The sequence below is a fragment of the Nyctereutes procyonoides genome, unplaced genomic scaffold (assembly GCF_905146905.1).
Source record: "Nyctereutes procyonoides isolate TBG_1078 unplaced genomic scaffold, NYPRO_anot_genome, whole genome shotgun sequence".
Classification (NCBI taxonomy): Eukaryota; Metazoa; Chordata; class Mammalia; order Carnivora; family Canidae; genus Nyctereutes; species Nyctereutes procyonoides.
Genome location: NW_026575133.1, coordinates 51,453,267 through 51,525,355, shown reverse-complemented (window position 1 = coordinate 51,525,355; position 72,089 = coordinate 51,453,267). Strand labels below are relative to the sequence as shown.

The window sequence follows — 72,089 nt, the reverse complement described above, 5'->3', positions numbered from 1 at the left end:
TCTCTAGGTGGCCTATAAAGTAATGTATCTTCTGTGTACTTTGATAGGCATACTAATTAGGATTCTCCAGAAAAACAGAACCAATACAAGATAGATAGATGATAGATGATGATAGATAGATAGATAGATGATAGATAGATAGATAGATAGATAGATAGATAGATAGATAGATAGATTTTAAGGAATTGGTTTATGCCAATTGTGTGGGCTGGCCAAGTCTCAATTCTGCAGGGCAATGCAGCCAGCTGGAAACCCAGAGAAAAGTTGATGTTGCAACTAGAGCCCAACAGCAGTCTGAAAGGCAGAACTCTGTCTTCCTCAGGAGACTTCAATCTTCTTTCCATTAAGACCATCAACTAACAAGTTGAGGCCCACCCATATTATGGAGGATAGTCTGCTTTACTCAAAGTCCACTAATTTAAATGTTAATCTTATCTTAAAAAATACCTTTCACAGTGACATTAGTCTGCTACCCAAGTAGGTGGCCTAACAAAGTTGACACATAAAGTTAACCAGCACAGTAAGGAAACCAGGAATCATTCTTATCCCTCCAACCCTGTCTCCTCTGCCTTCTGGCTCAGCTTCCTGGGGAGTCTGCAGCCTGCTTGGAAGGGATGATTGATCTTACTTGAAGAAACATCAAAAAACAAGCAGCCAGTCAACGAAAAGGGGAGCCAGATCTTCTGTCTCAGTAGGAAAATCTTCCATCTTCCTAAATCCATTCTCTTTGAGGCTTGTCTGGCTTCTCCTCTTCTGTTTGACTGAGCAGCCCCAAGGCTGACCCTGGGAATCCACCTCTTGCAGACTCACCGCCAGTCTGTAGAAAACAACCTGGCAAAACATTTCACACGAAACTCATGCCCTTAGAGCTGTGTTTTGCTTTGGTTTGGTTCAAAGATTTCTAAACCAGCTCTCAAAACTTCATTTAGCTTATAATTCACTGTGGTTTGACATGTCTTATGTGGAGGAGAGGGATGACTTTCATTTAATATTAACCAAGCAGCTTTCCACCACTTCCTCTTTTCCATTGTTTCACTTTAATAAACAATGGATTTAACAATTTGTTTAAAGTCGGCTGGGCTCTGAAACATTCTTCTAAGTACTCTGCCTCACACATGACCTGAAGATTTTATTCAACATCTGTTTAGAAAAAACACACACATACCAAACACACAAGACCCAAACAAACTATGCATTGTTTCCAAGTAATGGTCATAACGTACTTGATGTTTCTTGAAAGGGAAATACTAAGCAAAAATAAAAAATAAAAAATTGTTTTCCCCCAAATTATTCAAGCTGAACGGGAAAAAAAAAATTTAAAGCATTGAAGTCAGATACATTAACCCACAGCTGGTAACTCCCTTTCTAGTTGGGGAGGAATCCGTGATGAAAAACAACTCTTAGAACTTCTTGATTAAAATGGAGCCGTCTCCACCAAATTTACACTAACACATCACTGAGGGTACAGAGAACTAGAAAAACTTACTACACCAAAACCTAAGACCTAAGGACAATGTAATATCACACCCTGTTAGTAATTTCCACTAAAGAGAGGTGGATTGGAAACACCCAGTCAAGATTGCTCCTCACAGCAAAACCAGACTTCGCTCTTTGAAACAAGTAGGAAAAGAGATCTTACAGAAAGTAGTGGGCCAAAAGAAGGAAGGAACAGTTCAATGCCTTCCAGGAGAGAGCCTAAAGCACCAGATGCTGAGGAAAGACAAAAGAAACCCTATACGCAATGCAAACAGAGAAATGTCATGCTTCCTCTGCCCTCTGTCAGTTCCCCATACAAATTTAAAACACAGTGTCCAGAAAGTTCTAAAATAAATGAATAAGCAAAGACATGCCAGGTAGGTAGCAATAAATAAATTAGGGATAGCTATATTTATGATATTCAAATTAGGATTTGTAGCCAAAAGTATAAGACATTCCAAAGAGGACTATGTTATGGCCTTAAGGGCAGTATTCACAATGAATATGTGAATGGAGGGCTAGGTGTCTAAACTAAACAGAACAGTAAAATATTTTAGCTTTTTGTTTTACATTAAACATAAAGCCTGCTGGACACAGACTTCTTTAACCACTCAAAGAAATATTCCAGCCATACACTGAAAAAGGACCTCAGTGTTTCTCATCATTTAGTAGCAGGAAATAGGGACAAAGTGACTTCCTGAGACACCAAGAACCTTGCTTTCTGTGATTCATAGTTTGAAAGCTTGGATCTATCTAAAGATAAAGGGAAGAGGGGCACCTGGGTGGCTCAGTGGTTGACTGTCTGCCTTTGGCTCAGGTGGTGATCTCGGGGTCCTGGGATAGAGTCACTCACAGGGCTCCCTGCAGGGAGCCCGCTTCTCCCTCTTCCTATGTCTCTGCCTCTCTCTGTGTGTCTCATGAATAAATAAATAAAATCTTTAAAAAAAATTTTATAAAAGGGAAGATACTTTTGGTTCTGGGAGGTACCTCAAGGAGAATCTCCTTCATCATGCAGATGTACTTTATCAAAGTGCTTATTATTTAGTCAAGGAAGTTCCAGACGCTGGTAAAGTCATTGCAATTCAAATGCAGCAAAATTGAGATGTCAAATATTCTCTTCAGGGCTGCCACGAGCCCTCTATTTCTATGGGGAATGGAGAATGTGCCTCAGGATTGGGTCTATCACCTCAAGCAGGGGTCCCACCTGAATGTAACTTACATAAATTAGTGGGTGACATGGGGATTGTGGAGCATGCCAAGCTCAAACCTTCAAAAGGAGCAGCTAGTACTCAACTCCAGCCTCATTACTGTGAAATGACAATATAGCCCAATGCTGTTAGACTGTCCCATGTATAAAGCAAGCCACAAATTCAGATTTTTATGCTAATTCACTGATTCTAAGATGCACATTTTTTTCACATCTTAACATTTTTTTAATCAAGATACATCTTACAATCAATGTTATTGACAATTTTAATTAGCAGAAATGTTTTTTTCTTCCTTGATACTATAAAATAATGACACATCTTAAAATCAGTCCTGGCATCTTAGATTTTATAGAGTGTGGAATATAAAATCTCCAGATAGCTATACCATTGGTAGCTAATTCAAGTTAGATCAATCAATCAAACAAACAATCACACTGTGGAAGCCAATCAAAAATAACTGCAGGCTGGAGGATGAGTTACCAGCTCATAGTCTTTTGCAGAAAGCTATCTCAGTACACTTCTGGAAGTTTTTGAAAGATAACTTATAAAAATTTTATTTGTGCCAAATAAAATTGTTGTAATTGACAGAAATGACCTGATTTTCTAAAGACTGAGAAACTTAAAACCCAAAAAGGCTAAAATGGCCTAACTTATACATAAATTAGATATAAGAGATTGAAATTTTACTTAAATCTATAGAATATACCCTCTTGTCTAGTGATCAGAAAATATTTATAAAAGTTAATCTTAGGGGCAGCTGGGTGGCTCAGTTTTGATTGAGTGTCCAATTCTTGGTTTTGGCTCAGGTAATGATCTCATGGGTTGTGGGTTTGAGCCCCAAGTTAGCGAGGGAATCTGCTTGAAGATTCTCTCCCTTTGCCCCATGCACACATGTGTTCTCTCTCTCTCTCTCAAACAAATAAATATATCTTTGGGGGAAAAAAGGTTAATTTTACATTAAGATTTTTTTAAGTTACTGAATTGCAGAAATCAAAAGTTGTCAAGACCGGGAGTCTGTAAGCTATGACCAATGGGCAAAACTCAGCCCACCATCTGCCTTCATAAGTAAGGTTTTACTAGAATATAACCATGTGGAACACAGCTTTTTTTTTTTTTAAACATGTATCTATGGCTGCTTTCCTTCTCCAGTGACAGAGTTGAGTAGTTGAAACACAAACTATAAATACCTGTAAAGCCATATTATCTGGCCCTTTACAGAAATTTACTGCCCTCCAATCTAAACCAAAATCTATTATCACAATGGATTTCTAAAAAAGGAAGATAATTATATCAGCCATTCTAATTCATGGAAGGAAACCATTTTAAAAACTAGAAAACAGACTTAAGCAATTTTTAATAAAATTAGAAATATAAACCACAGTCTCAAATTAGTTGGAAAAATAGAAAGTGGGCAACCCCAGTGGCTTCAGCCTGGGGTATGATCCTGGAGACCCGGGATCAAGTCCTACATCAGGCTCCCGGCATGGAGCCTGCTTCTCCCTTTGCCTATGTCTCTGCCTCTCTCTCTCTTTGTGTCTCTCATGAATAAATAAAATCTTTAAAAAAAAAAAAAGAAAAAATAGTAAGATATAAGTACTATATAATGCTACAAAAGTTGGGGACCATAGTTTTTCTCAGAGGAGAATTCATACCATTAGAAGCTTTCCTGTGAGGGCCACAATCCACAAAGTCATGAATGAAAGAGGAAACATTGCAACTAATGCCACAGAAATACAAAGGATCATAGGTGAACTATTAATTATACTCCAACAAACTAGACAACCCAGGAGAAATGAGTAAATTCTTAGAAACACACAACCTATCAAGACTGGATCAGGAAGAAATAGAAAATCTGAACAGACCAATTGCCAGTAAGGAGACTGATTTAGTGACCAAAAATCTCCCAACAAAGAAAAGACCATGACTAGATGGCTTCACTGGTGAATTTTACCAAACGCTTAAAGGAGAATTAATGTCAATCCTTCCCAAACTCACCTACAAAATCAAAGAGAAGGGAATACTCGCAAGCTCATTTTGCAAGGATAGCCTTACCCTGATATAGAAACCAGATATGGATATTATAAAATGGGGCACCCAGGTAGTTCAGTTGGTTAAGCATCAGACTCTTGATTCCAGCTCAGGTCATGGTCTAAGAGTTGTGAGATCAAGCCCTGAGTCAGGTAAGATTCTCTCTCTCTCTCTTTCTCTCTCTCTCCCTCTCTCTAAAATATAAAAGAAAACTATAGTCCATATGCCTGACGAATATAGAGGCAAACTTCCTTAGTAAAACATTAGCAAACCAAATTCAGCAGCATCTTAGAAGGATCATTCACCATGATCAAGTGGGATTTACTCCTGGGGTGCAAGGATGGTTCAACACACTGATCATGCTGGTCTCAGCCTATCAGTAGTGAGGGTATGTGCTAAAAACGCCTAGGGGCACTCATCTGGGCCTGCAGTAAGCCCTTGCAGACACTTCTTTCAGAACCAATGATGTCTGATTGTAAGTTGCACTTCAGCAATAACCATAGAGAACTTTGGGGAAAAAAACAAGATTTATTACTCATGTATCTTGGAAGGCACAAGGCATGCCTGGGGCCCACCCAGTGAGAGTACAGAGAGAGAGAATATGCTTTGGGTTATGCTTTCATTGGGGACCAAGGGTGGGGTGCCTAGCTTTCACAGGTTTATTCTCTGTTGTTGAATTTAAAACAAAAAAGCAGTAATTAAAGTGCAGGAAGGAAAAAGTAAGCAATCAAGTGGTCAGTTGTCTAAGTCAACCAGAAGTATGTAAACAAAGGAAACTTCAGGGGTGGGGCAGCTAGCCCTTTATCTAGTCCTGCAGTTGGCAACAGGCCTATTCAAGGTAGCTAGCTATCTTTGAAGAGTGTACCTCAAAGATCAAACGCTTTGTGCCAGCATGGAGAAAAGAAGAGTTGGAAGAAGGTAGTCCAAAGGTACAAACTTCCCATTATAAGATCAGTGTTAGGGATATAATGTACAACATGATGACTATAGCCAACAGTGCTGTATGACTTCAGATCTTCCACAACTTGCAATGAGGGTTTAAAGTCAACCAACCTATCATAAATCAAAATGTGTTTAGTACACCTAACCTACCAAGCAGCATAGCTTAGCTTAGCTTAGCCTACCTTACACAGGCTCACAATACTTGCTTTAGCCTAGAGCTAGGCAAAATCATGTTACACAAAGCCTGTTGGATAATAAAGTGTTGAATATCTCATGTCATCTCATGTCACTTACCAAATAAAGTTCTGAAAGTGAGCAACAGAAAGGTTGTATGGGTACAGAATGGTTTCAAGTTGCTCATGATTGGCTAACTGGGAGCTGCGGTTCACAGCCCTTTATCACAAGAGAGTGTCAAACTGCCTATCGCTCACCAGGGAAAAGATCAAAATTCATAAAAGTATGATTTCTATTGAATGCATATTGTTTTTGTCCCATGGCAAAATTTTTAAAAATCCTAAGTTTAATTATCATAAGGCAAGGGCTGTCTGCCTAGAAAAGTTAAGAGAATGAATCCTAAAGTTCTCATCACAAGGAATTTTTTTCCTTTCTTCTCCTTTTTTTCTTTATTTTTATCATGTCTATAGGAGAAAATGGATGATAGCTGAACCTATTATGGTAATCATCTCACAATATATGTAAATCAAACCTTTATACTGTGCCTTAAGCTTATACAATGATGTCTGTCAAATATTTTTAATAAAACTGGGGAAAGAAAAGGCTTAATATTATGCACTTGCATTACAATCAAAAAAGCCAACTGTCAGGCACTTATACTGCACACACACAAGTTAATAAATGTGATACATCACATCAATAGAATGAAATGTGAAAATCATATTATCATTTCAACAGATCAGAAAAAAACATTTAAAAAGGTTCAACATCTGTTCATGATAAAAACTCTCAACAAATTAGGTATAGAAAGAATATACTCTATATAATAAAGGCCATTTATGAACACATAGCTAACATCATCCTCAATGATAAAAGGCTGAAACTCTTCCAGTGACATGAGAAACAAGACAAGGAGCCCCCTCTCACCTCTCCTATTCAACACAGTACTGAAAACCCTAACAAGCACAATCAGGCCAGAAAAAGAAATAAAAGGCATGAAAACTGGAAAGAAAGAAGTACAATAGTATCTACTTCACATGACATGATTTTATACATACAAAAACTTAAATACTTCATTAGGAACTTTTCTTACTAAATCATAAAGTTTTCAAATTTTCAGTTAAAGATCACATCTGTACGGTGTAAAATTTACTAGACCACAGAAAACCATGAAGTTACTTGATGATTCATTTCATCAAGTTACACTTACCCTCTCTGACATCTGGCCCCTCAGAAAGAAGGTTGCAAAACAATCTCTTTAACAAAACACAAAAGCAAAAATCTGGAGTAGGGTAGCAGTAAATGAATCCACCAATTAACAGGGGAAAAAATGTGTTTTTAATAAAATCAGTTTTATCCCACGAACTCAATAATAATAATAATATTAGAAATCTATTAATAGAAAAAATCTATTAATAGAATTCAGACTATCCGAGAAAACTAGAGTCTGCACTCAGTGGACAGAAGTCCTCTAATTTTGACTTTCATATCTCTAAATAAAGCCCTCACTCTTAGGGCAATGAATTTAGATGAGATAGTATGAAAACGAGAGTGACCTGATAAACATCTCAGAAGGGGTATAAGGAAGAATAATACTTTAAATAATAATAACGCAATCTCTAACTAGGTTAGGGTTGTAAACCAGGCCTCTCAGAATCTTTCCCATTCTCTCAGTCTCCACCTCCAGGCCACCACATCTCCCCCTGCATCCTCATTTTCTTCATACTGATATCACTCTAAACTACTCAGCATGCGTGAAAGTGCTACGCTCTTTCTAGAGCACTCTGGGTCTTTCTTTTCAAAAGCCCTCCTTTACTTGGCTTCTTGGTACTATCCTTTACAACTGTTGAGACATCACTTCTGAGAGACCTTCCCTACCCATCCTCCAAGGAAGTGTCAGATGTTCCTCTAGTTATCTCATATGGATCCCTTACCACGTCTCAGGGCTATAGTAAACGTCTGTCTTCCTCATCTTTAGCTCTGGCCGGTGTATACTTATTGATTCTCCTTCAATATGATTTTCCCAGCAGCTAGCATTGTGCCTGGCATCAAGTGCTTTTAAATTCTTTCTTACCCCTCTGCTTTCACTGTGACAGTTCTCTCATCAAAGCTATTGGACACTTCCATCCCACTTCATACATACTTATCTGTGTGTAAAGGCTAAAATACAAATTTCTTCCAGATATTCAAAATGTTCACAAACAAGACCAAATTTTGTTTTTTTTTTAATTTTTATTTATTTATGATAGTCACACACAGAGAGAGAGAGGCAGAGACATAGGCAGAGGGAGAAGCAGGCTCCATGCACCGGGAGCCCGACGTGGGATTCGATCCTGGGTCTCCAGGATCGCACCCTGGGCCAAAGGCAGGCGCTAAACCGCTGCGCCACCCAGGGATCCCAACAAGACCAAATTTTGGACCTTCTGCCCATCATTCTCCAACACAAATCATCAACCTGAAACATGCTAATCTAAACAGTTCCCCAACACACCTTATGCTTTCCTGACTCTTCTTCCTTAGCTCATTTTTCCTTCCTCAAACTTCTGGCATCCTGTTTGTTGATCCAGTTCCTCTATATCCTCCAAGGACTAGCTGAGTGCCTAATCCCTATAATGCCTTCTTGCACTCTTACTTTTCTCAATTCTTCTATTAGTTTATATTGGTACCACTTGTTAGTCACTTACACATACACACACACACATATACATAAATACACTAATTTAAAAGGTATATCTATCCTCCATTCTCTATATTATGAGTTCTTTCATCTACCCCATGGGATGCTAGGCCCCAGGGATAAAGATTTCAAATAAGACATGGGCCCTCTTCTCAAGGAATTCAGTCTGGTGTTTAAAATATACATATAATGAGACAATTACAGTGCAATGTAAGAAATAAATAAACCCACAAAAAATTCCATGGCAACCCAAAATGTGATACTAGATGATAGATAGATGAATAAGTAGATAGATACACATGTAAATTCCTTGGACATGATCTCTGTTAACAAGAGTGAGAATATGTGAGAGAGAATCTGATACATAATAAAATTAAACAACTTCTGCTAATCAAAGAAGAAAGAAGAAATTGTCGCGGGGAAGCAAACAAGTCATAACTACAACCTCCAGTTCTTTCTTTAGTTGAAGTCTCCAGAGATCTATTTTTTCCTTCCACAGTAGGCTTCCCATCTCTCCAGTCTCTTCAGGACAAGATTCACTCTGAGACGTTAGGTAAATAAATAACCTCTATCCCCTGCATACATACCTGGCATCAAATCATGGGCACTATCTTCCAGTTTCTCACATTTTCCATTAATAACTCTCTTTCCACTTTTTATGAGTCCACTTAAACCCCAGGTTGTCACTGCCAAAAGCTTTCACTGTTACTATAGTTCTATTTAAAGTTAGTTCCACAAGTTCAAGAAAAGCAAACAGTACATAAGGAAGCTCACCAGCACATTTTGCAAAATTGAGCTTAGATTCCCAGACGATGGTCTCAGAAGAAGAAGCGCCACAAGAGGGCTTTGTTTCCCGCTTCTCACTGCCATACTTGGGGGGGGGGGGGTGGCTGGAGTTTCAGGCTTCTGAAGGAGGTCACAACGATCATATACTGAGAGAAGAGATATTGGTAAAGTCATTTTGAGATAAATAGAACAGAGTTTCCTTGAACATGAAGTGATGGGATTGAATCCGATCTGTGTTGCCAACATGGGACTGTGGAGAATAAAAAAGAGATTGTGACACTGAAGGCTTACGGTGTTCACCTGAGAACCAGATGGGGAAGGGAATGGATAGGAGGAGATAAAAACCAGCCTCACTAGCAAAGGGCTATCTACAGTTATGATAAATTCTTATATTCATGAAATATTTGTCCTATTAGGCCCATTCCAAGGCAAAATGTTAATTAAAAGAAGAATGCTTCCTGCCTTTCACAATTTTCTTACTTCTCTTCTTAAGCACTGGCATGGTCTAAATGTTTGTGTCCCTCCCACCTCCCACCAAATTCAAATGTTGAATTCATAATGCCCAAAGTGATGGTATTAGTAGGTGGGGCCTCTGGGAAGTACTTAAGTCATGAGCATGGAATCCTCATGAATGGGCTGTATGCCTCATAAAAGAGGCTTTGGATAGATGCCTAGCTCCCTCCACCATGTGAGGACATAGTGAGAAGGAGCCAGCTGTGAACCAGAAAGGGAGCCCTCACAAAAATATAGCCATGCTGGGGTGGTGATCTTTGACTTCCAGCCTTCCAGATCTATGAGAAATAAATTTCTCTTATTGATAAGCCACCCATTCTGTGGTATTGTTATAGCAACCCAAATGGATATGGACAAGCTCCTCATCATTAGGATTTATAAATTCTAAATAAATCCTAAACCTTCTTCTCCATCACCATGCAGCTGGCCCCATGTTAATCCACTATTATACCATGATGCAGAATAACCAGCTAATCTGATACAACCTACAGATTCATTAGTGAATGTTGGAGGGAGTAGTATTTACCTTTGATCCCTCCAAGGAACATATTAGCATGTCCCCCAGGACTGTCCGGAGACAATGCTTTTATTCCACCATTTCTCAAACTTGAATTATGCACAAATCCTTTTGAAAGCACTGGGGAAAGAATAACCATTCCACGTGGTGGAAGACCATGGGGTGGCAATATGGGAAACCATGGTATGAGATGGACTACCTGGCAGTGGCAGTGGAGAGGCATGGCCCACTGGCACATGGAGAAAAACAATGCATCCTGAACTGCATCAGGATGACTTCCTCCCTTCAGGAACACAAATTACTCCAGGTCCTGAACCTACCACCTAGCACTCACTACATTCTCAGGTCTGAAGACAAAAGGGGCACCATAACAGTAACAGTAGTTGGAGAAGGTCATATCACTGATATAATTAGCCTCAGAAATAAGGAACTTGTCCTCTGGAATAATATTGCTACAACCAATGATCCTCAGTGCTTACATGAGAGCCTATCATCATCTCTTTTCTTCTGCACCATGTATTGTATAGGGGTACAGTGCTCTAGAGAACTTCCCACAAAGGAAAGGAAGCTGAAACTCTAGCCCTTTTTCCTCAATATCTCCAGAAATGCTGGCAACTGGGCTCTTAACCCTCCTTGGATAGAAATGAAAGTGGGGGAAGCCCCAGGAAACAAGACCTCAGAGGGGAGAGTGTAGGTAGCTCAGCTGTTATGTCCATCTCTGAGCTGACCAGGTAGCTAGATGTAAACACAAACCACCCAAAGGTCAAAATTCCACTGAAAGAGCAGGAAAGAGAGGATAAAGGCAAATAGTTGTTTCCCAGAGATACAGATGTAGTGATGTGATGGGAGAAATGCCATCCCAGGCATTCTGGATGTCTAGGGTGGTCACCGTGATCATGGGATGCTTGATAACCTGTTCATATGCCTGAAACTCCAAATAACAGGTTCTTGGCTTGAATCCCATTAAGAGAAAACTGTCCAGAAAGAAAAGGTAAAAGACCAAATGACAGCAATCACATCAACGGAAAGATCTGAGTAAAAAGCATCCATAAATTCTAACTGTGTCAAGAGCTAAGAGAGAATTTGTAGGTGGAGGGATTACATTATGATTAATATCATGTATTATTGTTTGGGGATTTCTCTTCAGTTTTTGCAAATGTGATATTGCTAGATTAAAAAAGGTAACATCTGTAACTTCACAAAGAGTTGTCAAAAACTGGTTGAAAATGAGAAACCAATACCCATATTTTAAAAGAGATTTCCCTCTTCCATAATCATATCTTATTGTAAGAACACTTAACAAATTACCCTCTTAACAAAATTTTAATTGTATAATGTAATATTGGTGGCTATAAGTACAGTACTGTAAAGCAGATCTCCAGAACTTACTCATCTTGCTTAACTGAAACTTTATACAAGTACTGGCAAGGATACGGAGGAACTGTAACCCTTGTGCACTGCCGATGGAAATGCAAAATGGTACAGCTGCCATAAAAAACAGTACGGAGTTTCCTCAAAAACAAAACCACCATATGATCCAGAAATCCAACTTCTGGGTATTTGTCCAAAAGAACTGAAATCAAGACCTCAAAGAGATATTAGCATGCCCATGTTCACCGTAGCACTATTTAAAATAGCTGAGATGTAGAAATGATCTAAATACTCTTCAAGAGATGAATGGATAAAGAAAATGGTAGATACATACAACGGAATATTATTTAGCCAAAATATACACAAACAATTGATTAGAAGGTACCATGGAAAAATGACTCATATGAAAAACATACAAAGATGTACTTAGGAAATGTCCTACTATGGGATGCAAAAGAATACTTAACTAAATCATGGATAAACTAATATCCATTCTAGAATGGATAAGCTAATATCCATTCTAGAATAAAATGACTATGAAATAACAACTGTTCCTAAATTATTTTATAAGCTGAATGAACACCATTGAGATTTTTCAATAATACAAGCTGATTCTAAAGTTGATATGAAAAAATAATCAAGAATTATCACAATTGTGCAAAAGAAGACTAATGAGGAGGAAATAGCTTTATCATATACTATAATGCATCGTAAAGTTACAATTAAATGCTGATATACCAGTCTGTGAGCAGAGAGTCCAAAATAACAGACCAGAAAATTGAGAAACAGACTGAAATAAGAATTAAAATACAGCAAATTATATAAGAAGTATTTCAACTAAGTGGTTAAAAATTAAGGATTTTTTAAATAATGGCTTTGGGACTACCATCTTGAGGATAAAAGTGAAATTGGCTCCATATTTCATAGTGCACATCATCAAAATCAATCTTAGAGATTAAAATCTTTAAAAATTAAAACCATAAATAGTACTAGAGAAAAATTTTGACAGGATTTTTTATTGCAATCTCAAAAACAGTTTTTCTAAATATAACATAAAACTGAGAAGTCATAAATAAGAAGACTCATAGTACCTCTACTTCTGGCTGTGATGGAGTAACTGATTCTACATTAGACTTTTCACTATGAACAACTATAAAACTGGACAATATACATGAAGTGAGTCTTTTAAGGCTTTGGATAACAGGCAGGACAAGACTGCCATTTTTAAGCAAAGGAAACTCAGGAGGTGAGCAGAATTCAGCAGTCCTGCTGAGCTGGGGAAGCAGATATCAGAGTTCAGAACAGCTGAAATGATGAATTCCTCAGGAAAAAGTCTAGGAGAGGGAGGAAGATATATATGCAGAGTGAGGAACTCCAAAAGTCTGTGTTGGGTACTTCGATGATGAGGCCTAGGCTGTACCTGCATAGGACAATTTCATTCAAGACTCACCAGAGAGCAAGTACTACAAAGTTGAGAATGGGACCGAGATTCTAGAATGTGTGCAGTTAAGAGCAGTAGCAGAAAGTTCAGACCCAGCTGGAGTGGAGAGTCCCCATTAATACCTCAACATGAGGCTAACTCACCACAAAAGCTTGCTTTCTAGAAGTTAAGATGACACTCTAGTGTACTCCAGACCTTCCAACAATGCCTAAAACCATGCCCTGAAAAGATCTTTATGGAAGAGAGTTTGGAGGTTGAGATCCTTCCTGTTATAGGGGCCTGCCAAGACTCACTGGGGCTTTGGAAACACGTACATAGATAAAGCATAAAATCAAGCTGACACAAATTCAAAATAATCAACCAGTGATTTCATTGCCTGCTAAATCATGCCTTAATAATTTTCAGAGAAAGATAACAGAATGCAGAGTCTCTACAGTGTATTATTCCAAATGTCTAGTATTCGGTCAAAAACCACTAAACACACAAAGAAACAAGAAAATGTGACCTATCGCCATGGAAAAAGGTAATCAATAGAAACAAAACCCAAGATATATCCATATGGTATATTAAGCAAAGACACTACAGAAGTTGTAACCGATTGTATTTTCTAAAGATGGCTACAATAATGTAGCCCCCCCACCCCCGCAACATGGTCACCTTCAGAGTAACTGTCCCACTCTCCCATGGTCTAACTTTAAAACTCTGTGACCAACAGAGTGCAGTAAAAGTACCATTATGGGACTTCTTAGGTGAGGTTATGAGAAGCCCTACAGCTTCTAACTGTGTCTTCTGGAACACTCATGCAGCTGCTACAGTATGAGTTTAAGCTACATGGAGAGGCCACATGTAGGTGTTATGTTTGACGACTCCCAGTAAGTTTTCAACTGACAGCCAGCACCAACTACTAGTCATATGAATGTGTCATACTGGATGTTTGGTGCAGTATGTCTGAAGACTGAGTACTGGAAATTAGTCAATCTATGGGACAAAAGGAAAAAAGAATGAAGAAAAATGAACACCTCCTTAGGGACTCGGGGGAAAACAAAATAATCTAACATATGTGAAATAAAAACTTCAGGAGGAAAATAGAATCATATGGGGCAGAAATAAATATTTGAAGAAATAATGGCTGAAATTTCTCCAAATTTGATGAAAAACACCGACTTGCAGATCCATAAAGCTCAGTACACTCTAAACAGGATAAAAGGAAAAGGACCAATCTTAGGAAAATCATTATAAAATTATAACAAAGATAGTGCCTTAAAATCATCCAGAGAAAAAAGGACCAATTTTATGCAGATGAACATAGTTAAGAATGACTGCTATAGGGCAGCCCGGGTGGCTCAGTAGTTTAGCACCGACTTTGGCCCAGGGAGTGATCCTGCAGACCCAGGATCGAGTCCCACGTCAGGCTCCCTGCATGGAACCTGCCTCTCCCTCTGCCTGTGTCTCTGCCTCTCTCTCTCTTTCTATCATGAATAAATAAATAAAATCTTTAAAAAAAAAAGAATGACTGCTATATATATTCTGATTTGTTGTTCTCTGAGGTGTTAAATGAAAGAAAAAAACCATGGAGCAATGTGTACAATATGCTACCTGGAGGGAGGGGGATGGAGGGGAAAGCTCTGGAAGTATACACAAGAAATCAGTTGTTCCCAGGAAGGAAAGAGGAAGATAGAAATGGAATGGTAGGGACAGGACACTTATCACCAAACAGCCTTCAATGCCTCTTAAATTTCTAAGTATGTTAATGTTTTATCTTTACCAAAAAAAACTTAATTAAATTTATTTTTTTTGTAAATTTAATTTAATTAATTTGAATTTTGTAATTAAATTGTAAATTTAATTAATTAAAGTCAAAATAGAGCAAAGTAAAAAAACCCAACAACTGGACACAGTTAACAAAATTTCAGATCTCTAAAAATAAACGAAAAAGCTGAAATCTTCCAGACAGGGGATAAAGTAGCTTAGCATCAATGGACTGAAAATCAAATAGGTATCAAAATTCTCACCTTTAGTACATAAGATACTGGAAAAGGGAGTAGAGAAATAGTTCCATGATCTAAGAAAAACTACTCCAAATATAGAATTCTGTATCTGACCAAACTACAATTAAATGAGGAGGAAACATATGTTCTCAACATGCAAGAACTCAGAAAATATCTCAGGAACTCTTCTGAGAATATGACTTAAGGATTTATGCCATCAAAACAAGCAATGGGCACCTGGGTGATTCAGTTGGTTAAGTGTCTGCCTTCGGCTCAGGTCATGATTCCAGGATCCTGGGATGGAGTCCCACATTAGGCTTCTTTCACCACAGGGAGCCTACATCTCCCTCTGCCTCTCTCTCTCTCTCTCTCTCTCTCTCTCTCTCTCTCTCTTTCTCATGAATAAATAAATAAAATCTTTAAAAAAAAGTAAAATAAATGTGTCTTAAAAGAGGAAAATATGTAATATGTAAATAGTAGTTACTAGAAAATTAAAAAAAAACTTTCTATCGCTAAAGCTAAATGAATATTGACCTGGAACCTTAAAATAGTAATATGAATCTGGATCCAGATCCCAGATGATAACAACTTAGACAACATAAAAGTGGAAAAAGCAAATATTGCGGCATGCTAATATTCATGAGAAAGAGTATAAACAGAAGCCATCACTAGAAAGAACATTAGTCCAAATATGTTTAAAAATATTAGTGGTACTATTTGGGAACTAGACTTAATCTAAATAATTTTTCATTTTTAAGGGAAATCTGAAGTGAAATTACAAGTTATTGAGAAGAAAACAGTAAGCTTGTGTACCAGATGACAAAATTTTCACGATATGGTCAAAATAGCTTTCAGGAAAATATGTATGCTTAGCAAATTATATAATAGGAAAATTTTCAAATAAATTAACTAAACTTCTGATCCAAAAGGTGATAAAACCAACAGCAAAATAAAAGTAGAAAGAAAAAGTTAATAAAAGTAAGGATAAAGATTAATTATCTAGAATAAAATACTAAATGACCTAATAAATGCAAAAAAAAATGGTGCTTTGAAAACAATATAATAAATTTTTACCAAGTCTGATTAACAAAAAACAGAGAAAACATGTAAATAATATTAAATGCCAACAAGTGGTCTTAATCACAGGTACAGAGGAAATTTTACAAATTCAAAGGAAATACCATGGAGAAATTTATATCAAAGTAATGAAAACATAGATGAATAACCTTTTTTTTTGGAAATACATAAATTTCCTTATGTACTCAAAAAAGAGTAGAAATCCAAGTAGAGAGCAATAAATGAGATAAATGAAAAATAGAGGAGAGGTGAATACCTTGAAAGACATATTAATCTAGGAAATAGGTTAAAATGACAATTTGGTTTCACCAAGTATTTTTGAATTACTGGTATTGAGCATTGGTGAGTGTATAGATGAAATATTCCTTCTCAAAGACTGCTCAAAGCAGTAGTATAAAGGAGGATGCTTTTTTCAACTCTCTAAGATGTTATGTGCTTAGCCTTTTGGCCCAGAAATTTCACCTCAAGGAATATATTCTACAGAAAGGCTTACATGTGCCCCAAAAGGCATTTACAAATGATGTAGAATAATTTGTAATTTAGAAAATATTGGAACAAGCTAAATGTCTCCCATTATGGGGCTGGCTATATATTTTGCACATTAATTCTATGTAACAGCTTTAAAATAATGTCTATCTTTGTTATACTTCAGTGAAAGTGTCATTTAAAATGTTTTTAAAGGGATAAAAGCAGATTATGGAGCAATGTGTGTGACGTAATCCCATTTAAATTTCCAAACAATGAGAACACTGTATAGTACGTTGTATCTAACAGAATATTCACCAAACTGTTAAGAACACTTCTCAGCTCTTGCTGATGTTAACATACTGGACTTTTTTGGTTGCCCAACTTCTTCTTCTTTACCATTCTCTTCTTGATCAGTCCCAAAAAGAACTCCAGCCTCAAGAGAATATAACTTCATCCATATTTCCGGCATTGAGCTTTATTGGTCTATTTATCCCCATGGCCTTAGCAGTACTAGTGTCACCAAATCACGTTTAAGTCATTAAATGCAAGACAGTTTTCAGGTCAGGGTTTAGTTCAGGAATAAGCCTGTGACTCAGTTCAGCACAGCAATAAGCCAGAAGGAGCATAGTGAGGGATTCTATAAGCTAAGTTGACACACTTACTCTCTTTCAACAGTGAGCAAGTGCAAGAGCCAAACTATCACTTCAGAACACTAGGAGGTACTGATGTGAAGCCAGAAGCAAATACAACCATTTGTCTGCATGACAGAAATAGTCTAAGGATAAAAGCCATGGAGGAGGGTACACTTAAGGGAATCCAGAGTAACAAAGGCAGAGCCATTAGAATAACGTGAACCTGAAGCTTTGCAAATTTCTTAAATTCCAGTTATAATTTATCCCTTGATGTCTCAACAGCAGTTAAGAGTTACTAATTTCTTCTTCGTGAAACATTATCTTCCCCTAAATCGGAGACTGCACCCTCTTATCTCATTGGACTTGCAACCTCCTCTTAGATCTCCTTGCAACCTCCTCTTCCTCTACCCAACCATGTCATGTTTGGTTTCCACAAACCTCTTTGTTTTGCGGGGATTCCTCATTTCTAAGCCAATACTTTCTCCTTAAGTAATCTCAACTACTTCCACAGTTTCTAAACCCTGACAACCACCACCTAATTTGTAACTCCAGCTCAAATTCCCCTCTTGACCAACAGATCTACATACTCAACCACTTAAATCGGTTAGGCATTTTAGCATCTTAACTCAGTCCAAAATTGGAGTCATCATTTTGCACTTAAACACATGAGAAACTCTGTCCCCATGGTGTTCTATACCATGGTAAATGTCACCCTATCCATCCAGGTCAAGAGGGAAAACCAGAAGTGATCTTTGAATCTACCCTCTCTCTCCTCATTGTTTCCCAACCCATACATCATTCACCCAATCCCATATCCAATTGGATACTGATCCAATATCCCATGTGTCTCTTAGATCCTCTGATTTTTCTCCAACCCCACTATCCCTGCAGTCCAAACACCATTCATCATCTCTCATCTCCTATTAGTGTACCTATTCTGCCCTAGTGCTCAACCAATCCATTCTTAATCCTGTAGTATGAAATACACACTTTTAAAATGCAAATCTGACCCATGACACTTGCTTCAACCCCTTGAATGGTCTTTCACTGCCTGTAACAAAAAGTTGAAAAATCTTAACATGGACTACAAAATTGTGCTTGATCTAGCCCCATCCAACCTCTTTGGTCTTATCCAATATTGCTCTTCCTCTCTCTCCATCTTTCAGGTCCTTGGATACACCGTACTGCATCTCAGGATGGCCATGCGTTCTGTTCCTTATCACTCTTCTCACTTCTCCCCCTCTCCCATGACACACACTTCTACATCAAGATTGAATAACTAAAGGGCATCATATTCACAGAATATGGAGGTTGTGGTTGGTGACTACTAGGATCAAGGAACTCAAACCACCCGATCCCCACTATTGCCTAACTCCATCTTGTTGTTGTCCAGACTTCAGCCCAAACACCTCCTCTTCTAGGAAACTCCTCTGACCACCCACTCAGGTTCAGTCTGATTACTGCCTTGAATGTTTGAACTGTAACGCTCAGAACATTCGTGACTATTTGTTTAAGTTAGCCTTAGCTGCCACTTAGCCAACTTAGTGATATTAATAAAGGACAGAACATAATGTTATACATAAGAACGTGGTTGGATTTTTCCCCTCATAACATGTCAAATGCCTAAGTAATATTTAACAACACATATTTTCTTCCTATCCCTGCTGATGTTCTTGGCTTAGAAATAGCATGAAAGACAAAGTAAAATAACACGGATAATCCTTTCTATGCCAATAATTTGCCTTTTAAATTTGTCATTTCATACAGGTATGAAGCTGGAGAATAGATATGTCCAAATTTCTGTCCCCTCTATACTCATTCCTCCAAAAGAGTTATGGACAAAAGACCTCACCAATGGAAAATCGACTATTTAGATGGCAAATACCCTTCTACCAAAGAGGTCCTTTAAAAAATTAGACTTTGGAAACTTTACCAGGTGTACACCCACTATACTACATATGAATGAGGAAAAGTGTAAGCTTAGAGCTTCCCCAGCGGTTTTGAGGAGAGCTTGGAACCCCTCAAGCAGTAATGGCTGTAACTCTAAAGGTCTTTTCTTTAAGTAGAGAGCCAGCCAAGAAACCACTGCACTCTCCCAGACTCATCAAAGCAGCCATTGTATTCCTCCTCCCCTTTTCTCAAGACAAGAAAATAACCCTCAATCAGATTGAGCTGTTCCCCAGCAAGAGGCAAGAGCAATTTCAATGGGACGGTGAAAGAAACGCAGACAAGGGTAACCCAGATAGTTTGGTTTTGCTGCAATATTTTGGATAGCCAGTAGCAAATTCAGCAGCGATCACCAAAAGAAGCAGTGTAGGGAGACAGCCAATGAGGAGCTGAACCCAGCAGAGAAATTCCAAAGGGAGCAGCACTCCTAAACATCTGGGCGCAGCCTGGTCTGACAACCCTGACTCATTGGTAGCAGCAGAGGATTTTCTAAGCTGGAAGAGAAATACCATTCTGGAGTGCCTGTGCTCCTTCTTTCCCTGCTCTGCTCCAACAGGCAATTTGGAAGAGTTTTTTATTCAGCTGAATATAGAGTTTTCAGGACCCTAAAGAGAAACCATCTTCCTAAATATACTTCTATCTGAATTGAGTGTTTCTGTTTTCTTCTGTAGAATCCCATTGGCTTGATTCATGTACTCTAGAGTCAGACAGACCCAATGTCGAATCAATGCACTACTTCTCAATAACTGTGCTTTTTTGAACTTCACTTTGCTTGTAGGTATATGCATAATAACACCTGTGCTCTGCCATTGTTTTTAGATTAAATGAGATACTGGAGCCCTGTAGACCCTCAAGGAGAGGTCAGTCTAATTCAGAGTATAGCTTAAAGAAGTAGCTTGAGGCTGCAGGGATAAAAACTGGTTTATAAAAAATAAATTTATTATTAAAAAAAAAAAGCTGGTCTAGAACAGGACCAAGCTAAACTCAGAGGAAGTGAGTGGGAGCCAACTGGATTACAACCAACATACCCCAAAGTCGGTTCCGAGGAACACCTGTCCTGCAGGATGTTAGTAAGTATTACTCATAAAAAAAGCTTTTTTTTCAGCAATATCTTTGGGGTACATTGGACTACACAGTGTAAAAGCTTTATTATTGCAGGACTTCAACATGCTGATGCTCATGGCAAACCCCTGGTGCATTTCATAGGACCATTACCTCTTGGAACACACTGTAAGAAATGTTGACTTACACTAATGGGTGTGTGGGTCCTATCTGATAACTCCTTCTTAAACCGAAGGCTTAGATAGTACCCAGTGTCTATGAGCTCTTCAGGACTTAAAGATCACTAAAAACTAAGGAGAAAAATCTGTTTTCTGTTTAACATATCATATAACATAAATATGCTTTTCTATTAAGATTGTATTTATTTATTTATGAGACACACACAGAGAGAGAGGCAGAGACACAGGCAGAGGGAGAAGCAAGCTCCCCTTAGGGAGCCTGATGTGGGACTCAATCCCAGGACTCCAGGATCATGAGTTGAGCCAAAGGCAGACCCTCAACCACTGAGCCACCCAGGTGCCCCTATAAATATACTTTTAATGAAATACAGGTACATCATTATATGTGTGCCATATTGTGACTCACGGCTCCCTTAGAAGGAGAACCTAGAGTTTATAAGGCAATTAGTTACCTTAATAAGGGCCACAGCTTTAAATCATGTATTACAGTATGTGATGTGCGCGCACACACACACACACACACTAAAGCTGGAGAAGTTCCAACCAATTAAGAATCAAAATTATAAACCAAAATTATAAACCATGTCCCCTGGCATGACAAGAGCGGTTGGATTCAATCACATAACACTGAGGTAGGTTACAGATTCCCCTCCCCATCTTCCACAAACCTGCAGAGCCCAAGCCCTCAGTAGGGTCTGGATTCTTAACCGGATAGCAAATCCTTTTTGGCACCAGCCACGGAACCCTGCAGCAAAGCACAGCTTTTTCTCAGGAAGTCAACCCCTCCCCGTGAAAAGCCATTCAGGGGCACCTATTTTACAGCCAATGGCTTTGCATTCACCGCTTCTAAAGGAGCATGGTGTTTTCAGTGGCTCTGTCCAATTCATGGCAAAAGGCAACATTTTAAGGAGTGAGTGGGGGAAGAGGGTGGAGATGGGCCGACAGACAATCTTGGTTTCTAAAGATTTTCTAAAGAGATGGCATTTGTTGGAAAGAAGACACACAAGGAGAGGCACAAATTGTCAGAGTCTTGTTACTTGGAGGGAAGGCTTCTCCTTCACATCCTGCTCAGTCAGCCTGGGTTGAGAGGAGGAGCTCATGCATGAGGGCAACCACTGGGGCCCTAGGAGAAGTCACCCCGCATCCATACACCTTTTTCTGAGATCCGGAAAGACATCTGCATTCAGGGGATGAGAAGTCTAAACTAGCTGTCATTATGGAGGCCAAAAAATTAAAAAGTTAGGACTTCAAAACCCCCCAACATTGACTCTTCCATCAGATCAGTCTGTTTTTCAGGGTCTGTTTCTTTTTTTTTTTTTTTTTAATTTTTATTTATTTATGATAGTCACACACAGAGAGAGAGAGAGGCAGAGACACAGGCAGAGGGAGAAGCAGGCTCCATGCACCGGGAGCCCGACATGGGATTCGATCCCGGGTCTCCAGGATCGCGCCCTGGGCCAAAGGCAGGCGCCAAACCACTGCGCCACCCAGGGATCCCTCAGGGTCTGTTTCATATCACGTTAGGATACTTTTCTCATTTCCAATGTTTGATTTTAAGTGTGGCTCATTCTCGTTATTCTCTGTATTCTAAAAATCTGCTGAGTGACTTACACACCAAATGAAGGATAAAGTCCCCTCCCTCAGTACACACACACACACACACACACACACACACACACACTCACAGAGGAAACTGCCCTTCCTTTGTTAATCTACAAGAGACCGGTAAAGACAATCAGTCACAACTGTGTGAAGAAATCATTATAAACACAAATATGAGAACATGCAATGAGAATATAATTAAAATTCGCTGTGTGAAAAGAATAATATTCTACTGCTCCACACTATTTTGAGCTAAATTTCCTTGCCTTAGCACAGCAACTCCCCTGATGACATTTTTGCCCTTAAGGATTTCACCACTTCCTCCAAAGCTCTTTCTCTCTCTCTCTCTCTCTTCCTCCCCCCTTCCTATTATTGTCACCAGAGAGTGGGGAATGACAAGTTCAAGGAAACGCTTGCCTTAAGGCCAGAGTGTGTTTCCTTTGCACTTGGATTTCCATTTATTCCACTAAATTTCCTTACAATTAATTTTTAAATGGGCTGAGAGAGTTCATTTCCCAAACAGCTGGCAAAAACCGTGTTCCATGAAAACAAACGAAATGGCACTTAGTGACCATTTTTGCTACCATTATAAAACCCTTACAGTATAAATTCTGACTCTGCATTCTGCACTTTATTACCCTGATATAGTAGTCAGAATCTGTTGATACTCCCATGATACCCTCCCAGAGCCAGAAACTGGTTTATCTTAATTGCACTTTAGCCTAAAGCATATTAAATGCAACTTGATTATAAAATGCATTTGAATTGCCACAATAAATTTCTTGGCAAGATTTCCAAACATCAAGTAAAGAAATCTATAATCTCCTAGTCTGGCCCCTTTGCTGACTTGCCAGGTAACTTTGTATAAAGGCTGCTCCCTCTCCACATTCCCTTTTCTCAGCCAATAAACTAGTAATAATAGATTTGTCTAGCACTCAGGAATGGCTGCAAGACACTTCTTTATACTAAGATGGCATTTTGCGAACGGCAAGCTGGCTTTAGGCTAAATATGTCAGAATGATGCTTCAGCACAGGTTGTGGAAGCGGATTTTTTTAAATTTCTACTTCACAAACTCATTGGCATCTTCTATCAATCTCACTTTAGAGCTCACAGTTTAACACTGTGTATTTACTGCCTTGTGTCCAGGTCGGCGCCTCCACGCCTTGCCCCGCACCTCACTGTCTGTTCTTTCATAGGGCTAACACCATTCCCGGCATAGAGAGCTCAAAAAATATGCACTGATGGATGGGTTGGTTGGCTGGAAGTGGTAAGTCCTGTTCTCCAACTGGAGGGGTCTGCATTAAGCACCAGGCGGAAGGCTTTCTCAGACATACGCAGTGTGACAGGTCTGCTCCAATCCCTGCATGTAACACAGTTCAAATATCTTCTTTACCAAGGTGTTTGGGGACAGGACCAAGAAGCAAGAGAGGACTCATGCCCCCACATCGACCTTGCACACTCCTCCCAGAAGATTTCCAATATAGGATAGGCACCAAAAAAGTGTCAGAAATAGAGTGAAAAGTTATTCAGCCTTGACCTTTGTCTAAAGACCACTGGAAGAAAGAATGCAAAGTAGAAAAATGGGTCAAAGAAGTTCCATTTTCTTGAGCAATGGGAAGCAATGCTCACTACCACCTGGAAATAGAATTTCTTTTTTAAAGCAAAGACCTCAAACAAATCCATGTGTGTTATCACCTGCCTGGAACAGTTAGGTACAGAGGCTATCCTCCCATTAGCCCTGGGGCTGAACGGTTTTTAAAAACTTCCCTGCAACCTACTTCCCAACTAGCAATAAGAGGATGATATACAGAATGGTATATATTGCAAAACTTCCAAATATGTACCACCATGCTAGTCGGCAAGCTCACCAGCTAAATTACAGGAGTGCGCTTTTTTTATAATTAACCACAGAAATAAAGTTATCCCCCTTAAAAAGCATCCTGATGGCCTGAAACAATGGCCAATCTAACAAAACCAGGATTCACAACTTTTTTTTAATTTTAAGAGGCATCTCACTGTTGGTTCGAGCGCCCTCATGTGTCTCAACAGAGTAATGTCACTTTAGGCCTTCCAAAGGGCTATAGGTAATGACAGATTCAACGACACACATACCCTCCTTCATCCTTGTTTCACTTTGCTTCAGGTGCCTCTTGTGAAACTGCAGACTATGAATTGGTCCTCTCTGATGTAAAGTGACTTCGTAACTTAAACTGAAAGAATGGGAAGCCAATGTTCACAGAAGTAGGGGCTAATTTCAACTTGCCTGTTCTGGTTTAAACATGTTAGGTCATCCTGCCTATTTCTTTTTCCTCCCCCCACCCAGCCTGAGGGGTACTCTAAGCCTGCATGCCCCCTCCTCGAAGGTGGTGCTCACGCAACTGAAGAACAACCCAGAGCTACCTCTACAATAAGCAAATCTCAGGAGACCTAGCTCCATCGTCCTATGACCACAGGTAAGCCATTCTTCTCTCTGGGTCCTGAGTTCTTTCTCTGGGAAGAGAGAGGAGTGGTTCTTTTCCCATAGATAAGAAGCATCTGCAGAAATGCCTGGCAGAGAGCAGATAGGCACCCAGTAAATGTTAATTGAATGCAAACCTATAAACTCTATTCCAACCCACTTGACGTATTACATTTCCAGAAAACAGATATTCTTCCTCAAATACAACATTCATGCGTTAAGAACTAGCTTGGGAATTCACGAAGAACAGAAAAAGGTCAAACACTTCTCTGCATTTCCCACAACACCTGACCTAGTGCCAGGCACTCAGTAGCCCTCCATAAACCAGTGGGGGTGGAAGGAGTTTGACCCCTTCATGTATTCTTTCTTTCTTTCTTTCTTTTCTTTCTTCTTTCTTTCTTTCTTTCTCTTTTCTTTGTGGAGTTTAAAAGCAATCAAAGACAAATAAAGAGGCAAAGCTTCACTCAAGAATTTGAGACTGTCCACACAGAGAACCTGGTATCCTTATAAAGGATAAAAGTAAACATCCCTCCCATCCCACTTGTTCCTCCTTTTCCTTCTCCTTCTTTTTCTTGAGGTTCAGAAGGCATGACTTAACAGTCCAACCATACAGTCAGGGCCAGAATTCCCAAGGAAGAATAACAATGACACTCCAACCTTGGTCACTATGGCAGACCAGCCTCGATGGGCCCTGTACTCTCTTAACAAAAGAAACATTTATCAAGAATTCATGCTCCTGGTCTCCTCTCACCAAAAAGGCAAGGAGCCATTCACACTTAGCTTTAAGCTAGCCAAATCCAACAAAGCTCCAGAGATTTTTGGCTTAATCTTCTCACTGAACTCATGCCAGCCTTGCACGGGCACAGCCAGGGCATCATCACCCAGCCTCAGGTGTTGGCAGATTCTCCCACCCACTTATTTGCACTTTCCCTGCTCAGGGGCAGCGGCAAAGCCTCCCCTCCCCTCCCACCCACTGCACCTGAGGCACCTCCAACTCACAGGGTCAGGCTGGGGAAGGTTCCTCGTCCACCGGAAGTACAGTCAAGTTCCTTGGCTAGTTAAGTCTACTACTTTAAAGAAGTCGGGAAGTGTCAGCCCAGCAGACATGTTAGATGATCTTGTCAACTATAAAGTCATAGGCAATAAATGAGGTGGGAAAAACTCTGATGTGTATGGTCTCCACTATCATTAAATTAGGAGAAAGTTTCCCCCCTCCCAAGGGAGCTTCTTAGAATAATTGATATTTTCCATTTTCTTAAAAAAGGGCTCTCTTGTTTTTCTTCTCTTCCTCTCCTACTGCTACCATCATTGTCTAGGACATTGCTATCACCAGCTGATATTACTAACTAGTCTTATCACCTCCATTCTTTTCTTCTTCCAAACCATTATAAGGATGATCAAAAGATCTTCCCCAAACACTAACTTCAACATATCCTTTAATAATTCCCATTCAAGAATGCTTAATGACTCCCTGATGCTTACAGGATAAAATTCAAACTCAGAAATCTGCTCTTCAGACTCATCGACATTCTCTCATACCACCCAGAAGGGTTACAAAAGAACCAGTCATCACCACAGAGTTCCCAAGACTCTTCCATCATTGCTATATCAAAGGCTACGATAAGAGCACAATGATTGTGGACATTCAGATATCCTTGAGCTGAAGTCTAAGTACAAATGCCCAGCCTAAGTTTTACAACTTTTCTTCTTTGGGAAGAAACGTTCTATCGGGCATTTCTACTTAGACTTCAGTTTCTTTCTTTGACATTCCCAAATGCACTGATGCTCATGCTAGTTACATTCACACCAACGTGGCTGCTATTGGATTTCTTCAGATGACAGCTTATCTGTCCTTGCGAAACACTGCGCACACCCGGCTGTGAACCTCCAGGCATGCGATAGTCAATGAGTGAAATAAGAGGGAACAATAAATCAACATCAGAGAAAACACAAAAGGCATCCTGACATTTGTAGGAGGTGGGAGCACCAGATAATGGGGGAAAGAATGTGGACGGGAGAAATCATCACTCTACCCCTACAGAGCCAGTAGGCCAACATGGGGGAATTCCAGTCCAACAAGAGAAACAACCAGCACTGCGTCTAACAATGAGAAATGGTTAAAGAGGTAGAGAACTCTAAGGAACAGAAAGCAAGATCCTCAGGAAGAAAATGCATACATCTGTTCCCTTATTTTCCTTCTAGAAGGGAACACTGAACTATTACATGGCATTGCCATACATCTACCACTCCTGCCTGAGGCAAAAAAGACAATCTCTTTTTTAAAAAATGAAATAATGATAGCTTTTTCCTAAATTCTTACAAAGCAATAATAGCAGTTCACATCTTTTCCTTGAATACCCTTCTATGAAGGCTTCTCCACATCTCAACCCAGTGTTGGCCAGTCCCTTCTCTTACGGAGCAAAGTCCTGACATCCTGACCCTTCAGGAAACACAACTGAGATTGACTACCTTTCCATCTTCACTGCAAGCTCAACAGCAGGAATCCTTACTTCTCCTTCTGTATCTCTTCTCTGTTACCCTTCCATCCTCAACCCCCAGCATCCAGCTTAGAAGGTTTGAGAAATGCCAAGATTCAGTTAATCTAAACTAAAATGTACTTATCATTTAACGAATATGTGAACATTTCTTTTCTTGCCTTTAAATATTTCCTTTATCCTTTATCTCCTCCATCCTTTTTCCAGCAACCTTCATGCTTCCCAAATAACCTTTTTTTGGGGGGGGTGCTATAATCACTCAGCACGCCCACTCCCCTCACTCCTACAGAGCTGAGTCTTGGTTTGTGGTTAGTAGAGTTGGCAATCTTTCTTCAACCTTTGAAGATTTTAGGATCTAAACTGAAACCACTGTGGTTCTGTTTCTTTGCAAGATCACCTTGTTCCCAGCTCTGTGAATCTCCAATGGCCCTTTCTCACTTACATCCTAAAATTTTGTAAAGGTTTTCTTCCTTCATTCCTTCACTTCACCCCAGCCCTTGATGCAATAACCAATTTTTTTTTTTTTTTTTTTTTTTTTACTGTGGTAAATCCTTTCCTGGATTATCAGCCTCCTTCAAAAGTTGGGGACATGCTTCAGTGTTGCCTACTTATAAGAAAATATGAGCTTCTACACTAGGGATGATTTGTGATGCCACTGTATTTTTCCCATTAAGTCTAGAGCTTATCAGTCTTCTTCCTACACATTCTGGTCTTTTCCTACCCCTTCTTTCCAGTCCTGCCTGCCCCCATACCCCTTCCCCACCCTCAAGAAATAAATGGGTTTACCTAGCAGGTTTAGTCTTGCTTTGGCCAGCTTATTGTTTCAATGTGATTATGAAGTCCCCGAGCTTGAAAACACGGTGTGTTAACTTTCAGGCATTTACGATGTCTCCCTGTTGAGTGTAGAGTGTGGAGGTGTGCATGTGTGTACCTATAGTAACTAATGCTCCTGGAGTTGGCAATCCCGCTGATGACTAAAAAAGATGGACTTGAGGTTAATTTTTGTTACTGGAGAATCATAGTTTTAGAGATGAAACTAATGCTAGACTCCAACGTGGGCATTTCACAGATTTGAAAACAGAGGCAGAACAAGGTAAAAGGACTTGACCACAGTCATGTCAGTAGAGGAATTGGAGCCACAGCTCAGAGCTATCCTATCCCAGTCCATCAGGGCCCTTCCACTCATATATGTCCCTCCTCCGGGGGGTCATATATGTGAATGAGAACTCCGGATGCCCAGAGTGCCGCAGACCTGTGGATATGTATGTGCCAACAAGATGGGGAGACAGCCCGGTGCGCGTAGCTTACAACATAGACAGTGTGCTGGTAAAATCAGACCAAAATTGCTATAAAGAGGCTAAATTAGAATCCAAAGAGACCACACAGCCCCATCCTGCTGATGCTGCTCATCCCTCCCCCCACCAGTTCATTCTTTTTTTAAAAAAAGGATGGATTAGCAAAAGCACCTTGTTGAGATTTTCATCTGATTTTCCCTTAGTTCAATCACTACACAGTCATTCCTTAATTCCGTGAAAATAGCTTTTCACACATCCATGCACACACTGTCACACACACACATGTAAAACATTGGCAGCAGGTACTTTTAATTTGCTGGAAAATATTTCTAAGAAGTCAAACAGCTCCAGCCCAATGAGCGTGCCCTCCGATTGGCTAGCCAGACCAGTTGAGGGACCTGATTGGTCCCTGATCCTAAGGACCGATAAGAACGGCTATAAAATCCCTGGGTGCAGCTCTTGGGTCCCCAGTTTGTAAAAGCCAGAGGTGCAAGAAGCAGCCACTGCAGCAGCAGCAGCAGCAGCAGCAGCAGCAGCAGCAGCAAGCAGCAGCAAGCAGAAGCAGCAGCAGCATCAGCAGCGCAAAAAAAAAAAAAAAAAAAAAAAAAAAAATCCTCATCAAATCCTCACCTAGGCTTTCAGTGTATCCAGATCCACATCTTCACTCAAGCCGGGAGAGGGAAAGAGGAAAGGGGGGGAGGAAAAAAAACCCAACAACTTAGCGGAAACTTCTCAGAGAATGCTCCAAAACTCAGCAGTGCTTCTGGTGCTGGTGATCAGTGCTTCTGCAACCCATGAGGCGGAGCAGAATGATTCTGTGAGCCCCAGGAAATCCCGGGTGGCAGCTCAGAACTCAGGTAAGCGGCAAACCCAGGACCGGTTTCTCCCCCAAAGAGCTGTCCTCATTTGCCTCTCGCTTTTGCAACTGTGTCTGTGACGGCTGATCTTGATAATAAATGTGCTTCATGCCTGATGGCAATAAACTGCCAGTGTAATCCAATAGCCTTAGGAAGTGGAGCTCCTTTGTTTAATAAATTGCATGCAACTAACGAAGAAGCTGGGCGCTCTGCTGAGGGTATTTCATTGCATAAGCCTAGCCTGATTGCCTGAAATCTGGCACGTACCCTCTTGGGGGAGGGGGGGGAAGGGGGCGGGGGAAAGGCTTGAATGTTGGCATGCTTCAAAGTGCTCTCTATACTTTCTAGAAGCTGAAGCTGATCTTAAGGTGAGACGTGATTTGTCTGATGCTGCCCCCTTCCTTCACCCTTAGGACCCCATAACTGGGCTTCCCTGCCCCTTCAGGCAACACACAGAAAGCTCCCTCTGCAGACAGATTTACAGAACCATAGCCCTCCAGTCTGACAAATCCTGGGCAGATGCAGAGAAAACCCTGCACATCCCACCCCTGACACTGCTCCTTCTCTTCCTCCCAGCTTTCTCGCATTCATTCAGCTGCCGGTGCTGCCCAGGGCCAGAGGGACCCTCAAAAAAAAAAAAAAAGAGTATTTGTGAAACGTAGCAGCAGTTCCTTCAAGAGGAAGGTCTCACTCTGGTTCTGACTCCCAGAGCAGTTAATTGTGTATTATCTTGGCCTCTAGAGGAAAGGAGTCCTTAGGAAGCCGGTACTAACACCTCTGCCTTCTGACTCCACTTGTCCGGCCTGCTGCTCTAGCATTACTGCCCCCACTCCCCCAACTGTCAGCAAAGATGGGATCGCAGGTGTCCAAATGCTGCAGACAACGCTCCCCTCCAAAGAGCACAGGTCCCTGCCCAGAGGAGGGCTTTGCTTCACTTCCTTTTGTACTTAGTTGCTATAGAAATGCAGTGATTCACAATTCGAGCTTGCCTAAAACAATAGCAACCCTAATGCATATTAAAACTGCTTAAAGCAAAGTTATAATTTGAACCCGTGGAAATATATAATTAGGGAAATGACTTGTAACATCCCAGAGGCTGCGGGTGGTGGGAGGGGGAGGGGAAGCCTAACCGAACCATGCTTTTGATCTCAGAGGAGAATCCTATGGTATGAAGGCTGCAGATCATTTCTTGCCGAGCTGCTTGCCAGAACACCCCCCTTCTGTAGGAGAGAAATTACTTTTATGGGAGATCTTATCCAGAATGTAGAAAGCCTCATGCAAGTTCTTTGCGGTTTTTCTTCCAGTCTTGCACAAGGGGTGCCTTGCCTTGTTATTCCACACCTGTGTTTCTCTTTTAAAAAAGCAATGGCTTTTAATATGAGAGAGATTATGCATCCTATGGTGGGGGTTGGGATGAAACAGGAATGGACCATATCCCTTTCTGCCGGTATGAAGGTAAGTTAAAAGCCCTAGATCGGAAGGGTCTCCAGATGAACTCCTGGCAAATTCTTTGCCACCTAGGCTAAAATTCCATTCTTATTACTCTGGAGTGCATTTTCAGGAAGCCAAATGGACTCCCTGGCCCTTCCACTTCCTAAACTTGACCACCAGCCCTTGCCTCCTGCCTTCCCATGCTTTTGGGGCTCTAGGTGATGCCCTTGGATCCTGCAGAGCTGCTTGGAGCGCTGTGCATTCCGCAGCCTCTGGTCTTAACTTCTCCAGCCACCAGACTTGTATGTAATGGGTGAGACCAAGAGGGAAAACTCACGCCCTCTCTCTCCTTTCATGGGCTCTCGCTCTCATAAGCAAAAGGATCTGCCTGCCCGACTCTTTCTGCTCCTACCCCCTCTGGATGGGGCCATCCACGGCCCCCTGACGGACGCCTAAGTTCTTCCGACCCCATGTCCTTGAATTTGCCACCTTGACCCCTCTGAATCACCCTCATCATCTGACCCAGATTGGGTGGATTTGTCTCTTTTAGCTGAAGTGGTTCGCTGCCTCAACAGTGCTCTGCAGGTTGGCTGCGGGGCTTTTGCATGCCTGGAGAACTCCACCTGTGACACAGATGGGATGTACGACATCTGTAAATCCTTCTTGTACAGCGCTGCTAAATTTGACACTCAGGTAATCAGACCTTGACCCATGCCTCCCATTGGATGCCTGTCTTTAACGGTGTGTTAGACTATTGTTCTTGGGAGCCAGGCTTGTGAGGAAGCTGCGCTGCTTCGCAGCCTCCTCAGTCTACACGCTCAGCTCCAGCGTGTGCATGCACACACATGCACACACACACACACACACGGATGCGATTTTGGCCAGAAAGCCGGTTCTATACAAGACACTTCCCACCCACTCTAATGCACGACTGTACCACGCTGGCAGAGGCTGTCTTAAGGGAGGGGTGATGAGCAAAAAAATCTTTGCCTCTTCAAGAGGAAAGAGAAATGTTCTTCTAACAAAGAAGTTCTCCTCAGTATATGACCTAGCACACTGGCTTGTGAGTTATCAAAGTCTCAATCCTAAGAAGACAAAGCCATATTTTGGCTATTTTTAAGCTGCAGGGTGGTGGATTATGGTTCATCTCACCCCCCCCCCCACCCCAGCCAGTCTCACTATTTCTGTGGAGCTGAATTTTGAAGGTAGTCAAAGAGAGTGGGGACATTTTTTATATCCTGGTCACGGTGTACAATTTTCTCATTGTGAGGACCTGCAGATGGCCATGAGACAGTGCCAAGGCAAGCCCCCTTAAGTTCCACATATTGTATGCCCTGTCCTCTCTGGTCAGCTTGAGCTAAAGCTTCTCCTCCTACCCCTTGCCTGGCAGGGAAAAGCATTTGTCAAAGAGAGCTTAAAGTGCATCGCCAATGGGGTCACCTCCAAGGTCTTCCTTGCCATTCGGAGGTGCTCCACTTTCCAGAGGATGATTGCTGAGGTGCAAGAGGAGTGCTACAGCAAGCTGAATGTGTGCAGTGTCGCCAAGCGGAACCCCGAAGCCATCACCGAGGTCGTCCAGCTCCCCAATCACTTCTCCAACAGGTACAGAATGAGTCCGCTTTTTTGCAATGGGGCGGGGGGAGGGGGAGAGGCGGGGCGTTGGCAGAGCCAGACACAGAAGGGGGTTAATTGCCACAGTCATGATCTTATTTTAGCTTGCAGCCTTCCCAGCTTTTGCAGGAAAAATATGTTTGTGATTGGTTGTGACAGTTTAAGCAGCCTGGATTTTTTTTTTCTCACTGTTATAGGAAAAGTCTTTCCATGCAGCTAATAGAAAGCTTCATCTGCAGCATCCCTGGGTGCATTTTCATTGTCAGTTTCCCACCATAAGCATGAAGGGAATTGGAAGTTTATGGAAACAAGCATTTGAGACATCAAATTTGGCTGAAATTATGGCTATGCACTGTAAAATTGGCCATTATTAAAACGCTGGTCAAATGTCATAATGCAGAATTTTAAATCTGCATGTGTTCTGAGCCAGTCCCATGCTCACGCAGGTATTTCGGTAGGTAGCCCAGAGTAAGCCATGTCACTCCACTGGAACTGGGATTTCCTTTGTGAAAAGTGAAATGGCTGGACTAGATGATTCCCATGTTCCCTCCCAGGCTTATATTATTCCTTTCTCTAGTTCAAGATTTCCTGGAATGGTGTTCTGGTGACCGCTCAGTCACATTTTCATCTCAGTATTCTCACATGACCCAAAGCCGCTGAATTAGTCATATCTGAGCCCTGGCCTTCCTGTGCCACTGGCTCACTGTCTTTACCAGCCAGGAGTTAACTAACACCCAGGCTGACATGAAGAGGGCTGACACCCTCATTCAGGCCTACAGGGTTTCTCAGCAAGACCTGGGCTTCCCCATCTGTGATCAAGTTAAGAGAGGTGTCCATGGGGCTGGTGTGGAGGTATGGCAGGGGCAGGGAGGGCAGGACGAGTTCAGCCTGCTGTGATGCCCCACAGCCCAAAACTTGACTCCCAGGCCTGAAGCACTAGGATGCTTTGACTCTGCAGCCAAATCTGCAAATACTGACAAAGATCAGTTCTATTGCATGTTACCCAGACCATCTGAGAGCTAACACAGACTTCCCTGATTAATTTTCTTTTTTTTTTTAATTATTTATGATAGTCACAGAGAGAGAGAGAGAGAGAGAGAGAGAGAGGCAGAGACACAGGCAGAGGGAGAAGCAGGCTCCATGCACCGGGAGCCTGACGTGGGATTCGATCCCGGGTCTCCAGGATCGCGCCCTGGGCCAAAGCCAGGCGCCAAACCGCTGCGCCACCCAGGGATCCCCCTGATTAATTTTCAAGCCAGGTGCTGCCACCCTTCTTCCAACAGTGGCAACAGCCTGCTCCTCCTGGGGCTGACCAGCAGTTTAGTCATGCACGTATATGCAACTTATCAAAAGACAGGAAAAGTAGTTCTTCCTTAGGGAAATGCTAAGACCCCTGACATTAAAACTTTGTAAAATTTCTGATTCACACCTAACTACACATTAAGGCTCTTCAGAACCTCAGGTCAATTTATAAAAATCGGTTGTTCAGTACTCATTGGGTCCTAACTGATTTTCTCAGAACGAGAAAGTCAAATCCACCATTTATCTTAAATGGCCTATCTCTTTAGATTGGCCTCAGTCTTAATATTCTCCTAAGAAGATTCTGGTTACATCTGAAGAGAAAAAAAAAAAAACCAACCTGGCTAATTGATGGAGACTCCCTTCACCATAAGGAAAAAAAAACCACAGAATTCTTACTAGACAGGGGCTAGGGACAAAGTATGCATTTGTGTGTCAGCTGGGGTAGGGGGGAAGGGGTACGTTAGCAATGCCATTATTATAAGTCTAGATCGTTAAGGATCCTATGGCAATTTGTGACTTACAATATGGCATGTAACTAATTTTAAGTCAATATGAACCTCTCTATTTCAACTGAGATCATATCTTCCATTATGAAGGGAGAGGTCTTATAGAGAGGATGATCTAGAATCTGGAGTGGTGATCCTAAGTATCTAAGAAGAGACTAATAATAAGAGTTTTTAATGCAGGCCACTGTTCCTTTCAGCTGGGGTCTCCTTTTGTACCACCTTTAGCAAATGGTCACAAGGAGTCTTGTTTTCTCCCTTCTCCACCATAGAGAAATCACACTCATTAGGAAAGTAGGGAAAAGTGGCCATCCCTTGAAGACCAGAATCTTCCATGCAGCTCTTTCTTCAATTATTTCACTTCAACTGGCTAATATTATTCCTGCTCAAAACTGTAGAGATTTCCGGTTCCCTGCTGGGCCTGACTTGCTCTATTTAAGCTCCTCACTCTCCTGAAACATCCTGCTTTCCCAGCCTCTGCCCCACCACAGATACACACTAAGTTGTGCCAGTTGGCACAGAATTGTGAAGGGAAGTAGTTACAGGTTCATTCCACCTTCCTGTGACTTATCTAGCATGAGATTTGGGCCTGGGAGAATCCAAAAGCCTGTGACTGGACCAAGAGCCAGAACAGGGATGTTTTCCATGACAGAAATCCACTCCGAAGAGAAAGGATAGCTGGATGTCCCCCCTGGCTGAATTTGCAAACTTCTCTCTCAACCATGAGGGAAAGCAGGCAAAATTGATCAGACAAGCTGAGCAATGTGAGGCTTGGGAAGAAATCAGACCAATCCAGATCCAGAGTGGGAAAACTGACGAAGCTTCCAGCTCTCTAGGGCATGGATAGGGAACAGGAAACAGAAGAATAATATTGATCAAGGGAAACAAAGGACTATTTATAAACCCTCACACAGAACGTTCCTAGGCAGTATGTGTGTATTTGGGTAAGCATGGCTGAAACAGTAGCTATGGAGAATATCTGATCTTATTCTTTACCAAGAAAAAAAAAAAAAGTCAGTGATGGAATTTTCAAAGTGGGAAAAAGAAACATGCTTTTAAAGGTCCTTCCAGGCTGGGTGATCAGAACACTTAGCCCATCAAGTCCCTTCACCCTACAAAGGTGAAGAAAGGAATCTTCCTAAATAGTTCTAAGTCATCCTGCAGAGGATGGTCCTGAAGCAGACCTGCACCATCTTTGTTAAATTAAGAAGGAATATAGATATAGATATACAATAGATATAGATGATATAGATATATCAAATCCCAGAAACATAGAATGTCATAGCTGGAGATGGTCACAGAGGTTATCTAGACTAAACGCCTCGTTTTACTGATTTAAAGAACAGAGGCCTGGAGAGGGACATGACCCACTGAAGGTCACCCAGTGAGTGAATGACAGGGTTGAGTCTAGAATGCATGTGGCCTTGAGCCAAACCATCTGATTCCTACTTCAAAAATGGCAGCCGGTAAAACCTATAGGAAATATCCACCATCCAAACAGAATAAAAATAGAAAAAAAATAGAATACCAAGGAGAATTGAATAAATGGGCCCCAGGGCAATCAACAATTACATTTGTGTACATTCTCTTCTCAAAGAGAAGGCACATCTTACCAACGGCTATAGTAACATGAACAGTTGGTACAAGATGGTGCTCGGTAAATATGTGACAATTGGCAAGTCAACTTTCACTGAAGACACAATCTTTTAAATAATCTCACTTGGTGACTTCTAGATAGGAAAGGTCTGTCTCATTAATCCACACAATCCCAGAGATCAGCACCCTTACTGTGTATTACAGCCCTTAATGGAGAGGCATAGGATTAAACTTTCACTCACTCTGGCAAATGATGCTGACATCATGGCAGTCAGACAGGTTGACAGGTTTCCCAGACTTGGAGGAGCTGCTAATGGAGCCGTGGACATCTTCTATTCCAACGAGCCCTCTTAGCCTACCCTTGTTGGGTTTGCAAAGCTCCATGAGAGAAGCTAAGGGTAGATCTGGGGAGAGTCACTAAGGGTAGTCAAGCTGGCAAGGTGATCATTGAGAAACTCCAACAACAGGTGTCATACCCGGGCAAGCAGAGAAAGCAAGAGGAAAGACAGAAACCCTCACAGAGGGAAAGTAAGTGCTTTGACAAAGTGGGGCCCATGGGACACATGTGGCCTTGAAGAGGCAAGGCTAATGACAGGAGCTTAGTTTCCTTACTGGTGTTCACCTTCATCATCCAGGCAAGAGCTTCCAATGTTGAGCTAAGGAAAGACCGTCTTCCACAGTTCATCTAGTGGGGGGTGGAGGGATGGCAATCTCTTGTGGACAGTTCTTTCTAGAAGTGGAAGGGTTAACTTCTAAGTTATAAAGTCCTGGTTGGGGGTCAGGAGGGTGAGAGATCAGAAACCTTATTCTCTAAGATCTAATCACCCTGTGAAGTAGACACAGAGATCAAGGGGACCCATGTCCTCACAGAGCCCAAGAGTAAAGAGGTGCCTGGGGATCTATGTGGGTGGGTAGATATCTGAAGCTGTTGGTACAAAGTCGTTTATTCTCAGTTTTTCCAAAACCCTCTTTCTCCCCATTTCCCCATCCAAGTGAGATCTGCTTTGACTCATGTGCTTTATAATTCCAAAGGGTTGGAAAATGTGTTTCTGTGCCAGAGAATCCCAATTTTAACAACAGCTGGATATAATCCTCCCTCGTGGGAGGGGTAGAGCCAGGACTATGTCCGAGACCCAGACAACAGCACTTCTCTTTCGGCCCCCAGCTTCATTCTGCTCACTCACAGAAGGGTGACCGCTCTGCTTCATTACCCGTGTTCCACTCTGTTTACCGTACATCCTTGAAAGGACCTCTCTGGGGGGTTAAGTTATTCTGGAAGGATGTTTGATCCTGTGCTCTGTGAGGTGAGTTAAAAATAAACAGGTTTCTTTTCATGGAAGATCTTGTGGCCCCAGTGACCCGCAGGCTCCTCTGGGGAAAGAGTCTCTCCACATAAATACTGTAGGTCACTGTCATCGGGAGAGTCTCTTATTAGTGAACACAGAGCTAATGGGTTTTGACAAGTGCCACCTCAAAACGGAAGAAACACATCCCAACTCAAATTGGAAAATGCCCTGAACTGTCTCCCCAGTGAATAGGACAAGTAATTCATATGCTGTCCATATCAGACAGTCTGTTTCTGAGCCATAACACTTAGCTGCAGTGTTTGGTTCCCCCCCCCCCCAAAGAACTTACACCTAAGATGAAGGTGATTTATACCAAACACCAGGTTCTTTGGTAAAACTAACCACACCTTCTTCTAATTTCTCTTCCTGGAATCATGACTTATTAGAGAGAATTATTATTTCTACAACTCCCCATTTAGCCCGTGGCCATAGAATAAATCAACGGATGGACCATGAGCAGGGAGCAGAGCCCTAGGACAGTGGCACATGAGGGTTCCAAAGAATAAGGATGCAAATCTTGCCTTTAGTAAGTTAGCAGTCGAACAGGGAAAACCAAACCGTCGCCAGCCCATGGAATGCTGACCTGTGTGATGCTAACCTAGAATCCTTAAAATGCTCAAAAAAAGGAAGAGGCCAGCAAAAGCTAGAGCAGTGGGAGAAGGCTTTGGAATTGTTGGAACAGAAACCATCAAGGACCACCAGTCCTTCCATTTCAGGATCCCTATTGCCCGGCATCTGGCCTTCTGACTACAGTGTACCTTTGAAGGAACACTGAGAAAGAGATCAGTCAATGGCCATTAGCAAGGCTAGCTGAGTGATTTGAGTAGGAAACCTGCACAATCCACTGGAGGAGGCAGCAGCCTCCTTTAAAAATAGAAATTGAGTCCGAATACATGCTCATGTGCCCATCCACCTGCACACACACCACCCAGCAAAGGGCAGATTGCAAAGACATATCAAAATACCCGCAAATTCACATGAGTGACTGTTCATGAAACGGTCTCAGCAGGCCTGGGCTCACCTCATTACATTTGACTAAGTCCTGTTTCTACCACTAACCCATCATATGACCTTAGACAAGTCGCTTCTGCTCTCCCGCCTTTGTTTCTTCTCTGTAAAATGAGACGAAGGGAAAGAACCAAAGGATGATCTCTGTGATCCCATCCAGCTAGATGATGGGGTGTTTCTAAAACGGTGAGACATTGTGGGCAGCTTGATTGTTCACAAAGTGTGACCTAAGTCTGCCAAGCATTAAACACAAACATGGGAGCTGTTTCATGTCATGTGGCAACTCCAGGAAGCACATGCACTAAACTAAGAAGACAGCGCATGAAAGTTAGAGGTGAAAGCCATCTTCAGCTGATGAACTATCTGGATTTGCATGGTCTGGCCATCTGGATGGGGGGTTGGGCTGTTGGCCTCACCTGGGCTGAAAGGCCAGGTCTCGCCGTGTCCTCTCTGATTGACTATTTGTCCCCTGTGCTCTCTTTCCCAACACAGATACTATAACAGGCTCGTTCGAAGCCTCCTGGAATGTGACGAAGACACAGTCAGCACCATCAGAGACAGCCTGATGGAGAAAATTGGGCCCAACATGGCCAGCCTCTTTCACATCCTGCAGACGGATCACTGTGCCCAAACGCACCCGCGAGCTGACTTCAACAGGAGGCGCACCAGCGAGCCACAGAAGCTGAAAGTCCTCCTCAGGAACCTCCGAGGTGAGGCGGCCTCTCCCTCCCACATCAAACGCACCTCCCACGAGAGTGCATAAGCAGGGAGAGGTATCCACAGCCTCGCCAGATTAGCATCATTTTAAAGGTGTTCGCACACCGACTTTGAGTGTACTGTGCCTGGTTGGATTTTTTTTTTTTTAAGTAGTTCCTATTTTCTATTCCCCTCCCAGAAAATTGCATGAAACGAGGCTTCTGTAATCAATATCCCAACATTCTGCGATGGCAGCGTTCCCCCCAGACAGATTATGTGTGATCCTCCTGCCTCTAGGCGGGAGAAAGTACCCTCTTCTCTCATATTCCTCCACCATGTCTTTTCCCGGGTCCCCTCAAACTCCTCTCAAACACAAAGCATTCGCATAAGGCCCAGTCATTGTCATTGGAAGCTGTGGAACCCTTTTAGGATGGTTGCCCCAGTAGAGTTAGCTGACGAGAAGCATCTTAATTTAAATGCATGTCTTCAATGCTCATAAAAGTGTTAAATGGAATTCGTGTGATGAATCTGTGCTGGCCATGGACGAATATGAATGTCGTGTTTGAATTCTTGATCTCTCACGAGCTAGTGTCTTACGGTCTTGATCCCTCCGGTGTGTAATTCCCTTTCCAACACATTTACCAAATTGCTCAAGCCTGGCTCTTCCACCGGGCTTTGGGCCTGCATCTTCTTGCATCTAATGAAAAACAAAAAGCTAACATCTTTATGTACTGTAACTGCTCAGAGCTTTAAAAGTATCTTTAACAATTGTCTTAAAACCAGAGAATCTTAAGGTCTAACTGTGGAATATAAATAGCTGAAAACTAATGTACTGTACATAAATTCCAGAGGACTCTGCTTAAACAAAGCAGTATATAATAACTTTATTGCATATAGATTTAGTTTTGTAACTTAGCTTTATTTTTCTTTTCCTGGGAATGGAATAACTATGTCACTTCCAGATATCCACATAAATGCTCCTTGTGGCCTTTTTTATAACTAAGGGGGTAGAAGTAGTTTTATTCAACATCGAAACTTAAGATGGGCCTGTATGAGATAGGAAAAACCAACAGGTTTGTCTGAAGGACCCCAGGTAAAATGTTAATCTCCCAGCCCACCTCAACCCAGAGGCTACTCTTGACTTAGCTCTATCCTGAAACGGCTCTGTCACGTCCAACTGGGAATTACAGAAACCAAAAAGAGCATCCCTTTGGGCTTGGACCACTTACAGTGTGCTAAGGCCTACTCTGTCTTAGGAAGTGGCAGTTCTTGACTCGCCACCTTTCATCGGTGCCCAATCGATCCTCTGGCAAACCGATGATGGTGCGGGAGACTTTCCATGAAATCAGTCAGGAACGAGTCAGTCAGCCTTTGGGTCTTCAGTTACGGGGACTTGGGGCTGAGGGGATATAAAGAACCCTGGGCTGTCCAGCCTTAATAGACTCCTCTTACATTTTTGTCCTGTAGCACGCTGCCTGCCAAAGTAGTCCTGGCAGCTGGGCCATCTCCGTAGGATCACAAAAAAAAACAAAAAAAAAAAAAAAACAAAAAAACAAAAAAATGGAAAAAAATGGAAAAAAAAATAGAAAAAAGAAAAAAAATGAAAAAAAAAAAAGAAGGAAAGAGGAAAAACAGAGCTGGTGGTTTGATTATTTCTGCCGTGATGTTTACAAGATGGCAACCACCAAAGCCAAATGAGTAACCTATCTATGAACAACAGTAGTTTCTCAGGGTCACTGTCCTTGAACCCAACAGTCCCTTAAGAGCGTCACTGCCCACCAAAGGTCAATGTCAAGGGAGGAAGAGGGAGGAGGGGTAGAACTGTAGGGGCCGCTCCAAACTCGCTTCAGTAGAAACTATTGGTGCTTGCCTCTCACTAGGTTAAACTCAAGATCTGACCAAACCGAGTGATAGGGATCCTGGTGGGAGGAGGAAGGGCACATCTCCAGGAAAAAAAAAAAAAAAAAATGAAAAGCAATACAACTTTACCATAAAGCCTTTAAAAGCAGTAACGTGCTGCTCAAGGACCAAGAGCAATCACAGCAGACCCAGCAGCAGCAGCAGCAGCAAGCACAGGAGCTGCTGCCTGTCTCCACACAGCCTCTAAGCGTGCTGACATCAGATTGTTAAGAGCATTTTTATACTCAGAACTGTCCCATCCCCAGGTCCCCAAACATATGGACACTGCCTTAGCCTCTTGGAAATCAGGTAGACCATACGCTAAGTTGACTCTCCACACCCCCCCACCCTTCCCTCCCTGGTACCCCACTCCCACCCCCAGGCAAGGCTGACTTCTCCGAACCAGAAAAGCTACTCAAGTTTGTGTGTCGTGTCCATTTCGCAAACCCACGAAGCCAGGACCCCAATGCGACAAGTAGTTCACGAGTATTCCTAGCAAAATTCTCTCTTCAGTCCAGTAGATTCTCTCTCTCTCTTTTTTTTTTTTTTTTTGCTGTGATCTCTTCAAACCGTGGTACCCCACTTTGCTCCCCACAGTAATTCTTCTATATGTATCTGTAATACATATATCTACACATATGGAAAGAAGCAGTTCTCACGATGTTGCTAGTTTTTTGCTTCTCTTTTCCCCATCCCATCCCACTCCCTCCAACTCCCTTTTAAACTTCCAAAGCTTCGTCTTGTGTTTGCTGCACAGAGTGATTCGGGGGCTGACCTAGACCAGTTTGCATGATTCTCCTATTGTGATTTGGTTGCACTTTAGACATTTTTGTGCCATTATATTTGCATTATGTATTTATAATTTAAATGATATTTAGGTTTTTGGCTGAGTACTGGAATAAACAGTGAGCATATCTGGTATATGTCATTATTTATTGTTAAATTACATTTTTAAGCTCCATGTGCATATAAAGGTTATGAAACATATCATGGTAATGACAGATGCAAGTTATTTTATTTGCTTATTTTTATAATTAAAGATGCCATAGCATAATATGAAGCCTTTGGTGAATTCCTTCTAAGATAAAAAATAATAATAATAAAAATAAAGTGTTACATTTTATTGGTTATTTTTCTCCCCAATGTCTTTCATTGTTATTCTTTGAAAACTTCTTGAATGAGACTTTCGGAACATGAAGTTAACGGCTGATTAATTTCTTTAAAGTTAGATTAAGTGCCAATATATGAATGAATGTAGTTTAAATCAACACTTTTCAAATTTCCTTTTAAGACCATTTGGTGGCTCCCGTGACCCTCACAATAAAATCATATTCCAAACTCCTTGACAAACTTCAAGGAAGCTGTGTGATCCAGACATCACTAAGCTCTTTGGCCTCAAGACTCATCTTTCCCTCCAAGCAATGAGCTCCACACTTAAGAAGTGTGGGAGTCCTGTGGAGGCCCAAGCTCTCTCTCCCTTCCAGGCCTTGATTTATTCTATTCTCACTTTCTAGAAGAACTTGTCCTTTACCCTGTGCTCAGACTGGAAGCACCTTTGTTTAACCACCAGTGTGGTCCTGGCACTGCAAAAGCACCCAGAGGCAGGATATCCCCAATACTTGAAACGAATGATTTAGAAGGAGGTCGGGGGGTGGGGGGGGTGGGAGGGGGAACAGAGACAATTAAATCAATGTGACAAGGGAGGCAGATGGCTCTGTGGTGATGAGGATCTTACTCTGGGGTCGGACTTCTGGGATTTGAATTCTGGCTCTGCCACTTATTAACTGCATGATGTCAGATGACTTAATATTGCTATACAGCGTTTTCTTCCTCTGTTAAATGAGGGTAGTGATAACTATCCATAGGGCTGTTAAAAGAAGATAAAATAAGTGCTTACATGTCTAATACACTGTTGCACTAAGTGGCAGCTATTATCCAGGAGAGGGGTGAGAGCAAAAGGAGGAAACTTCCCATCTTGAAAAAATGGGGAGAGGAGTCACAGCAGAATGACACTTACTGTGTCTTTTTTTTTTTTTTTTAAGATTTTCTTTATTTACTCATGAGAGACAGGCAGACATAGGCAGAGGGAGAGGCAGGCTCCCCGCGGGGAGCCTGGTGCAGAACTCGATCCCAGGACCCCAGCATGACCTGAGCCAAAGGCAGATGCTCAACTACTGAGCCATCCAGGTGCCCCCATTTATCTGAGTCTTGAGGGATGGTTATAAATTCAGTCACAGAAAAGCGGGGGGTGGGCTTCTATGGCGTCATTTTTTTCAAGGAGACTTCTTACATGTTTTGCTTTGTTTTTTTAGTTAATGTAGATTTTCTCTACATTATAAATTCAAATGGGGACATTTTTCTCAGTATCATCCATTTCTGCCTCCAAACTGCATTTTCCCAATTTCAGAGGGGCCCAGGACAGCTAACAAATACTTCAAGACTTGTGACTCTAAGGCCAAAAATGTATTGCATTTGCCTTTCTCTGACCAGGCCCAGGATAAAGAATACATTGATCTCATTCTGATACTTCATCCTCAGTCTTCTTCTGTCAACGTTTATTTTTGCAGAGAGGCTGCTTACTTCACTAATGTGTTTAAGAACTAAGACCTGAGATTTCCTTAAACTGAATGCAAATCCTAGTCCCCGACTCTCTGTGCTCTTGCCCCAAGTGTCTGACACCTTCACACCTGGGTGTTTTCAGCTATGAAAGTACCCCTATGAAAGAGGGAAAAGCAATAGGTCCTACCTCTTAGAGGCATGAGCATTATATGACTTCTATATAAAGTACTTAAGGTGTCTAGCACATAGCAAGCTCCCCCACAAACAGTATTTGTTGCTCACTCAACAAATGGAACTGTCACTATTTACATGCACACTGTCACCATCATTTAGATTCTACTCCTGCCCCTGACCTGAGTTGTGAGGTCCCACTTGGGTTTCTTATTCTTTTTCTTTGTCGATCTCTATACTGTTTAATCAAGATTTTATGAATTTGGATGATAAACTATTACAACTTATCCAAAATGGCAGATTACAATATATGAACATCTGCATCCCATCACCAAGCTTAAGGAATAAAATAGCATAGATAAGATACTCTCTTGTGTGTGCCCCCCTGAACCAACACAGTCACATGTTAAGAGCCCCTGCAGTGCCTGGCTGACTCAGTCAGCAGAGCATATGACTCTTGTTCTCAGGGTTGTGAGTTCAAGGCCCATGTTGGGCATAGAGATTACTTTAAAAAATAAAATTTTTAGGGACGCCTGGGTGGCTCAGTGGTTGAGCATCTGCTTCAGCTCAGGGCATGCTACCAGGGTCCCAGGATTGAGTCCCATATCTGGCTCCCTGCGAGGAGGCTGCTTCTCCCTCTATGTCTCTGTGTTTCTCATAAATAAATAAATAAAATCTTTGAAAAAAATAAAGAGTCCATGATTAAAGGGATAGAATTTCTCAAATAATTGAAATATACTTAAAATTTTCTTAAGTTCTATCAGCCTTTCAAAAATGGAGTTTAGGGATCCCTGGGTGGCGCAGCGGTTTGGCGCCTGCCTTTGGCCCAGGGTGCGATCCTGGAGACCCGGGATCGAGTCCCACGTCAGGCTCCCGGTGCATGGAGCCTGCTTCTCCCTCTGCCTGTGTCTCTGCCTCTCTCTCTCTCTCTGTGACTATCACAAATAAATAAATTTTAAAAATGGAGTTTAAAAGGTCATGGGACTGTCTGCGAATCTGTCCAATAAGAGAAAGAACAAATCAGATTGTCCCTCCCAGGGGACCTACATGGATGCAATAAGAGCTATCAGCATAGCTCCAGAATCAGTGTTCTCAGACTTACTGCACATACAAGTCACCTGGGAACCTTATTAAAATGACTCCGTCCTTCTAAGTGATGCCCAAGAGTCTGCACTTCTGACATGCTCCCAGGTGATGTTGATGCTCCACCAAGGATGCTTTGAGTGGCAAGTCCCCAACTGTTTCAATAAAACAGGGTCAGTTCCTCAATTTGAGAAACCACAGAGCCATCACAAGGATGTTGCTGAAGTGCAAGCATGATCATTCCACGTCCCTGCTTTGGTAGCTCCCCATTGCCTAGAGGACAACAAATGAGCATTTTGACTCCAAATTGAAGCCTTTCAAAATCTGGGCCCTTTTTTCAACATGCGCCCTAGATTCTCCTGGTGCTAACTTCTGATTACTTCCCAAGACACCATTACTTTTTCTCCTAATTATCTTCACGTATTACTTCACACATATCATTCCTTCTCATGAATATTCTTCTCCCCAAACTCCTTTTCATTGGCCCAAAGCCCATGTCACCTGGGAAGCCTTCCCCAGCATAGCCACGCTATGTAACAGAATGCTTACAAAGAGAGAGGACTTAGTCATCCTTGGTTCCGGTACTTAACACAAAGCGGGCACGCACTAAGCATTTGTGAGTCAAGGAAGGAAGGAAGGAAGGAAGGAAGGAAGGAAGGAAGGAAGGAAGGAAGGAAGGAAGGAAATCTTTCCATTACCCACCAACTAATCTATGATTTACCCTCAGTAGAATTCTGAGCCTTAGCAGCAATAGCTGGGTATGCTGGGGCATGCAGGGTGTGTTGCCACAGTGAGTAGACAAATTAATTCCAGGTACCATTTGGGTATCTTTAGTCTGCCAGCTTATAACAACACCACATACCTCTATTTCTTTCCAGCACTAGCCCTGATAAAAGTTTACACTTGCTGTTACTCTATCCTGGTAACCTGAGCAACAAAAGACTCATCCACAAACATGTTTAGAGATTTGCTAACTTTGTGCAAGGCATTAAGCTAAAGAGCTAGAATACAGAAGGAATATGACCATCTGCAAGACCAACCACAACATGTTTTCTTAAATCTTTATTTTGTCATAGAGGTATTCCTACAATACCCCTCAGTTCACTAATTCTTCTTCCCTATACTCAAGCTCTGCCCTGAACTGAATTTCCCATGGCCCTTTGATATCTTGAGTGCCAGAGTGAGACATTGGTTTAGCCCACCCCACCACTCTATTGTAAAGTCTGAAAAGCAATACACATTATTCCACTTTTCAAATAACTAACCAAAGCCTAATTACTGAATAACTAATCAGATGAGTAACTTTGTGCTACCTGACATGGTACCTGGAGGCAGCACACAGCAGGCTCTGCTTGCCAATGAAATTCATCCCTGCTCCCCACTCTATAATAAGGGATTTGTGGCTTCCAGTTGAGGACAGAATGCTATTTTCAACTCCAGCACAATTAAATCACATTGCAAGTATACTCTGCTTTAGTAAAACCAGATACAGTATATGTCCCAGAGAGACTGTCAGTGTTTCCAACATTTGGTCAAAAATCTTGGAACCAATTCCAAAGACAGCCTTCTCATCTGCCTTGGGATTTCCTAGAAACACAATCAGTCCAGGCCATGGCTCACTCCCTCCACACTGGCCTGAGCTCCTCTCCTCCACATCCCTATCCATCAGGAACTTCTAGGACTATTTGGAAAGCCTGCACCTTGCTAATCCCTTCATGCCTCATACCTGGTCATCCAAAGTCACCACTCAAGATCTAAGTGCCCCCCTCCACCAAATCTAGCCTCTCTCATCCACATTTTCTTTTTTTTTCCCAAAATGTTTAATAGTATATAATACAGATGAGTTTCAGGTTTAAAAGATAATCAAGTCAACTTTTAAAAATACAAATAACTCTCTCATTGAATGGCGGCACATTTTTTAATGCTTCATGCCCCTCCTCCCAGAATCAACTTCTGACTACTATCCTCCTTCCAAAATTTGCCCTTACCCTCCAGGGTAAATATCTTCACCTTCTCTTTTAATTTCAGTTATTAACTGAAACTCTTTCAGTTTCTCATCTGAGACCCAGTTCCTCAAAAAACATTGTCCACTGCCATCTTCCCAAATAGTTACTCTTCCATCTCTCAAGACTGATGAGTAGGTCCCAAAGGCTACTTTCTCTCAGTGCTGTTCCAGACTGACTCTGCTACTGTTCTATAAAACTTCTGACCAACTGAGGCTTAAGCTGCTATGTTCTGAATGTTTTTGTCTCCCTCAAAATTCGTATGCTGAAATCTTAACTCCTAATGTGGTAGTATTAGGAGGTGGAGCCTTGGAAGAGAACTAGGGTAGAGACCTTGCCAATGGGATTAGCGTCCATACAGAAGAGACCTGAAAGAGTCTGCTCACCCCTTCTACCATGTGAGTATATAGTGAGAAGACAGTCATCCACGCACAGAAGTAGACCCCTCAGCAGACATCAAATCTGCCATCATCGTGATCTTGAACTTTCAGCCTCCAGAACTATGAGAAATAAATTTCTGACATCCTGTCTCTGGTACTCTGTTACAGCAGTCCCAAAGAACTGAGATAGGCTATCTGGCTTCCCTACATGCCTCTTCTCTTTGTCACTGTTACCCAGGTCAAGTATACTTTGAAATGATATTAAAAGGAACGGCCTCTAACTATGGATGATATTGGTAACAGGCTCATGATTGTCCTTTTCACTCTCAAGTCACATCACCAGTCTGGATAAATTCAATATTCATGAGAATGCTTCATCCAGTGCTCAAACTCTGAGTCCTTTCTCAGCTCCACCTCATATCCAAACTCTGAAATCAGGAGGTACACACCAGTATGACTGTGGTTCACTCTGATCGGTCATTGTCATACCAAAATAGATTGAATGTCACCTTTTTCTGACACTAATATAGTTCAGAAACCTTAAGTCAAAAACCTCCCCTTCTGACTGCAGCATCCTTCCCTTATGGCTCTCCTATTCATTTATTTGCACTACATCAGTTCTTTAGCCTTCCTCTGACCTCAGGCCCTTGACCTTTCTACATTCTCCTGATCTTTCAACTCCTATCCTATCCTCACCCTCTCCCCACTCAGCCTTCTGCACATGGTGAGTCACTTCAACCATGCAATTGCTTTGCCCTCAAATAGCTTGTCCCATCAATTTCTGTCACGCTCAACTGGAAAAATCCCAACCCTCAGCTAGAGAAGAAAATCATAAAGCCATGCACAGGCTCGGTGTCACTTAAAATTGATCAGCTTCCAGCTTGACAAGACCATCAATGCTACCTGTGAATCTTCTTATCCATCCCTGCTCAGCTCTGTAACAGTGATGAACACATTCTCCAGTCCCACCCAACCACCTCTCTACTAATGCCCAGCAGCAAATCTTGCCTCCCACTGCACAGACAAAATAGAAACCACCACGTGAGAAGTCCTTCAATTCTCCACCAGAGTCATCCACACCTATCCTTTTATATATTTCCTGCCACAAAAAGTCCACCTAAGGTCTCAATCCCAACCATTCCCCCCTCATGCAAGATCCCTGGCCTTCGGGTCCTCCTCTCCCTCCTCCATCAGCAGCCTCCCCCTTTATGCCTCCCTCCTCTCAGCACTGTCTCTTCTTTCAGCTCTCTCTCTCTCTCTCTGTCTCTCTCTTTCTCTCTCTCTCTCTCTCTCTCAACCACACCATCTTCTTTAAAGAGATGTCTGCATTCATTTCCATTTCCTCACCTCCTATTCACTTTTTAATTCTTTAGAATCTGGCATCCACCTCCACTAAAAGGACTCTAAACTAGGTCAAAATATCTCTCGTTGCTAAATCCAAAAATCCTTATCTTATGTGATTCATCTGCTCCATTTGGCACTGATAAACATTCTGTCCTCCGTTAAAAGGCCCTCCAGGACAATGCTTCTCAGTCTCCACTTCCTCTTCCCACCCCTGAGATGATAGAATTGTGCAGCGTTCTATGCTGGCCCTTCTTTTCTTTTCGGTCTACATATTCTCCTTTGGTACTATATCTACTCACACACCTCAGTTCCATTTCTATGTTAATAACCCCAAAGCAGCATTTCCCTTGAAAATGATCCACATCTCCAATACATATCCAACTGGATACTTCCTCTCTGATATAAAATAGCCACTCAAAACACATCAAAACTGAATTCTCCAAACTTCTTTCATTATGAAAGACTTGCTCTTTATCCATCTTCCATCTCTATCCACCTGAACACTGTCTTCTACTCATGCTCCCTTGCCCTCTTAGCAAATAGATTTCCTCCTAATTGTCCTTCTAATCTGCCTACTACTATCTTGACTTAGGTCTCATTCTCAAAAGCCTCCTAAATTCTCTCTCTGCTTTCAGGAATGCCCTGCCTTTGCCCCCAGATACATTCTTCCTTTGGGGACAGTAGACTCTGCAGAGAGTAAATCTGATTCTGTCACTCTACTGCTTAGAAACCAGCAATGGCAACTCTCAAACATCAGAAAAAGGTGAACATTGCACACACTGAATATTACTCAGCCATTAGAAACGACAAATACCCACCATTTGCTTCAACGTGGATGGAACTGGAGGGTATTATGCTGAGTGAAGTAAGTCAATCGGAGAAGGACAAACAGTGTATGTTCTCACTCATTTGGGGAATATGAATAATAGTGAAGGGGAATATAAGGGAAGGGAGAAGAAATGTGTGGGAGATATCAGAAAGGGAGACAGAACATAAAGACTTCTAACTCTGGGAAATGAACTAGGGGTGGTGAAAGGGGAGGAGGGCGGGGGGTGGGGGTGAATGGGTGACGGGCACGGAGGGGGACACTTGACGGGATGAGCACTGGGTGTTATTCTGTATGTTGGTAAATTGAACACCAATAAAAATTAATTTATTAAAAAAAAAAAACAAAACTACAAAAAAAATAACATAAAATGCTACATAATCTAGTCACTTCTTGCTTTTTAGACTATCTCTTGCCAACCAAGTCAAATCCATCTTACACCTCTCACTGTGAGTTCCAGCCTTGTATGTAGTATGTGAAATTTCATGCATTCACCTTGCTCTCCTTGATCTTTGTTAATATCATTGTATCAACAATACAATTTCACTTTGTTAGTACTGTTCTATCTTATTCTCTCTGTCTCTCTCTCTCTCTCTCTCTCTCTCTCTCTCTCACACACACACACACACACACACACACACACACACACACACTTCCATTTCTAGCTAACTGCTATCCGTCCTCTGGAACTCCGTGAAGTCATTCTTTACTCCAAGAAGCCTTATGTATGACTACCTAAGACAGAGGTAGCTACTCTTTCTGTTGCTTCCAAAGCTTCTTGTGCTTACTTCCTTATTGGAGAATTTAAAATGCCTATGGACTTGTTTTGCTTCCCTCATTAGCTATATGTTATTTGAGAACTAGGTCAGAATCTTTTTTTGAAAATTATATGCCCACTGTCTAGCACGGTATCTGGCATTAACAGGTACTTTTGTTGAACTTAATTGAATAAGAATGTGGCATAGTTAAATTAATTAAAAAGTGATCATTCTCTTTCCAGATTTTGTTCCTTACAAAAGCAAGACACATGTGAGACACACAAATCGCTCTTAGCATCTATAGTCATAAATACTCCAATAGGAAAAGCGGCAAAAGAAATGAAAGCAAATTCAAAAAGAATAGATACTATGAGCCTTTAAAGATGAAAAAGATCTGTACCTTTGCACCTATATTTTGTTAATAATTTCTAATGTTGATTAGTGTTTGAAAAAAATAAAACTCTCAAACACTACTGACAGGAATATAAAACAGTGCCTTTTAGGGGATATTTTTTAAATATCTGTACAGTGTCTTAAAGTTTATGCCTTTAAACTAGAAATTCCACAGACAGAAATGTAGTATAAGAAAATGTAGTACAAGAAAATATACATATGTGACACTTTACTATGGAGATATTAATCACAAAAACTTTTCTGTTACCAAATAAAAATAATCTCTATATGCAATAAGACATTGAGTAAGGGAATTGTAATGAAATAATATTTAGTCATTAAAAGGGATAAAAAGCATATTTACAGTCATAGGAAAAGGTTCAAAATATATAAGTGATAAGGGAAGCCTGGGTGGCTCAGCTGTTGAACCTCTGCCATCAGCTCGGGACATGCTCCCGAAGTCCTGAGATCGAGTCCCACATTGGGCTCCCCGCATGGAACCTGTTTCTCTCTCTACCTATATCTCTGACTCTCTCTTTCTGTGTCTTTCATGAATAAATAAATAAAATCTTTAAAGAAAAAAATATATATGTGTGTGTGTGATAAAAAAAAAGCCTCAGCAAAATATATGTACATTGTGATCTCATTTTTGTATGTGTATATGAACCCATATACACATATGCATATATGTGGCTAGAAGTTACATAATAAAATATTGATAGTAATTGTTATTGTTTAAAGAGTTGCTTGCCATTTTGGCTTTGGCTTTTGTAGTGTGGGTTTTGTGTGTGTGTGGTTTTTTTTGGCACTTCTACATGTGCTATTTTTATAACAAGACAAAAATAAAACTTTAAAGAATCAAAATTGAAAAATAGGCCTTAAACAAATCAATCACTTCTTGCTGTAAAATGAAACTGTTTTGACCTTAAAGTAGCCAAAATATTAATACCATGGTCTTGCCATCTGTATCTATATAAATGTCCCCTTTAAAATAGTAAACTTTTGTCATACTTGACTGACAGCTGTTCACATATACATCCAACGATTTTGATATTGAAGAGATACGTGTCTGTTCCAAGAAAACTGCTGAATCACACAATGCAAGGTCAAGGCAATTCGTATATCATGCAACATCATCACCCAGCTCATAATAAGTGCCAGTCTCTGGATTCATCATGGTCCAGGACTGATGAGCCCCTTCACTCCTACAAAATAATAACAGCTCAAAAATTTGTCCAGTGTTTTTAATGAATAAAAAAAAAACACTTCCTACCAGGTTACAAATTTGTTGTTCCCTTCCATATGTTCATGAAGCCATGGGGAGGACAAATACTTTGAGCTGTTTTCCCAAGTGGAAAAATAAATTCACACCCAATCTTTGCCCCCTCATCACTCAAGAGAGTGAGGCTGTGTGACCAAGATGACCATTCGTAGGGGAGAGCTTCTACATAAGCTCGGGAACCAAAGCAAAACCAACTGTCTCGCTTTTGAGCAAATCCATTCCTCAGTCCTCATTATTCTATTGAATAACAAAGTATCTTAATATTCTAATGAACTAAAATCCCTGGCAGGGAAGTAGCAGACCTGGAAGTCAAGTTACAGGACTCATAGTCACTCGGTGACAAATTTGGTGACAAGAAACAAAGAATGGAGGTCTCCAATCCCCAAATCGGAGCAGATGCTTTGACAAATGACTTACGAGGTTCATGAAGAAGGACACTGGGAATCTGCATATCTCATGAAATCTGGGCTAGAAGGTCACCACACCCAAAAAGACCACTCCTACTCTAACTACCGCCACCTCACCCATCTTTCAAGAATATTTCATCCCTAATAAGAAGAAATAAAATGGTCAGCCTGGGGCTCAGTGCAAAGAAAGAGAATTAGCTACTGTGCCTCGCTGTAGAGCTTCTGGCAGCTGCAGTAAAGCCCACATTCCCAGTCCTGCTTCACTTCGCCTTTCCTGCGAGAGCCCAGCATTGCCAGCACACGCTCCTGGCCTCAGGCTCGGGCTGTGGCGTTAGCGTGTAATCCTCAGTCCAACTTCTCCCGAACCCTATGACCCTCCTTGGCAAGTCCTCCTGGGTTCCAAAGAAAGCCAATCCTCGCCATCTCCACCGTCTAGTTCCTTCTCTAGCTTTCTGCCCCCTTCTTTGTTCTCCTGCAGATCAACACGTTACATAACTTAACGGGGTTCTGAATCTTGTCTGGACAATGGCACACTCCGTATACTCAGATAGTAGAAATGATTTCCCTGTAAAATAAATTCATGGGACCATTTAACAGAGTAGCTGCAGGGGCCTGGCTGAGAGCTGGTGTCTCCCGCTGCCAAAACCTAGTTTCCCTTTATCTTTCCTTTTGTTCCACTTTCTTTTCATTTAAGGTTAATGTGGCTGGGCTTTTCAAAACAGGTGACTCTAGCTATGTTAATAAAGCAAGGTGTGATAGCATCTTCCATGACTTCAGATGTCAAACACTAAGGAGAAGAGGGGAAGTACTTTTAAATGACCACATCCTCCTAATAACATTCCAAGGGAGAGACCGCTTATCTTGATTTTAATTTTTTAGTCTCCTTTCATCTCTTCCTCCAAAAGTATGGCTGAGAGAAAGATCACCCATGAAGCATTTATCGGAAAGACATTAGCATTTGTGGGAGCCAGCTGGAGCATGGGGCAGATCGAGGGCAGGGACTGGAGGGGGAGAAGTGACAATGGTACCTGATGAGAATACACTTTCTACTCTGTAAGGCCAGGCATCATTTTTAAACACAGACTTGAACAAATTCAAATATTAAAGTTATTCGAACAAAGCCTGGCCTGAAATTCACCTCTGAATTTCCTCTGAAGAAAGAGCTAATCAAGCAAAATGTTTAGGACAGACAAACTTAGAGAGAGAATGTTTAACTTATTTAGAAAATTAAATTGTTTTCAGTCCCCAAAGAAGCTCTGATTTACAACAATCATTCTTACCTAGTGTTTAAACTTGTGGCTTTAAGTCTCTGTTGACCAACATGACAACATCACCCTTGTGAAAGCCAGACTTCAGAAATTTCAGCATTGGTCAGTGTGGCCCAGAGTGAATGATCCATGAACCACCTGTATCAGAAGCACCTGGTATCCTAGGCAGGTCTAGGCCCCATTCCCCCTTAGTTTACATTACCCCAACCCCTTTTCTGACCTTCCGAATCAGAATCTCCTCAAGGTTTTAGTCTGGATTCTAGAAGCCCTTCCAGAAAGGCATTTCTGGCAGCAGGGATGGGTATAATTGGTCAGGCAGGATTTGACCTATAAATGGCCTCTATGCAAGGAATCAGCTAAAGATAGAATTGAAGAATCCTGGACATCCAGTACTTGAGACCCAACTATTGATACCTACACATTGACCAACAGCACTTGCACTTACTAAAGAGAAACTATGGAACCCAATGAGGCTTTTAGATCAAATGTAAGGGAAGAAGTTAGGAATCAAAGACCAGAAACAATGACTGCATCTTGTTAGTAGAGGTTCAAGTCTCAAGACGGAAATCCTGAAACAATGATCAAAACCCAGTGGCAAAGCAGGTGATCAATAAATATGAAAGAGCTGTAGTTAGCAGCAAGATGGATATGGTGGTGTGCTACAGTGTTCTGAGGAGGGGGCATGCCCAAGGCAACTTGGTCCTTAAACTGGGACAAGACGCATCTGCACAAGCACACAAGCACATCTGATTAAAAAGAACAAATGAATCTAATTAAGAGCCCAAACTACTCCCAACACCAAGTCTTCCTGAACTCAGTGTACTACAGGAGTTTCCATAACAATGCTTTGTGTTAAATGTACAATGCCACCTATGGCTACAATTCATCATCACAGGGAAAGAGGACAGGGACACAGGCGCTTGGGAGGGGAAGGAGCTGACATCACATTATATCCCCAGGCCAAGTTTTAACAAGGGCAAGGTAACTCATCATTAGCCCCGTGTGCAAGTTCCAGCAATCCAAACACTCAAGCCCGGGCCCAGGGGAACAGGCACATCTGTAGAGGAAGTACTCTCATTGCTCAGTGTTGAGCAATTGGCCAAGCAAGAGGTTACAGCAGAAGCCGGAGCTCTTCCCTCTCTGTGGCTTTCTCCAGCCTTCTCAGTAAACCAGCATTGCAGGCAGCATGAAGTGACATAAAACCCACATGCTCTGAGAACCTACGGGGGGCATCACACTAGCGTATCACTTAATAGACCCAATAACACCAGGAAATAAGTCTTGTTATCCCCATTTTACAGATAAGAAAGCCAAGATACAGAAAAGATAAGGAATCTGCTCAAGAACCTTTCTGACAACTTTTCTTTATTTTTTCTTTTGCCTTTGAAAAAATATGGAACACTTCACGAGTTTGCATGTCATCCTTGTGCAGAGGCCATGCTAATCTCTGTATCATTCCAATTTTAGTATATGTGCTGCCAAAGTGAGTGCTCTGACAATTTTTCATGCTCAAAACACTTGTCATAAAAAAAAACACTTGTCATACATTTTTTCAGAAGCTGCTTCCTTTATTGTAAAAAGCAAATTACATGGCGATCTCATTGCTTTTATGATAAAGAAGGCCTTTAGAAGTTAGATGCACATATGCGTATATAAACATGCACCACCATAGCCTCCATCTTGTATTTAGTTTGTGGAAAGCAAAAAGAATTTCCTGTGGATTTTTTTAAGTGCCCCTCTCTTGTTTGACCCAAACTCTGCAAGAAAACCACTGTGATTAAAACATGCATAAAGCCTCCGTAAGTACCAGAACCCACTCATACTTTGAATTGAGTACTGTCCAACACCAAACAATGCTTTTTCCTATGACACCATGCCACACTGCTGCACTCCTGGTTCCTCCCCAACTCTCTCCACTCATTGGGATGTTACCCAAACTTCAAGACTCAGTTCAAATTCCTACCTTCTACAGAAGAACCTTGTGTGAGCCATCAGTCTGTGCTACCCCTTTCTTCTCACTTTAGGGCAGGAAGGGACAGACTAAGCAGTCAGCACCAAGACAGGTGTTTAAGGGCAAATTCAGAGATGGTGCAAGGGTAGGCTGCAAGCAAACTAGAAAAGGGGAATCAAAACATAGTGAAAGCAGCCAAAATAAAATAGGACTGATTGGTCCCAAGTCTAACTAGCAGGCAAGCCAACAAAAGTCATAAAGCTTTGCAGAAAATATTGAGGAGGAAAAGTCCATGAGTCAACCTCAGGGTTTGAGATGGTCTAACAGGGAGACCAAGTATAGGAGCAGGTGGTAGCCTGGTCATTCCAGAGTCAATCCCAAAGCTTCCTTGAAGGCCAGACATCTTTTGCCACAGTGCGGGGGGTGGGGATGGGGTCAGATGTGTCCACCTTAAAAGCAAGGCAATGGAAACCCAGACTCTGACACCATGATTTCAACCAACACCCTCACCCATAGGTAGAAAGGTTCTCTGCCTAACAACATGATTTTAGGGACGCAGGAAATGGCACTACTGGTCTCCATGATATTTACCACTGCCAACACCCCAATGACTGCAATGTCTTTGGTTGTGAAACAGAACTTAATGACTTTTATTAAGGATGAGCTTTGAAGAGCCATCAACTAGGAGAGAGGAATTGAGAATTCCATCCCCAAAATCAGAGTGTGAAGGAGGAACTCAGATCCAGAAAAGCCAAAAACATGGACATTACAGAAGACAAAGAGGTGTGCAAAGTGGAAAAAAGGAAGTTGGACATTTCATAGTCTCCATTAGACCTTCATCAGCTCCAGATGCCCCTTCCTCCTCATCTGACTGAAGTGGCCCAGGGGAGTGGTGACGGGAATGGTCAGGGGCCAATACCTAATCGAGACTCCCTGTGCACCCACACTCCCCGCGTGCCACTACAGGGGATGGAAAGATGGAAGAGGCGCAGAAGTGCGAGTGAGCTGGCTCTCTGTTTGCAGCCTGGAGATGTCCACACTATTCCTGCTGTCACTGATGTTTCTCCGTGATATTGGACAAGTGCCAAAACATCTCCGTCCTTTCATTAATTCATGAGCAATATGTCTAATCCCTGTCTTGTAAGAATGCTGTGAAAATTAATGAGCTTATAAAAAACTAAACAAAACTGATGTAAAAGTCCTTTGTATACCCTAGAGATGCTATAAACACCAGGTGATCTAATTTAAAATACAGATGTGTATTTCCATTTATGTGAGCCAATATAAGAACATTCAACTTTACAGAGCAATGGCTATTTGGTTATTCCAGAAAAGGAGGGGGAGGGGGCAGGGAGATTCTTACACAGAAAATAGGATAGCCTGTAAGTAGAAGAAAATTGATGTTGGGTGCTCAGTTTAACATTTTTAATATCGATAGCCTTCATTGAAGGCTTACAATGTGCCAGGTGCCATACTAAGCATATATTATCTCATTTAATCCTCACAGTAATCCATTGAAAAGGTTCTTAGTATCTCCCACTTCACAGATAAGAAAACAGAAATTCCCACAAATTAAGTTAACAGCCAGAGGTCACAGATCTAATCAGTGGTGGAGATAAGACTCAAACCCCAGGACTGCTCTGTTTCTTACTTGTCCTTCCACTAAACCAACTGCATCCCCAACAAATATATAGGCCCCATAGAACATGTAGTGTTTGTAGAAGTGGCAAAAAGACAAAACCGAAATGAAACCTGGCAGAGCAACTAATGGACAAAGCTTAGAAATCTGATGCTCATTAACGCTAAAGACAATACATAAGTCAGTTACCCCTAAAATTAAATGAACCCAGAGAAGAATAAATAACCCAAAATGTAGGCAATTCTTATTTGCCTTTGCCTTTCCACTCAGTTCATCCTGGTAATCAGATTTATGGCAGGGGTTTCTAGGGGTGCAGAATACTGGGGAGAAGGGCTTCTCTTGCCTGGGAATCCCACTTCCTCCAGCCCCAAATCCCCTACAGCCCTGGGCAGGTCAGTTCCCCTCTTGGGAAAATCCAGCATGACTCAGTCAACACTGACAGAGGGCCAGTCAAGCCCCAGGCACTGGCTGGACCCCCCCTTCCAGCTATCAGGTTCCACGGCCGGAAGAAAGCCCCCATGAAGTGCAGATTAGCAGTGCATTTGCCCACAGAAATGACCATGTTCAATCCTTTCCGATGCCTCACTTCTGGCTGAGAAGGAGAAGTGAAAGTGACTCTAGGCGATGCTCAATTGGCTCCTCCTTGCAAACCAAGCAAGTCCCACCCTGACTTCCCTCTTTCTGCAGCCTGACATCGTGGCCATCTGATGATTAACACGCCATCCTGCGAAGGGAGCAATCACCTCCCAGCCCCAAGGGGAGGTGGTGACCCTGGGCTTCCTCCAGCCCACGTGGTGTCCACCTGTTTCCTCTCTCTCCGTCGTTCAGTCCTCAAGACACTGCCTAAAGCCCAGAAGCAGAGAAGAACGCAACCCTGAGCCCTACGAGTGGAGCTGAGCTTAGTCAGCCATTCAGGACAGTGCTGGAATCTTCCCTTTCCAGTCTCAAGAGCCAAGCCCGAGGCCACTGGGGCTGCTCCACACCACCTGTGGACTCCATTTCAGGCCTCAGCCAGGAAGCATATAATGATGGGGAGGTGGGGGGAGGCATCCCTTTCTCCTTAGAACGGAACTGAAGAAAAGAAAAAAACCAAATGTGAGCATCCATGGGGCCAGTAGCACCTCCATAACTCCCTGAGGCCAGCCTCAAGCTGATGGGAAATAGACGGATGCCTACCAGGTGGTTGGATTTTAGGGATTCTGAGACAGCACCCCCCCACACACCGCCCTGCCCCACTGAATGAAGAAGATTGCCTTCCCCCACAAAGTTGTTAATGCCTGCAACACCAGGCCGCCAGCTCAGCCCATGGCCTTACAAGTCTTTGGTCCCATTTTGTCTGACCATGTTGCGCAGGCTGAGATAAGCCCTGAGCTGCTGGCTGAGGCTGGCATGCTGTCCTGGGGGCTGGAGTTGACGTGGTCACTGGGAGCAGAACAGGTGTAGGAGGAAGGGTCAAAGTGTGGCTGAGGAGTGCCCACCCAGCCCTGTGCCCTTGTGCCAGGCCCCCTTCCCATAAGCCACAGGATTCAGAGCCAAAATATAAGACACTTCAGGCACTCCAGCTCCACTGACTGTGACTGTCTCACATTCTAGTTCTTTCTTCACCCTTGCTGGGTTTTCTTCTGGCTGCTCTATTTCAATGCCCGCTCAACCTGTAGCACTTTTACTTTTCTTTTCTAGTTCTTTGCTTGCCGTCTTGGATTGACAATGGGGTTTTGCTTCCATGGCACCAGGGCAGGGAAATATCACCAAGAGGCTTTGCAGTCAGAGAGACAAGGGCCGAGTGCCCGCCTTGCCATTCACTAGCTGTATGCGCTTCAGCAGGTTATATTTTAAACTCCCTAATCTTCAGTTTCTTCATCTGTAAGATGAGGTCACTAAGACCAGGCACATCAGGTTATTGGGAAGATTAAGTAAGATAAAGGATGTGAAGTCCTGAGGCTTGTGGGACCTCAGGAATGGTCATACTCATCCCCTGGCCATTCCCAGTCCTGAGCAGCTGCCCAAGCACAAGCCAACCCAGCTCAGCCTCCCTTCCAGTCAGGCTTGTCCCGACACAGCTGAGAGTTAGGGGCACAAGGAGATCAGCCAGGCAAGGCCAGGGGAGAGGTCAAGAGGGACGCCTGAGTGGCTCAGTCAGTTAAGCATCTGCCTAAGGCTCAAGTCATGATCTCAGGGTCTGAGGATCGAGCCCGATGTCTGGCTCCCTGCTCAGTGGAGAGTCTGCTTCTCATTCTCCCTCTGCCTCTCCCTCTTGTTCTCTCTCTCTGTCTCTCTCCCTGTCAAATAAATAAATAAAATCTTTAAAAAAATTTTTTTAATATTGTCGTCAGATCCAAGGGAAGTATAGGCACAAAAAGAACAAGAAAAGCCAGAGGCCAGTGCTGGGTGAGAGTCCGCTAGGGCTGAGAATAAGGCAGGAGTGTTTGAGGCTTAGCTGTGGCAGTGCCAACTCCATGGTTCTTCAGGGAGGCACAGGGCTTCAAAGTGAGGAGCTAGAGAGAACATGCTTAAAATAACATCCATGAAGTGCGATAGCTTATGCCCTGCCTTGTGACGTACACATGAGGCTGACAGAGTTTCCCTTTCCTAGGACGAGGGCACTAGACCCAGGAGGAGAGACAGGAGAAAAGCATCAAAGAACAGGACAGGCTCAGAAAGGGGAGGACGTGCCCTGAAGAGAAACTGTTAAATTCTCAGGTTTCTTTTCCTTCGGAAAGAACTGCAAGTTACTTCAGCAGTAGTTGCATCTTGTGTCCCCAGTACCAAGCACAGGGCCTGCATGGCCGGATACATAAATATCATAACACGAGTTGTTTTCAGCCCCTCAAATGAGTGTGTCCACCCTACTGCTGCCCTTTCCAAGTGCCCAGCAGCCCAGCACCATGCCACATGGAAGCCCACCACCGGCAGCAGTCTCCCTGACTCATACCACCCACTTACACCTACCCTTCCTTGCTTTTCATTCCCTGGCCCCACACCCCAACTCCTAAAAGGCAATAGTTCAGACAGTGGTTGGAAGTACAGACACTGGAACAGGACTATTTCAGCTCCAATATTAGTTCTAGCTTGAGATTTGGAAAACTTAGATGGCCTCTCTGAGCCTTGAGTTCTTCATCTGCAAGATGGGATGCTACAATCCTCTCTCAGAAGATTGTGTGAACTTTAAACAGCTTCACACACGCAAAGTGCTCCACTAATATAATAGAAAATATATAAACTATTAATATCTGCTCTCAACCCCTCTCCACCACTCATTTTAGACTCTTTGCTCTGAGTTTCTCCACCTATCTCCCCAACAGATTGCTTAATTGGCACATCACTTCAGTGTAAGCATCAGCGTTGCTATTTTATAAGAACTACTGCTCCCTACTCCCACCCCACCAAGACACCCTACCCAGCAGGCAAGCCCTGAAGGCTCCCTGCAGAAGAAAAGGTGCAGATAGTCAATAAATATGGTGTCACGGAACACCTTCAGTAGATAATAATAATGCCTTCAAGAAGGGGACTTAGGGGCACCTGGCTCAGTCGCTAAGCATCTGCCTTCAGCTCAGGTCATGATCCCAGGGTCCTGGGATCGAGCCCCACATCAGGCTCCCTGCTCAGTGAGGAGTCTGCTCCTCCAGCTTGTGTTCTTTCTCCCTCTCTTTCACTCTCTCAAATAGATAAACAAAAAATATTTTTTAAAAAATAAGGGAAATTAAATTGGACAGTAGGCAGCAAACATTCCCCTGAAAACTTGCATGCAGAGCATTTGTGCTCAACCTCACTTGGCTATAGTTATTTTTTTAATGTAAATTCAATTTGCCAGCATATAGTATAACACCCAGTGCTCATCCCACCAAATGCTCTCCTTAGTGCCCGTTACCCAGTCATTCCATCCTGCACCCCCCTCCCCTTCTGCAACACTTTGTTTCCCAGAGTTAGGAGTCTCTCATGGTTTGTCCTCCTCTCTAATTTTTCCCCCCTCAGTTTCCCTCCTTTCCCTTATAGTCCCTTTCACTATTTCTTATATTCCACATATGAGTGAAACCATATGATATATATTTTCTTAATGTATAAGTGTGAACATTGGTGAAAACCTTTCTGGTTCCTAACCTTTCTGTGTTATGCGACCATTAAAAATATGGTGAAAGCTATCAACTCTCTTTCAATCTATGGTACAGGCCCTAGATTAAGAAGTCCTGGACTAGATGATTTCTGACACACATAAATCAAGTTAAGAAGATAAGATAATATAGAGAGAAATAACATTCATCTGATATGCATTGTTAAATCTACACCGACCATTAAAATCTTTAATTATTTCTATTCTGAGTGGGTAAATGGTATCTGTCCCAAAGCCCTCCTATCTCTGTGCCCCTGCTACTTTGGGCACTCTGGTTCCTGCTCCAGACTCTAAAGGTATCCTCATCATCTAGTAGTTAAAGGGACAAAAGCAGGGCCTTTGAGGCCCTGTGCTAGCACTGTGGCCAGCCACCACTTGATCAATGTCCACTGTTTTGAATACCATTCCTAGTATATAATCTTCAAAGAATGGTGCAGACAAAAATGGCTTAGGATATCAAATGTCAACAAAGTTTCATAATGAAGGTGATATCCAAATTAGGCTTTGATGTGGTGTAGGATATAGATAACATGGAGGGAAGAGCCCATTCCAAAAACAGGGGTAGACTCAGAGGAGGCAAAGCATGAAGAAGATTCAGTGGACAGCCAGAAAACCAGTTTGGGTAAGTAAATGATTGTCAGGAACAAAAATGGAAAAGCAGGCAAGGACCAACCTGTGGAGGATTTTAAGTGGCTAAGCTAAGGAGTTTGGTTCTACAATGTAGAACCAATCCTATCCTAAATGGAATAAAGAGCTAGACTCTTAACTAGGATATTCCCACAATCTAACCACATCATATTATTCCAAAATTTCTCAAGTTCACAGAATGGAATGAAAAATTCATAAAATAAAAGGAAATACATGATAACAGCAGATTATCATAAAGCCCAGAGGCTTTGAATTTTGTGCTGACTCTACCTCATTCAACATCTCAGAGTTTCCAATGCCCTTGCCAACTTCAAAGTTATTTGTTACTAAGATAGAAAACTTGGGCTCATGTATATCATTTTCCCCTAAAATTTTTAAATTCGGAGGTCAACACACAGAGTTCTTTGACTAGTACAAATGAGCAACCATGATCACCCCATTTGTTACATTTTTTTCTTTAGTGTAAGGTCAATAAAAATTTCCAATTCAAGCAGCCACTTTATTCCATTAGCTCAAAGCAGTTGGTAAGAATGTACTGCTACTAGGGACACCCACTGCTTTGGCTTAGTACTGGGTTTTGGACACATTCAACATGAACTAGAAAAGAGTAAAAAATATTACTGGATGGAGCTATGCCTTCATATATTCCTTATTTCCATTCAAACGACTCAAGATTGGAAAGAGAGGCAAAGATAGAGGAGGAGGGTGGTTAGGGAGACAGGGCAAAAAAGAGAACAAGAGAGAAAGAGAAGGAAAGCAAAATAAAATTAAAGTGCTGAATAAATATTTGCTGGCAGCTTAAGACATAAACAGACCTCAGGGGTCTTATGCTTATGAACCCAGGTTAAATCAACACTCAGAGCCAGTCATCATGATGGCTCCTGCCTGCAAGGGTGTGGACTGTGTCATAGCACTCCAGGCTGAGAGGCAGGTAGACTAGCAGCACAGTGGAGTGTGGGGGTGACAACCATGAGTCTCAGAAATGGCCAAGAAAATAGCATGCAGAGGATCTCTAGCTAATCAGCTGCTGCCAAAGCATGCCCCCCCCCCACCTCCACACACACATACATATATAGTTTAAGATTACTAGGCAACTGCTTTTTCAAAAGCCCCACCAGGGGGTCACCTGAGTGGCTCAGTCAGTTAAGCATCTGCCTTTGCCTCAGGTCATGATCCCAGGGTCCTGGGATAGAGTCCATTGGGCTCCCAGCTCTGCGGGGAGCCTGCTTTTCCCTCTCCATCTGCTGATGCATGATGCTACCCTTGCATGTTCTCTCTCTCTCTCTCTCTCTCTCTCTCTCTCTCTCAAATAAATATTTTTTAAATTAAAAAAAAACCCACCTTGGCTAGAACATCAGCTCACCCAATCAACAGCAGGCTGGGGTCCTGGGGGCTAGAACTCAATAAAAATAGCAAGAACAGGAAGTTCCAGAGGGTAAGAGCAAGTCCAGTTGCATCTACAGGATACTGAAACTCAAGAACTTCAAATCTGTCTTCGTGGATCCAGATACAGGTGATAAATCCAAGAGCTCAGAGGCAAAGAAAGGCAGTAACAGAGGAAGAAACAAAAACAGAACTGAAATATGCATGACCAAAAGAACTGCCCTCACTAGAGCTGTGCGTGCCCAGACTGCTTGTGATCCAGTTTCAGCTATGAAATGGGGGATGGGAAAAGTGGCCTGGTTTAAATTCACAAGCTTAGGCACATAGTTAGCAGATTAACCTCTTCCTCCCTTGCTAGGAATGTCAACACACTCACAACTATTTGCCCATTTACACATATAAGCACACACAGTCTGAACCTTGGCACCTTTATTTTAAGACTGTCAACTCCTCATCTACATGCCTCTGGGCTACAAGTAGGAAAAAATAGATCCTAGGTCTTGATTTAATACCAATCCATTTGTGGATTCTAAAATAGTCTTTTCTATAGCCCTTGGTTATTTCCCACTGTCAAACTATGCTAATATGAGCTAAACTTCTGGTGGCTTGGAGGATAGAGTGAGGGAATGCATTGTGAAAGGCTTTGGAAAAGCATATGTGTTATATCAACGTAAGAGATCATATTATTAAAACAGCTTTGCAGGCTGCTTAGTTTTCAGCTTTCTTTCAAAGCCAAACTAATCCCAAAACCTAAGCCAGTGACAACTCATTTATGATTATAGTCAAGACGTGACTTTTGATTCCTAAATCAGCTCACCCTGCCTTGCTTCAGGTACTTCTCCCAACTTCACTAAGTAGTTTTATCTTGGACTTGCCAGAAAAGAAAGCAAGACATCCAGTTAACTTTAAATTTAAGATAAACACCAAATAATTTTGTAGTATATCCTAAATCATGCATGGGACATACACTAAAAATATATCGCTTGTTTATCTTAAATCCAAATTTAAATGCACTCTATATTTTTATTTGCTGGATCTGGCAATGCTATTTTATTCACATACTGGCGTCTTATCCCCTCCTGAACCAAACAGTATTCAACATAGTAATGATGTTGGCCAACCAAACAAGAGAAAGTGAGACATTAGTTGCCAATTTCTTTCTTCTTGAAAACATAGAGTGTCTTTTTTTAATGTATTTATTTTATAGCCTTTTTTTTTCAGTAAAAAAAAAAAGGTATAAAAGCAAAAAGCTCAGAGGTTAGAATGCCTAGCTCCCCAGACCCCTTCTCATCTTCATACCCATGTTCCAGTGCAGTCTCTCCAAATAACAAAGACTAATTTCAAAACAAAAGGAAAACAAAGAAAACCCTCCCCTGCCACCAGCATCAACTTCAGTCCTGGCCTCCCATTAGATCAGGGAGATATAAAGCCAACCTCAGATGCATATTAGAATCATGGAAACATTAAGAAATTCAAATGCTGAGGTCACACCCCATGTCAATTATACCAGAATCACGTGGGGTGGTACTCAGACATCAGTATTTTTTAAAGTTCCTCATATCATTCTAATGGGCACCTAGCATTGAAAACCACTGCCTTAGACTTTACGTCTCATTTTTATATCCAGTCCATGCCCCTTAGGAAGCTTTAGGAAGATACAGGAATCAGGTAGTTGGGGAAAGAGAGAGTAAGACAGCAAAAGGAATAAGATCTGGTTATACTCTGTCCTCAAATTCTGAATCTGGACTTGGTCTTGTTTCTGTTTTAGTTTGGCTACAGCCATCTTTGCCATGGAGCAAATATATCACCCAAAGCTATTACCAAATCTCCCCAACATTAGCAAATAAATTTATTTTTTTTTAGCAAATAAATTTAAAAGATGAGATGAAAATATGAGTAATAACTAACACTTTTAGAATTTATAATGTGCTTTATCCTCACAATCAGCCCTGTAAGATCACACCCACAGTACAAACAAAGAAGCTGAGGGTCATGGAGTTTAAGTGATTTGACCAAGGTCATCCATTGTATAAGTGGTCCAGTTAGAGCCAAGGTCAGGCTGTTTCTACGACACAACAAAGTACCACTACATACAGCTGCTTAGGGTGTGTACTGTCCAATTCCAAGGAACATCATTCACTGTACTATGACGTGAATGGTGGCTCTGAAGTAGAACAAAAGACAATCTTCATAAGATTATGAATATGTCAGCCATAAACTGCTACTTCCCCTGAATTATCAGAGACTATTTATGAAAATACCAATGATTAAAATTCTACAAAAAGGAACCTGATTTGGTAACAGGTAGCAAATCCACATGTTTTTTGCCCCACCAAAAGGGATAAATGAGAGATGGGGGAGGGAGTGAGACCAAGGATCAAAGACAGAGAGCATCTTCTCATGGTCATCTCATGCTCAGCATTTCCCAAATTCTCCCTATCTGAGAACTGTTCCTCCGCCATAAGAGTTCTTAACAGTTCATCTCAGCATTTTTCATGTGGCAATTCTAGCCAAAGGCCTGGAACTTATTTCATATCCACACCCATCCCCTCACTCCCTCACGCATCATAAGGCAAGATGTCCTGACATTTTACAACCTAAATAATTCTCCTATCTCTCCCTGAATGTCCAACCCTGACCACACATCATAGTTCATGCCCTACTATTTGTTCCCTGAGCTGATGTAACAATCTCCCAACTGGTCTCCCTGAAGTCAATCTTCGCACTTCAATTTCACGCTCCACACGGCCACCACTGTGATTGTTCTAAGATGCTAACAGGACATATCCCTTCCCTGCTTAAAACCCTCCAGTGTTCTCCCATGGCTGACAAACGCTTGCGTGACATAGGAAGCTTTTTACAAACTGCCTGCCTATTTCTCCAGTCTCACTCTACCACTTCCTACTTTGCCTATTATGCTTTGGTAAAATCAAGCTGCTTGTAGTTCCCACCTTCTGTCATGTGATTTCACACCAATCTACCTTTACTCATGGTGGACCTCAAACCTGAACTTTCTTCTCCCTCCTATCATGCCTTCTTTATTGGATAACATCTTCCCAGTCTTCAAGGCTCACTCAAATGTCATTTCCTCCAAGAAGGCTTAATTCAATACCCGGCATGGGTGAAGAGCCTCATTTTTTTAGTTCCCATAGCAACTTCTATTATGATTCTTATTACATGATATAAAAAGCGCCATTTTTGACTAGCCATGTGATCTTCTCTTTTAGAAACCACGAACTGATAACCTAAAGGCTAAATGCAACCCTAGATGTTTTTTGTTTGCCTGCAGTATACATCTTTTAAATTCTGTAGTATGTGCCAATATTTAACAAACGAACAAAATGATGTTTAACTTTAACCCAAGATAGAGTAGCAAAGACCAGATTTAACCTCCTTGCCTAAAACAATCAAACTAAAACAAACCAAAAAACAACTTGTGTAGAACCCAGAGGACTCCTTAAACTGAAGAAGTTGAGCTGACCAGAGCATTTAGAATTCACAAGATGGAACATTAGAAGAGAGACAGCTGTACTGACAAAGAACTCTAGATATCTGTAGGCAGTCTCCATTGAGCATACAGCAGAATATTGACCAAAACATGCTTGTGAAAAGACTACCTGAGTCCAGGGAAAGAATAGTCCAAAAAGATTAAGGGAAAAAGTTTCCAGTACTCACATAAGACCAGAAATATTGCCTATTTTCAACAACGAGACTGAAAAACCTCATATCCACTGGGCGTTGGGTAGAGTACTCAGAGTACTACTGAGGTAGTGTGAAATAATAAGCTGTAGACCAAACATTGCTCCAGTGCCACTTAACAAATCTTAAAAAGAAAGGCTGTGAATGAATCAAAATTGTTCCAAGTATCTGGAACAAGTATCCTGTGTGCCAGAATAAAGGTTTAAAAGATTTGTAAGAATACAAAGATATCTGGAGCACCTGGGTGGCTCAGTGGGTTAAGCATCCAACTCTTGATTTCAGCTCAGGTCATGATCTCAGGGTTGTGAGACTGAGCCCTGTGTCAAGCTCTGTGCTTGGCATGGAGCCCGCTTAAGATTTTCTCTCTCTCCCTCTCCCTCTGCCCTTCTTCCCTCTCTAAAAAAAAGAAAGAAAGAAGAAGGAACGAAAGAAAAGAAAGAAAGAAAGAAAGAAAGAAAGAAAGAGAAGAAAGAAAGAGAAGAAAGAAAGAAAGAGAAGAAAGAAAGAAGAAAGAAAGAAAAGAAAAGAAAAAAGAAAAAAAAGAAAAGACAAAGATATCCAACATAGTAAAATTCACATTGTCTGAAATATGAAAAAAATTACCAGGCATGCAAAGACATCAAAAATGTAATGGCTCATAAGGAGAAAAAACAATCAATAAAAACCAATCCAGAACTAATACAAATGTTGGAAGCAGTAGACAAGGGCATTAAACAAACATAAAATATAAGAGTATTCCGCATGTTCAAAAGTTAAGAATCGTAAGCTACAAGAATAACACAAATATAATGTTTAGAGATTAAAACTACAATGTCAGAGATGGTGAATTTTGAATTAATGGCAGATCAAATATTACAAAAAATAGATAACTTAAAGACATAGCAAAAGGAACTATGCAGAAATAAACACAGAAAGGAAAAGGGAAAACCTCATCAGCTGGACAAATTTAATGGGGCTAATATACGTATTGTGGGAATTTCCAAAGAAAGAGAGGAGAGGAAAAATGTTTGAAAAAATAATAGCTGACAAAATTGTTTTCTCATTATTTTGAACAACAAAATAAATTAAGAAGCATTGAGTTATAACCCAAAATATAAAATAAATATGCATGAATCCATGCTGATTTTAATAAATAGCTGAATGAAGAGATAAATAGGAGACAGTAGATAAATCACAGAATTCCAGATAATTAATTTATGAAAATAATCTGCTCTGAAGGGATATAAGTCACCTAACTTTACAGTGGAGCAACCTGACAAATGCTACCTCACCCTGGCTGGGAAGGTTAACATGACCAGTGAGAAGTTGTGTTGATAGTATACCCCTGACATGATGTGACTTACATGATTAACCCTGTGCTATTCTTCCTGAGTACACATAACCTCAGCCTAACCATAAGAAAAACATCATACAAATCTCACTGAGGGACATTCTACCAAATACCTGACTAGTACTCCTCAAAACTGACCAGGTCACCAAAAACAAAGGATGCCTGAGAAATTTTCACACTCAGGAGGAAACTAAGGAAACATGACAACTAAGTATAATATCTTAGATAAGATCTTGGAAGAAAAAAAAATGACATTAGGTAAAAACTAAGAAAATGTGAACTAAATATGAATTTTAGTTAATAGCATATCAATATTAGTTCATTAATTATGATAAATGTACCATACTAATATTTGATGTTAAAGATAGGGAAACCTGAGTGTGGCATACATGGGAACTCTGTTTGATATTTGTAATTTTTCTTTATATCTCGAACTACTCTAAAATTTAAAAAAAAGCAGACTTCTCTTGGGAAAAAAAAAACAGACAAGATAGCACAGCAACTTCTTTAAAGAAATGGATTAGAGGTCTCTGGCTGGCCCAATCAGAGGAGCATGCAACTCTTAATCTTGAGATGTGGGTTTGGGCTCAATGTGGGGTGTAGAGATTACTCAAAATAAGTAGAATTTTTTTTAAAAGTCCTCCTGGGGCACCTGCATGGCTCTGACTCTTGATTTCAGCTTAGGTCATAATCTCAGGGTCATGAGATCAAGCCTCATGTTCAGCTCTGTGCTGGGCATGGAGCCTGCTTGGGATTCTCTCCCTCTCTGTCCTACTCCCCCTTCCCCCTAAAAAAAGTCAGAAAGAGAAAGAGAGAAAAAAGGAAAGAATGAAGGAAGAAATGGAGTAAAGGTTGGCTTGGAAGATGGCAGAGTAGGAGGACCGTAAGCTAGCTTTATTCCATGGATCCAACTAGATAACACTCACATCAGTGTAAAAAACCCAGAGGACAATCTTAAAGACTAACAAACTCCACAATTAAAGGTAGAGAAGAAATCAAATGGAAGGATGTAAGAAGGGGGAAAATGGACCAGGGACATTTGCAATGGAGAGGGAGCAATGGCAGAAAGAATGGTGGAAAACAGGCTTTCACACCCGGAAGACTATAAACAGGGAGGACGAATCCTTATAATAATTGCCTTTGAAAGTGAGAGGAACCAAATTTCATGAGTTCTTACAATCCATGGGTCTGAAAGCCTAGAATTTTGAAAATTGACAGTTCAGCTCTGGGAAAGTCCAGAGGATACTAGGAGGCTGAGTCTCTGCCCTTAAAGAGACATGACAAATAGCTCATGCAAATATAATATAGAACCAGCAGTTTGAAAAACACTAGGGGCAGACAGGAGGGAGAGTGGTTTGCTCATCTCAGACCACAGCCCATAGAGAGAGGGGTCACTGAGAGACCATCTCCAGGAACAGAGGAGCTGGCAGGTACCATTTCTCTCCCCCAAACCCCAGTATAAACAATCACCACCTGTGGGAACCAGCACAGCACTAACGCTCATCACCTAACTTGCTTACACCAAGCCCCACACCCCTGTGCTGCAGTGGAACCCTTTCCAGTCACACTCACCTGAGTCCCTGCACTGCTGACCTCTCCCATAGAAGACCAGCACAAACTCTACCAACAACACATTTCCTGACCCACACATTTTTCAGGACCAGCAGTGGGGCAAAGAGCAGATCTTGTGTGGCAAGCAGACCACTGTGCATCTTGTTAAAATGTACCTCATCCCTGCTGGGGATCAGATGCTGCCCATAATAGGCAAAGAGAGCCTCTGCAGATAACTGGACTGAAGAAAAAAAGGCCAAGACTCAATAGTAGAGCACACACAACACACATAGGAGACATTAGCTGAAGTGCCAGGCCCTGGGGAACAGGGTACACTGCACTACAGGACCCTTTCTTTATAAGGCTATTATCAATAAGAGCAATAGAAGAGACTGACATTCCTAACACAGAGAAATACACATAGAAAGTCAAACAAATGAGACAGAGAAATATCTCCCAGATGAAAGAACAGGACCAAACCACAGCAAGAGATCAAAGTGAAATGGATATTATAAGTAATATGCCTAATAGAGAACTTAAAATAATGATCATAAAAATATTCACTGGACTTGGGAAATTATTGGAGGACTGATGTTTATGTTTACTAATATTTAATCCCTGTTTATGGTCTCCCGGGTGTGAGACCTTTAACACAGAGGTAAAAAAGAACCAGAGACCAAGAACACAATAAATAAAATTAAAAATACACTTGATGGAATAAATAGCAGGCCAGATGAAGGAAAGGAACAAATTAGTGACCTGGCAGATAAAGTAATGGAAAATAACCAAGATGATCAAAGGAGAAGAAAGAAAATTATGCAAACTGAGAACAGTGTTAGAGAACTCAGTGACTCCATCAAGCACAATAACATTAGCATTAGAGGGATCTCAGAAGAAGAGAGAGAAAAGAAGACAGAAATTTTATCTGAAAAAAAAATAATAACTGAAAACTTTCATAATCTGGGGAAAGAAACAAATATCCAGATCTAGTAGGCACAGAATCCACCCAAAAATTCAACACATGCAGGTCCTCACCGAGACACATAGTAATTAATATGGCAAAAAGTGGTGATAAAAAAAATTTTTAAGCAGAAAGAGAAAAGTAGTCAGTTACACACAAAGGAAACCCCATAAGACCATCAAGATTTTTCAGCAGAAACTTTGCAGGGATTGACATGGTATATTCAAAGTGCTGAAAGGGATAAGCTCTGCAGCCAGGACTACTTTATCCAACAAGCCCATCATTCAGGATATAAAGAGAGATAAAGAGTTTGCCAAAGGAGTTCATGATCACTAATGATCCTTATGAGAAATATTAAAGGGTACTCTTTGAGTGGAAGAAAAAGACATAAGTGAGAGTGTGAAAAGTAAAAGACACAAAAATCAGTAAAAACAAATATTTCTCTAAATCAGTCAAGGGATTCATAAAATAAAGGGATTTAAAATATAACACTATATACCTGAAATGTAGAAAGGAGAGGAGTAAAGAAGGGGTTTAAACCTAATGATCACCCACTTAATATAGACTGTATGAAGAAGATGTTACATACAAATCTAATGGTAACCACAAACAAAAAACATGAAAATGAAAACACAATAGTCTAAAATTGTTGGGACGCAACAAAACTGGCTCTAAGAGGGAACTTTACAACAATACAGGCCTACCTCAGGAAGGAAAAAAAATCTCAAATAAATAAACTAGCCTTAGATGTAAAAGAACTAAAAGAAGAAGAAGAGGGGATCCCTGGGTGGCTCAGCAGTGTGGTGCCTGCCTTTGGCCCGGGACATGATCCTGGAGTCCCGGGATCGAGTCTCACATCAGGCTCCCTGCATGGAGCCTGCTTCTCCCTCTGCCTGTGTCTCTGCCTCTCTTTCTCTCTGCATCTCTCATGAATAAATAAATAAAATCTTTTAAAAAGAAAAAAAGAAAAAAGAAGAATAAATAAAATCCAAACCAAGCAAAAGGAAGGATATAATAAAGATTGGAGCAGAAATAAATGATACAGAAACAACGATGACAACAAAACAACAGTAGAACATATAGCTGAAACCAGGAGCTAGTTCTTTGAAAAAATCAGTACTGATAAAACTCTAGCAAGACTCATCAAAAAGAAAAAGAGAGAGAGAGAGGACCTAAATAAATAAAATCATTAATGAAAGAGGAAAAATAGCAAACAAACAATGCAGAAATACAAACAGCAATATTTGAAAAACTAAATGCCAACAAATTGGACAACTTAGAAGATATCGATAAATTCCTAGAAACATAATCTCTTTTGATTATTACAACTTTGTAATCTGTTGCATTCCCATACATTAATAATGAAGGAGCAGGAAGTGAAATTAAGAAAACAATACCATTTCTAGGATAATACAATAAAATATCTAGAAATAAACTTAACCAAATAAGTAAAAGACTTGTACTCTGTAAACTATAAAAGAGTGATGAAAGAAACTTAAGATGAAACAAAGAAATGGAAAGATATTCCATGCTCATGGGTTTAAAGAACAAATATTATTAAAATGTCTTTACTACCCAAAGCAATCTATACATTTAATGCAATACCTATGAAAATATCAACAGCATTTTTCACAGAACCACAACAAACTATTCTAAAATTTGTATAGAACCACAAAAGACCTCGAAAGTCAAAACAATCATAAAAAAGAAAAACAAAATTGGAAGTATCACAATTCCAGATTTCAAATTATATTACAAA

General features: G+C 41.5%; 1 protein-coding gene and 1 non-coding gene across 2 annotated transcripts; one reads left to right on the top strand and one right to left on the bottom strand.

Moving 5' to 3' along the window:
* Nucleotides 1-28,833: 28,833 nt before the first annotated feature.
* STC1 (stanniocalcin 1) lies at nt 28,834-41,682 on the top strand. Its single transcript, XM_055300670.1, has 4 exons — nt 28,834-29,194; nt 31,176-31,318; nt 32,016-32,227; nt 38,484-41,682. The coding sequence occupies exons 1-4, from the start codon at nt 29,077-29,079 to the stop codon at nt 38,752-38,754; spliced, it is 744 nt and encodes a 247-aa protein (XP_055156645.1). The 5' UTR covers nt 28,834-29,076; the 3' UTR covers nt 38,755-41,682.
* Nucleotides 41,683-54,447: 12,765 nt separating this feature from the next.
* Nucleotides 54,448-54,551, bottom strand: LOC129494007 (U6 spliceosomal RNA). The gene has a single exon (XR_008661269.1). It is a non-coding gene; the product is annotated as a U6 spliceosomal RNA (small nuclear RNA).
* Nucleotides 54,552-72,089: the final 17,538 nt, after the last annotated feature.

Excerpts from the sequence above, each read along its gene's own strand:
- STC1 (XM_055300670.1), top strand. The coding sequence starts at position 29,077 with ATGCTCCAAAACTCAGCAGTGCTTCTGGTGCTGGTGATCAGTGCTTCT. Across the intron at positions 31,319-32,015 it reads CTGCTAAATTTGACACTCAG|GGAAAAGCATTTGTCAAAGA; the intron begins GTAATCAGACCT and ends CTTGCCTGGCAG. Across the intron at positions 32,228-38,483 it reads CCCAATCACTTCTCCAACAG|ATACTATAACAGGCTCGTTC; the intron begins GTACAGAATGAG and ends TTCCCAACACAG.